General features: G+C 39.7%; 1 protein-coding gene across 4 annotated transcripts; it reads left to right on the forward strand.

Moving 5' to 3' along the window:
• The first annotated feature begins 2,077 nt into the window (after positions 1-2,077).
• SDIR1 (RING/U-box superfamily protein) lies at positions 2,078-42,666 on the forward strand. 4 transcript variants are annotated; one of them, XM_087700285.1, is made up of 9 exons: positions 2,078-2,242; positions 3,533-3,641; positions 30,587-30,644; positions 30,763-30,815; positions 30,979-31,207; positions 39,812-39,950; positions 40,581-40,638; positions 41,524-41,646; positions 41,735-42,658. In XM_087700285.1, exons 2-9 carry the CDS (start codon positions 3,564-3,566, stop codon positions 41,855-41,857), a joined length of 861 nt encoding a protein of 286 aa, XP_087556411.1. In that variant the 5' UTR covers positions 2,078-2,242; positions 3,533-3,563; the 3' UTR covers positions 41,858-42,658. The 4 variants fall into 4 exon arrangements, with proteins under 4 accessions (XP_087556411.1, XP_087556410.1, XP_087556409.1 ...); XM_087700284.1 differs by having other exon boundaries at positions 3,529-3,641; positions 41,735-42,657; XM_087700283.1 differs by lacking the exon at positions 2,078-2,242 and adding an exon at positions 3,039-3,232 and having other exon boundaries at positions 3,529-3,641; positions 39,842-39,950; positions 41,735-42,666.
• The last annotated feature ends 29,423 nt before the right edge of the window (positions 42,667-72,089 follow it).

Here is a 72,089-nt window from a genome sequence, read left to right on the forward strand (position 1 = left end):
ATATCCAAATAATCATGCAATTGTATGTAGAAATATCCAAATAAACATGCATATGCTTGCATTAGTGCTTTGCATAATTACATATATTCATGGATAGCAATATTCTATATACAAAACATAGACCATAAAAAAACTATTATACACACACATGTACCCTCACCATCCATAGACTCGAGTGCATGTGTATACACAAAATATTTAACTCATAAACTAAATCTCCATTTGCATCGCCAAACGAGGCACTCATAATGTAGCCTAATGGAACAATTATAAAAGGCCTTAATAGATGAACCACCATTTGACTTCTATAAGTAGAGCCTTAATATTGGCTAGGATATCGGAATTCGTTTGGAGATTCTAATGTAAACTTTAATGTAACATTTGATATTTAAATCACTACTTTGAATTTGATGATTTTTTATTTTGTTATGAATTGCTAGGAGTGCTTAATTCTTCCTTCATGTACCTTCTTGTTTCAAACTTATGCATGCAAACTAATGGTAACTTGTATTTTTCCAACTATTTTTGAAAATGACAATCACCTCACCATAGACAAGACATGAGGCTTTCCTAAGCTTCACATGGGTACAATGGGACCAATGGTCATGTAAGGAAGCATCTTAAAACATGTTTAGACACCTAGGTTGTGTTGAGAGAAGACTTCTTATAGTCACGACTTATAAAGCAAGGACTCTCACATATTAAGAGGGTGAAGGAAGTAGAGTTAGGGACATGCATGAATTTGTGTGAAAGTCACCAACTTGCATGAGATTTAGGGTGTGTTGAGAGAAGACTTCTTGTTGTTGTGACTTGTAAAGCAAGAACTCTCACATATTAAGAGGATGAAGGAAGTCAAGTTAGGGACATGTATGTAAAAGGCACCTACTTCCATGTCTCGTGCATGTTAAAATGCACAATAATTTGAATGCATGAATTTGTGTGTGAAGCACTTGAGCACACAAGTTGAGAACCTAAATGGGATAAGGATCAAGATTTGTTGTTGTCAAGTGTAAAAATTGATGTCCATGATTTCTTCATCTTTGTCACCTAGAAATAAATGGGCAATCTAGACCTTAATGGTTATGTATATGAGTGTCCCAAATTTATCACCAATTTATGCTACTTACGAAGCAAGTAATGACTAATAACATCATGCATTGTAGGAGGGTTACAAAAAGGTGTTTATATGAAGCTCTAAGAGGCTTGTCAAATTGTGTATACAATTTTTATCATCTAATAAGGAGGACTCATATGTCTTTGTATGATGGCTAGTTATTCTTCTCTCCTTAGATAGAGATTTACAACATACCATATGTCTTAGTGTGAATGGGTAGTTGTTCTCTACGATGTTTGTATCACCAACCTTTTGAGAACAACATTTCCTTCAAAATTAGATATGTGACTTTTTTTTTGAGAAGGATATACCAACTTAATGGGCGAAACAAGTTTTACTAAGTAGATAGGACAAAATAGCATTGCATACGCAAGAGAGAATGAAGAAATGATGGAGAGAGAATGGAAAGTCAAGAGAGAGAAATGAACTGGAGTTATATTCCCATTGGTGGAGGCACTTTACTGTTTATGGTTTAGGGTTTAGGATTGAAGGGAGTGGTAACATCACCTCTATATCAATTGCGAGGTGCAATTTCCAAACATCCAACACTCTTGCTTTAGGATTTAGGATTAAAGAGAGTGGTAACATCACTTCCATATGAGTTGTGAGATGCGGTTCTCAGATATCCAACACTTGGGAGTCATATTATCAAGTACAAGTGTACGTGTATATGTAATGATGTGACACCAGCAATTCAATACTCCAACAAGAAATTGCGAGTTGTTACGATGATTGTGTGGTGAGGCAGGTGCATGCGTATGAGCAATGATACCAACTGCGTGAAGTGTGGCTATAAGAGGCGTGGTAGGCGGGCCGCGGTTAGTGCACATGAACGGGCTCTTCTTGTGTTGACAAACTACCATTTTAAAAAGGTCAATATATGATTTGATAGGCGGGGACGAAGATTGTAAAGCTACCACTATTAATTTAAATAATCCAGAAACCTCAGAAGAGGCGATTAAAGAGCTTAAGTAAAAGGGCATAAGCAAGGAAAGGAGGAAGACACTGCTGCGCCTTCTTCCACACTTGTGTGTCCTTGCGTTGAAGTCAAGCAGAGAACGAAAATAAAAACCGGATACACCAGCCATCCTCAAGCACAGAAGAAGAAGAAGAAGAAGCAGCAGAAAGGTAATCATCGCCTCCATTGTCAGTGATTACCTTCCATTATCAGCGGTTTGCATTGTCGTCGTGAAATGCAACAGCCATTTCCAGCCATTGTACCTGCAGCGCTCCCGAAAGCCTCCACAAATTGTACTGTAGAAACTCAAAAGCCATAAGAAAATGGCGATCCTCATACATGGCCTTGAGAAGTTAGCGATTACCTTCCGTTATTAATGGTTTGCAGCTGTGCTAGTGAAATGCAACACCTATTCCCGAGACATTGTACCTGCACACAGCCGAAAGCCGCCACAAATTGGACTGCAGAAGCTCAAAAGCCAAAAACATGGCTATCCTCATACATGGCCTTGAGAAGTTAGCGTAGATTAGACATCTTTGAGGCTCAGCATGCTGCTAAACATCAAGCATTCATAGTTTACCTTTACTCCACGTCAATTGTTCTGACATTGTGATCTTACCTGGGAAAGTTTTTGCAACCGTCAAACCTAGATGCATTGCAGTCCGTGGTGTCAGGTCCATTGTGTATAGTTCTGGTGGTCTGGCATGTCTAACCAGTTAGAATTTGGTCATATCTGTTTTGTTAATATAGGGGAATTTCGATAAGGAACCTGGAGTGCAGCACTCTATGCAAAGGCCATTCAGTCCATAGACTTGAATGGGATATCTCTCAACCATCAACTACCTTTACCTGGGTGAAAGGGACATTATTTCCAACCATATGTGTGTATGGTTCTTCTTACAACATGTGCTCTCCATTCTAGTAGTTGGATACCGCTGTTACTGCAAACTCTGCATTGGTGTGGTATAATATGCCTCTCAAATAATACATTCAAATCATTACCTAACGCTATGTGAGTGTTGCAGATTGCACTTTTTGCATGATAATGTTGAGTGTCTTTCTAGATTTCCCGTGAGCTATTCCTTGGAATGGAATAATAAAACACAAAGCTAAGCATCCAACATATATGACATTTACAGCAGCCTATGCTTTGGTTCTATGTAAGAGGCTTTAAAATCCTTCATTCTTTTCAAAGAAATGAACGTGTAGTTTAACCAAGTTCTCTCATATTATGTATGAATGGACATTGTATATGATTTCTTATTGTCTGGTTAACATGGATGCACTGTTTATGGTTAGAGATTAGTTGAGACACAAAGCAGTGTTCTGATATCAGCTATATTTGCAACAATTGACTGCATTTGCAGTATTTCAATGCTATCATGCATGTTTAACTCCTCAATCAGTTACTTGCAAGCATGCTCATGTTTTATCTATGTTGTTTCTTTTGAACCAGCCAGAGCTACAGAATTTGTCTTCAAGAGAAGGACTATGAGTTTTGTTTTTCGAGGATCTCGAGGGGATTTGGAGAATGGATTTGCCAACTTCATTCAAGAGCGTCGTAATGTGGTAGAAATCTCTCCTTGATATCTGTATTTCCCTGCATAGGTACATGTTTTGAAATCATCAAGTTGTTTTTTTATTGGCTAGAGGTTTAAATAAGAAACATTTGCTATATGTCTTGGTGAATCAGCTATTTTTTCTAGAAAGGGAGAAAATTGGTAGATTCTGTCATCAATGTTAATAGGCAGTTTGATAGGTAGAAATACTGCTCAAAGATAGATTGAACAAAGTCAGAAACAACAGCTAGACAAACAATTACAAAGGTTTCTGTTCATAAGGGTTTTCAGATGTATAGCAGAGTTCCAATGTAGTGGTGGCTTTTTAGGTTTGAGTATTAAGGAAGCACATTATCTAGTGCTGATATTGCCTATTCTTGAATTAGTTTCATGTTGATTTAGAAAACTAGACCTTGGACATGTACTGGTATAATCCTACTTTTACATTTATACTTTGGTCAGATATGGATGCCCCTTGGTTTGCCCATGCTTGACAATCACTCGGAGCTTGGTCTTTGGATGTATTTGAGCATTTTGGACCTACTGGGCATTACATTTGGTTGTCAGTTACATGCTATTTGACTGCTTTAAGGCATATGGTTTACGAGTCTGAGATAGCTTGGGATTTATGCTCCGGATGTACTCTACTGGGATTTGGAATGTTTGATGCTACGATGTATTTGAGCGTTGCTTGCTCTATTTGCATCTGATTTTACTTCCAGTGGGAGCCTCTTGGCATATTCGGATGCACACAGAGTTTTACTTACACTTGAGCTTGAGCTTGTGGGACAGTTACATGCAATTGCTCTCTTGAGAGCTTTGTGTCTGCAGTTAGTCTGTAGTGGGTTGATTTGATACGTCCATTGGGATAGGCACCTATCTCTGTCACAGGTTTGTCAGTTTTGTATGCATCTTGGATGGTTATGCATTGAGCTTCTTGCTCTATCAGTTGTGCTCGTGCTTGGTCTCTTCTCTTACCCCAAGACCCATTACATGCATGACTTCTAGACCTATGAGATGTCTCTTGCCTGATAGGTTAGTAGTTTGAGAGTTCTTGGTACCTTCTTGCCCCTTGACACTCACTATTGGATGTATCTTGCTACCTGGCAGTTGCAGTGCCATATGTATCAGTGATTGCTTTACTTTGGGACAGTTTTACATACTGCTGTAATTTATTTCAGCAAGCTGAAATCTGCAGATTTCGAGCACTTGTATGAGAGTAATGCTTACTGTTTGATGTTATCTTGGTCATATTTGGTGGACAGGTGGTTCTCTTGGTGATATCTACTCGTTCGACCAGTTTTAGCAGTGGTTTTAGTGCATTTTTTGCTAATTACAGCAACCTGCAATTTTACATTTTTGCTTTGATTTGGGATAGTATGGCTGGTCATTTGAAAGACACAGCTCTCTTTAACATTGTCAAGTTGGATGGTACCAACTATGGGTATTGGAAGTCCCAGATATGGCAGGTTTTGGTGCAGAAGTTGTAGATTAAACCCTTGCGTTTCAAGGGTGTTAAACCCAAGGATATAGATGATGATGTTTGGATGGAAGTTGATGAGCTATGTAAGTCTATCATTATCTTGTTACTCTCAGAAGAGATCCATCATAATGTTGTTGAAGATGAGAATCAGAGTGCATGGGACTTATGGGAGAAGATTCAGGAGCTTTATGCGCAGTAGAGTCCTGTGTCACAGATGTATTGGCTGAAGCAGTTAATGGACCTTTGCATGAAGGAGGGGACATCCCTATCATCTCATTTTAGTTAGTTTCATGCTATCATGAAGAATCTGTTGTCATAGGGTATTGAGTTCAAAGACAACTTGCACCCGTTGTTTCTGCTTGGCACCTTGTCTGAATCATGGGATGTCTTTCGTACTGCCATATGCACGAACAAGCATGATGGGCTGAAAATCAAAGATGTTGAGAGTGCTTTATTGACTGAGGAAATCAATAGGAGAAACAATGATGCTTCCTGCTTTTCACATGCATTGACCGTTAGAGGTGGCAGACATTGCAGGCGTGATAATGATCATAAGGGCAACGATTCTCATAAGTCCAGGTCAAAGTCACGTGGCTGTAGTAAGTCCCGTGGATGGAAGTCTGATCTTACATGTCATTATTGTGGGAAAGCAAGACATATTAGACCGCAGTGCTATAAGATGCGCGATGATAAGTGCAAGGAAAAGGGAAAAGAGAAAGTGCAGGAAAAGTCTTTTGAGCGCAGTATTGTACCTGCAAAGTCCAGTGTGAAGATAGAAGAGGTTCATGTTATGTAGGCCACTAATTCAGATGAGGATTACATACTTGTAGCTTCCTTATGCTATGCCTTACAGGCTTCTAAGATATATTCTATGTATGCGCAGTGCTGGCTTTTGAATTCGGGTGCGTCATTTCATTGACACCCTGTAGAGATTGGTTTTATATCTATCGTACAATCTCTGGTTCTGTGCGTCTTGGTGATGACAGATATCTTGACATTATGGGCATTGGAGATGTTAGGCTGCAGTTTTCTTCTGGCAGTTCTTTTGTTTTGCATGATATACACCATGTTCCTGTATTGACTCACAACCTTATGTTAGCTAGACAGCTTGATAATGCAGGGTATTTTGTGTCTCTTGGAGACTCTGCATGGAAGATTACTCGTGGCAAGCTTGTGCTTGCAAGAGGTGTCAAGTCTAGTAGCCTCTATCCCTTACTTGCATTTGGAGCTACCTTGAATCATGTTTTGTCTATGGGTTCTTTTCCCCATGTATTCCTTTGGCATGCTTGTTTGGGGCATATATCTCTTAAAGGAATGAAAATGCTCCGTGCTTTGCAGTATCTTCCATCTTTTGACTCTTTGCATTTTGATTCTTGTGATCCTTGTTTGTATGGCAGACAGACTAGAAATACACAAAAAAAGTCTGGTAAGAAACCCATGGGTGAGCCCTTGGCTCTTATGCACTCAGATCTATGTGGGTCCAGGTCCTGTCAGTCACTTGGTGGGACAAAGTATTTTGTTACTTTTATAGATGATTACTCACGTAAGGTTTGGGCTTATCCCATAAAGAGAAAATCCGATGTCTTCGACACATTTCAACGTTGGCTTGCATTGGTAGAGAACCAGTTTGGGAAAAGGCTAAAATGCCTAAGGTCAGATAATAGGGGTGAGTATGTATCACGTACTTTTGAGCAGTTTTGTGATAAGCGGGGTATTAAGCGTCAGTTGATCGTCCCTTACACCCTCCCCAGAATGGTATGGTTGAACGCATGAATAAAATCATTCAGGAAAGGGTCCGTAGCATGCTTAGCCAGGCTGGCTTACCGCAACACTTTTAGGTTGAGGCAGTTACTACTGTAGTGCATCTCATTAACAGGTCACCTAGCAGTGGCATTGACTTTTAGGTTGCAGAGGAGGTATGGGTAGGCAAGCTCTCCTTTTATGATCATTTGTGTGTCTTTGGATGTGAGGCATTCTGCCATGTGCCCAAGGACAAACGCAATAAGCTAGATCCTAAAAGTATCAAATGCATTTTCATTGGCTATGGAGATGCAAGAGAGATGGGTTACCATCTATGGGATCCGTATGCATGGAAAGTGATTTGCAGCCATGATGTCATTTTTCATGAGGACAAAATGCATATGCAGCCTGAGAAAGTGGTTGAGGTATGCAAAGTTATCTTTAAGGAGGAGCCACTTGCTCCCGTACAGCCCGCGCTCCACGGCCAACTAGACAGCGTGCAGCATCACCTGATGCTCATGGCCCAAATGTTAGACAGGATGTTGGTCAGGCAGCAGAGCCGGGGTTGAGGCGTTCTACTAGAGATAGACGACCTCCTGACCGTTTTGCGTCCTCTATGGATTGTGTACTGGTTACAGATGCAGGAGAGCCTCTCACTTATGATGAGGCTATGCACAGGGGTGATTATCATTCTTGGGAGAGGGCTATGCAGTCTGAGCTTGACTCATTGTATAAGAATCAGACTTGGGATTTGGTTTTCTTGCCTCAGGGTAAGAAGGCTTTGCTATGCAAGTGGGTGTATAGGCTGAAAAGTATCCCTGAACACCCCAAGTTGGTATACAAGGCTCGATTGGTTGCTAAGAGCTTCAAGTAGGAGCATGGTGTTGACTTTGATGAAGTCTTTTCTCTTGTGGTCAAGATAACCACCCTACGCTTAGTCTTGGCTTTGGTTGCACAGCTTGACCTGGACTTGTACCAGATGGATGTCAAGACGGCTTTTTTACATGGGGACTTACATGATGAGATTTACATGGAGCAGCCTAAGGGCTTTACAGACCTTGGCAGGGAACACCTAGTGTGCAAGCTAAAGAAGAGTCTATATGGCTTGAAGCAGGCACCTAGGGAATTGTACCATAAGTTTGATGCATTCATGCAGTCACAGGGCTACAACCGCAGTGCTATGGATCCGTGCTTGTACATGAAGAAAGCCCGTGACGGTTCTTTGCTGATTTTTGTACTTTATGTGGATGACATGCTTTTAGCAGGGACAGCTCATGAGGAGCTAGAAGCTCTTAAGGCTCAGCTCAAGAAGAGCTTTGAGATGAAAGATTTGGGACAGGTCTCTGTTGAGAAACCCTTTACCCTTCATCCGCAGTTTGCGTTTCTGCGTTTTACGTTTAGGATTTGCGTTTAGGGTTTGCAGTCCCAAAAAGGGGCGCCATCCTAGACTGATTGTGCCTATTTATAGGCCACTCTCTCATTCATTCAATCCATCATCTCTTCTCTCCAGCCTCTCCACTACCCTCACACCCTTTCAGGAGGACATTGCGGTTTGTGGTTCGTGATGGTCTTCATCATCTTCCTTGTGCTATGGCACCCTTGGTCCCTTGTATCACATTCACTCCATGATTCGGAATTTCATCATTCCATTCATCAGAGTTTCTTCTCTTTTCTCTTCTCTTCTCCATGTTTGCTGAGTTCATTTCGTGTTCCTCCCCGCCAACCCTACTGTCTTGTTGGTACGTCATCTTTTGAAGTGGTATCAGAGCCGGTTTTACTCAAATAGTGGTAAAGATCCTCCACTCCAGTGACGACAAAGACCGGTGGTGGGTTCGGCATCCACTTCTCTTCTTCTTCCACTGTATCAAAATCTCGTTTTTGCAGATTTCAGGTGTTTCAGCTTGCTGCACGTACCCCGTTCGTGGAGGATATCTCAGCCAAAGCTGTCAATTGCTGTCTCTATCAATTAGCGCTTGATTTCCAGCTCTCTTCACACAATTTGGAGCTAATTCCAACCAGACGAGTGCTGTTCATGTGCAGACATACTGCCGTATAGCCTGCCTCATCATCACAGTCCTATTGCCTACGTTTTTAGTCTTTCTCTCTACTGCATGCTGTCCTGCCTGCGTTTTTAGTATTTCTCTCTCTTGTTGCCTGCGTTTTTAGTCTTTCTCTCTCCTACATGTTGTCCTGCTTGCGTTTTTAGTCTTTCTCTCTCCTCACCTATGTTTTTCTACTGGTTGCAACCTCTTATTGCTGGTTGCATCCTCCTCCCACTTGCAGCTCACTTTCAGCTTTTTTACTACCCTCCCATCCCTTAAGGCGGACATTGCGGTTCGTGCTTCACATTGTCCTCACACCCCTTGAGGTGGGCATTGCGGTTTATGCTTCAAACTACCCTCACACCCCTTGAGGCGGATATTGTGGTTCGTGGTTCATGGTTGCTGACCTCTTCCTTCTTCAGCAAGGCACACTGGTATCCATGGCTTCTTTACCAACAGATGACCATGCGGTTCATGCTTCAAACTGTCCTCACACCCCTTGAGGCGGACATTGTGGTTCGTGGTTCATGGTGGCTGACCTCTTCCTTCTTCAGCAAGGCACACCGGTATCCATGGCTTCTTTACCAACAGATGACCAGACTACTGGGTGCTCTTACTGTGGCATCACGAAACACACCACTGATGCTTGCCGACTTCGACCTTTGCTCCCTACCCCTCCGGAGTACATGCGTCTTCCACCAGGCACTCCTTGTGCCACCTCTCATTTTTGGGCCACAGAGATCGTTCTACATCGGCTATCAGAGTACTATGCTCAAGGCAATAAGACGCATCCAATATGCAATAAGTCCTTTCGAGCACATGGAGGATCAATTGGCGCTACGACCTCCTAGAGATTGTCGCAATACGAGCAATGGTCTTCTCCCACCTATTTTCGGGTACAGTGGCTATCACGGCCTGCGGTTCTGCAGTCCACTCCATTGAGAGACAGTGATTGTTTGATATCGTCTCGTCAGTTTGCTTCTTCAAGAGATTGTGGCTGCTCGACTCCTTCCTCTTCTTCGGCTACCGAGTCCGCTCCATTGAGAGACAGTGATTGTTGCCCACCTCTTGCCCATTCTGAGCCCCACCCTTCCCCACCCTTCCCCACCCCTCGACTACTTAGGTTTGAGAGGCTACCTCTGGGAGCTCTTCGGCACCCCAGATACCTTTTTCGGCACGTCCAACGGCACTTCCTTCGTCATCAGACATTTCGGAGTCCATGATCCATGAGTTTTTGGATTCCCTATCTACTTCAGAGGGGGATTTTGAGGGGGATATTATTTCTTTGCCCTCAGAGGGGGCATCTACTTCTTCTTCGACTTCAGCGGGAGCCCCTCCACCTCCCACCTTAGAGGGGGAACCTACTTCACATGAAGTTCTTCACCCATCCTCTACTTTCTTGGGATGGCTGTCTTTGACCAGTCATCTTTTCTACTGATATCTAGGATCTTCAGGTACCACCTAGATCGAGACCTCGGAGGTTCAGCCGCGACTTGGTGACGAGGCCTTTGTATTCCTTCTGGTATGGATGCATAGAGTTAGTGGCTACTCTTCCGAGGTTGTGTTTCGGGTTCTCCAGTTCACTCTGTCTATTGATCTTTACTGTAGGTTTCCTTTCCGGTGGAAATCTTGGATCTTACGGTTCCTCTTCTCTTCTTGCCTTCGTTACTTGGTTAGCATGGAGCCACCTCCCGAGATAGAGTACGGGCATATCCTTACGGTTTTTGGCACCACACAAAGTCCGACATTCCTCCTATGCATTGCATGTTTTCATCATCTTTGTACTAGGGCGCTTGGGCAAGTGAATAATTTCCCCACGAGGGACACTGTCCAAGTAGCACGTGCTGCATGAGCATTCTTCAGCATGTAGCATTGCATCTCCACCTCACTCTTCTCTTGTTTCCCTTTTTGGGCCTGAGAGGGGGTGTTGAGAAATCCTTCACCCTTCACCCACAGTTTGCGTTTTTGCATTTTTGCGTTTTGCGTTTAGGGTTTGTAGCCCCAAAAAGGGGCGCCATCCTAGACTGAGTGTGCCTATTTATAGGCCACTCTCTCATTCATTCACTACGGCTGATTCATTCAGTCCATCACCTTTTCTCTCCAGCCTCTCCACTACCCTCACACCCCTTCAGGAGAACATTGCGGTTTGTGGTTCCTGCTGTCTTCATCATCTTCCTTGTGCTACGGCACCCTTGGTCCCTTGTATCACATGCACTCCATGATTCGGAACTTCATCATTCCATTCATCAGAGTTTCTTCTCTCTTCTCTTCTCTTCTACATGTTTATTGAGTTCACTTCGTGTTCCTTCCCGCCAACCCTACTGTCTCGTTGGTACATCATCTTTTGACAGTCTCTCATATACTTGGTAGGCGCATTACGCGCGATCTTAGGGACTACTCTATTTGTCACAGAGGAAGTACATTCATAAAGTCCTTGAGCGCTTCCGTATGTACGATGTTAAGCCTATTAGTTGTCCATTACCTTCTCATGTGAAGGTTTCACAGGCCGATTGTCCGTAGACAAATGAGTAGAGAGCCGAGATGGCCAAGATTCCCTATGCATCAACCGTGGGCAGTCTTATGTATGCCATGATAGCCACCCGTCCAGATATTGCTTTTGCAGTTGGAGTTGTGGCACGTTACATGGCTACACCTGGCAAGAAACATTGGAATGCCGTGAAGGGTATCATGAGGTACCTGAAGAGCATAGTAGATATGTGTATTTGCTATGGCAGCCAGGATACAGAAGTTGTGGGGTACATTGACTCTAATTATGCAGGACATGCAGATATTAGGAAGTCCACTTCTGGCTATGTGTTCACTTATGCTGGAGGGGCTATCTCTTGGATGTCCAGGGCACAGAAGTGTACGGCCCTTTCTACTACAGAGGCCGAGTATATTGTAGCCATAGAGGCTTGCAAGGAGGCTATCTGGTTAGGCCATTTGATTGCAGACCTTGGTATGACATATGCTATGTCTACACTGCATTCGGATTCTATGAGTGCCATTCAGTTGGCCAAGAATCCGGTCTTCCATGCGAAGACGAAACATATTGAGGTGAGGTATCACTTCATTCACGAGGTCGTTGAGGACAGGTCTGTTGACCTTGTCAAGATTCCGATTGAGCAGAATCCTGCAGACTTGCTCACGAAGAGCCTCACTAGAGAGCTCTTTACCTTCCTCTGGAGATTGATGGGCGTTGAATGAGATGATGTCTTTTTTCTCATCCTATTATACATGTGTACATGTTGTACTGTCTCTTCTTTTCTTCTCTCTCTCATTGGGGCAAATTCGCCTTTAAGTGGGAGGTTGTTGGAGGTAAAGGCGCCTCTGCCTAGCCGCTCGTGTATTACTACACTTTACTACACTGACAGTACCCGCCACTGCACATTGCAGGTGGCGGGCGTCCGTCACAGTCACTTATTCTTTATTCTTTTAGTGACAGTTTGAATAAAGGAAGGCCCGGCCACACATTGTGGTTGTTGGAGTCTCCACTTTTGAGTCTTGCTCTCTCTTGCTCTTGCTCTCCATCTGCCATAGCTCTCACCGCCAAGCTTCTTCCTCCTGGGCTTAGCTTCCTTTTCAATTATCTCATGGGAGTAAGCTGAGGGAGAGTGCCAGAGGGTGTCGTCATCCAACCATGGATCCCAAGTGCAGCAAACCACAGATGTTGATGAAGAAGTGTAATGACAGCAAGGCAGTAGGCTGGATGTCGAAATGTGGCAGTGTCTAGGCTGAGAGTGACCAAGTGCAAAAATGTATTGTCTGGCGACAGTATTTGACTGATGGAGCAGCAGTTGGTAACAAAAATGCAGCCATCATGATGAACTGAATGCACAGACAACAGCTCCAGATGGGAAGCAGATCAGGGTGGTGATGAAAACGTAGCCTTCTGATGGGCACAGCAGGGATAGCAATCTCAGAAATAGGGAATGGCTGTTCTGGCTTGCTGGAATGTCCCAATGCATTTTGGACTTTCCTAGGATGTGAAATGGCTAGGGAACATTTCCTTCCCTCTCCTATTCCAGCCTGTTCCTTGCTGTTCCTTTACTTGCGGTGGCCATTTCAGGCAGTCAGTCCAAAACATAATGTATCTCATACTTTTTTTGTTTTCCTCTTGTTGTGCATTCTTTCCAACTGTTGTTTTGTTTCTGCCACCCATTTCTGCTTTTCATCTGATGTCTGCTGGCCTGTGTACTGCTGCTGCCATCCTCTTCTCTCTCTCTCTCGACTTGAAGAGTTGAGACAAGTCACAAGCTGATCATGAGTTTGTGCGGGGCTCGCATTTGATGTAGTGTCAACTCTTCTGATCAACCTGCAGCCCTTGGTTTTCAATTTTGGGCAATTTGGTGAAATATTGGGACGTTTGGGGCAATCTAGGGCAATTTTGGGGCAATTGGGACAATTTGGGGGCATTTGGAGGACATTTGGGGCTGAATTACATACAAATTAGGGACATTTGGGATTTCAAATTGCCACAAATACCCCAAGTGTATTTTCTTTCTCTTTGTAGGATGAATTACCCTCAAGTTTGGGGCATTTGGCATTTAAAGACTGAAATTGCTCCAATTCTCGAGAAAGAAAGAAATATTAATGTTTACTAAAGACCAAATTGGCCTATAAGACATGTCCATGTACAAGAGAATATCCTTATGGTATCAAGAAACTGAAAAGTGAAAAGTTCTATATAATGTGCAATGAGTGTATGCCTCATCATTGAGGCAAGCTTGTTGGGTGTAAAGGCCCTTTACGCTCTCCCGTGTATATATTACTTCACACATGTGAACTCACCTAGCGGGTGTAAGTGTACTGTACCCTAAGTATAAATACATTATTTTATTCTTTGTGTGTATCACACTGGTACACACCTATCGGTCGACTCTCTCTCACTCTCACTCTCATTGTTCAACACCTCAATTGATGTGCATGCTGTCTCTACTTCTGCTCGTGCTTATCAAATTGGTATCAGAGCTCGTCGATCCAAGCGTATAATAGTGTGTACTTGCTGTTACAATTCGACAACCTTGCTATTGGCTTAAAGCATTCAGCCTTTTATTGTAGTTGTTTATTGCTGAAGATGGTTGGCAGTGCATCTACATCTGACACATAGAATCTTTTTGAGATTTGTAAATTCGATGGCAATGGTTTTGATCTTTGGAAAGATCGTATGCAAGGTATACTTTTTCTAAAGGATTGTGATGATGCTTTAGCAGAACATAAGCCTATCGCTTTGTCAGATGAGGATTGGGATAAAATGAATAAAAAGGCCATTACTTACATTAGAATGGCTGTCACAGATGATATCTTGGTTGATATAAAGGGGCTTGATATTGCCTATGTAGTTTGAGAGAAACTCAATGCTACTTATGAGAATACAACTCCTGTTAATCAGGTAGATTTCATGTGAAAGTTGGTCAACTTGAAGCTTGATGATGAGTCTAAGCCTGCCTCAAAGCATTTGAATGCTTTCATTGGTATTTTGAGTCAATTACAGGATGTAGGAAAGCTAGACTTGTGGCTAAGGGCTAGATACAAAAGGAGGACATTGATTTTCAAGAAGTGTTTTCTCCTGTTGTCAAAATGACCATTCTTCGAGTGTTATTTGTCATTGTATCATTTATGGATCTTGAACTTGATCAGATGGATGTTAGAACTGCGTTCCTGCATGGTGATCTAGAGGAAGAGTCATACATGAAACAACCCGAAGGTTTTGTTATACAAGGAAATGAGCATTTGGTATGTAAGCTTAAAAGAAGCTTGTATGGTTTGAAACAGGCTCCTAGACAATGGTATAAAAAGTTTGATGCCTTCATGCTCTCACATGGATTTAAAAGTAGTGCAGATCATTGCTTATATATTAAGAAGGTTGATGCTGGAAGCTTTATTATACTTGTGCTTTATGTGGATGATATGCTTATTACTGGTAATTATAAAAACCATATCAATGCATTGAAAAGACAGCTGAATTCTGTGAGAGTGTGCAACGGAAGAAGGAACACGAACATAGAGAGAGAGAGAGAGAGAGAGAGAGAGAGAGAGAGAGAGAGAGAGCAGAAAATGAAGGAAGAAATACTGTACTAAGTGAAATGGATGTTGAATACAAAGCTGTGGACTGATCAGTCCCTGCACATAGCTCGGAGTGTCAGTGAGGGCACCAGATTAGGTTGATGATGACAGCAGCATCGAAGACGGAGGAAGATGACAGAGTCGGAGTGTGCGCTTGCCAAGGAAGGAGGAAAGATGATAATCTAATTGATTGCCAAGTGGGAAATGACTATAAGTAGCCAAAAACCCAAAAACTGGCCGATCTGAAATTTGAGGCAAAACATATGCCCGACCAGCATTTAATGTTGGTAAAAATGCCAGAAACGCTTAGTAAAATCCCGGAAAGGGTGGACAAAGTCTGACAGGTGAGGTAGGTTGAAGAATGCAGAAATTACCCTGGGAAATGCACATAAAATCTTGACTGGAAGAGAAAATGCACTAAAATGCAATAAACTGAGTGCTCTTGAATGAGCTACCTCCTCCGTCAAAACAAGTGATAGACAAGTCAAAGCTTCTAAAGTCCTCATCTGACTTAGATTGAGGCTCACCGCCGTAGGCAGGAGATAACAAGGCATGACAAACATGACTGCTAACACCTCCTCTCAGATCCTGGATGTGGCGGAAGGCCAAGGGAGAAACGGATCTTGGGGTGGCAAAGGGAATGCTAATGTCGATGAAGTTCATCGATGAAGATTGTCGATGAAGAAACTCCTTATGAGCTTGAAAAACCCCCTCTGAAACACTAGGGGCCAGGAAATCCACAGCCGCATCACCAAGATTGTCCCCCTCTAAAAGGGATGGGGGGTATGAGGGAACCACCAGAGGAGAGGGTGGGGGATGGGAAGGATATTTGGAGTAGATCTTAGCCATATTTGGTGGACAACAGAGGACATTCTGTTGTAAACTCTAAATTTTTGTAGAAATTAAGTTTAGCAGCGACCTCGAAATTTGTGCCAACAAGAGAAGGCATCATACATTGAAATCAGCACTTGCAATGTGTGATATTGATAGGGATTTCAAATGCTAGGCCATCCATTGTAAATTTGAGGCAGAATTTGGCTAGTTGGGTTGGATAGGGGTAATTTTTGGGTCAAATTCAAGGGGCAAGTTGCCTACTGTGGTAGCATTTAGCTAGTTGGGTTGGATAGGGATAAGTTCTGGGTCAAATTCAAGGGGAAAATTGCCCAGTTTGTTTGCTGACTACATTTGTAGCAAAGGGCTTTTGGATTAGCCACGGAGATAGTGGAATCTTAGCTTGTAATTAATCCATTGGCAATTGAAGTTAAAGAAATACCGAAAGGGGTACTAGTTTTGGGGCCAATAGGGTGTCCAATATTCAAGATTATTAAGGTAAATGTGCATTTCAATTGTGTTTATTTGCTGATTATTGTAATTAAGTGCTTGATTTGAGAATTACCACCCTATATGATAAGGGAGGCTAGTTTTATGGTTCTATTGTTGGATTTGAACCTAGGTTACCTCGGTGAAAGCTAGGTATCCTAATCGGACTAGGCGCGCCAACAGGTTGTTCACTGTTTAAGATTATTAAGGTAAATTGTGCATTTCAATTTAAGTGCTTGATCAAGGAATTACTACCCTATCGGAGAAGAAAGGTTGGTTTCATGGCTCCATTGTTGGGATACCACTCAATCCTTTGATTTGGTGGGCCCGAGACACATGATTGCAAGCTAAAGCTTTGTGCTAGTGCTGACTTTTGCTTTCAACTCAGAAATTATAGCAGTGTCTTCATACAGCGAGATGGAATCAAGCAGTGATGATGCCTCTCAGTATGGACACTCACATGGGGAAGAAGGAAATGCAATGTCTAATCTTGGATAAAGCTCAGACCATGGAAAGCAAACTGAAAATGTTGTTGTTGGGCAAGATATAGGGTGTTTGAGGCATAACGAAGTTGATGACAAAAAAAGTGAAGAGAAATTTGATGACTAGTTCAAGAATCAGATGAGAACGGCAACAAGTCTCTTTACTAAATTGGCAAAGGATTCTTAGTTCATTTGATTTTTGAATACTCCAAAAAAGGACAACAAGGGCAAGAAGAAGAGGTCATCTTTTACAACTTCAAGACAGCAAGGTACACGGTGCATCGAAGGGAATGCCAAAGCCTTCACTTGAAGCTCCCAAAGATGCTAATGAAGCAAAACAATTGGTACCTATGGGGCAGGGACTGCAAATGCAAGGCCATCATGGAAGTGCCAATCCAATGGAATTTGGATAGCCGGGCATGCATGCTATGATGGGGCAGCCATGATACTTTGGTAGTAGCACGATTTTTCATGCTATGGTTGGACAAGGACCACATAAGGGTATGGCTGGAAATGTGCAAAACCTTATGTACAACAGCATTAGCTTGATGCCTGGGGCAGAAAGTAGCATGTTTGGTAATGCATGCGCACCTCCGAATGTTTATGGGGCTCAAGGAATGAGGGGTGGTCATGGAATGGAAATGCTTCGTTTGGTGTTGGTTTTGACGTAAATTCAGCAAATGTACCCTTTTTGCAGCAACCAGTGTATGACAACTTGACACCCAAAGGGGCAGCAAAAGACTATGATGAGGGTGGAAAAATAGTGAAGTGTGAGTTCTTCAGCGGTGTATAATATAGGCTGAAAGCTTTGACTTTAATTCATCAGTTTGATATAGCTTATTCAAGGGGGAAACTTCATGGAGGCCTCGAAGATTCGAAAGGCAGCCACTTTCTTGAAAGGGAATGCATTACAGTGGTGGTCCATTCTTTTGATGTAAGGTAGAGCACTGCCAACGTGGGTATAATTCAAGCAAATGTTTGCATCGAATTGGTTGACAAGTATCTTTGAGGTGGATATCATGACAGCTTGGAATAAGCTGGATGCTAAGGAATGTAAGAATTTGGAGCAATATAATAAGAAGTTTTGGGATGTATTGCTGCCTATTACTCCTTATCACCCTGTACCCCTTCATGAGCAAGTGGAAAAATATGTTTGTGGGCTGCCCAAAGGAAACAGGGATTTTTGCATTAAATCCACCGTGTCTAGCATGTCTCAGCCTATAGAGATTGCTCCTATAGCAGATGCTTTGTTGCGTGGGAAGGATTCGGGCTCCCTAGAGAGTGGGGAGAAGCCGAATAAAAAGTTGTTCAAGGCTGAGAAAAGGGGCAGATCTGAAAATCAGCTTGAAAAGAGGCCAAAACAACAAAGAAAATTGTCTTGAAAAGAGGCCAAAACAACAAAAAAAGGGCTAAAAAACATTGGCATAATGTAGGGAATTGATGGGGCTGCTAATGAATGTTTTATTTGTGAACAAGAGGGTCATATTGCAAGGGATTGTCCCAATAGGCAGCAAGCTGGAAAATCAAAAAATGAGGGAGATCCTAAGGGAAAAAATCCCAAAACATCAGTGGGATTGGTGCTCGATGTTGTCGGTAATTAGTCCAATGATGATGCAACTAAGTTGTACAGAGCATAGAGTAAATTCAGGATTAGCATACATTGGTATTCTTTGATAATAGTGGACGAGCAAACTTCATCTTTGTTGACATGGCAGCTTGTCTAGGCATTAGAGAGGATGAGATGGGACCAATAGGGGAGGTTGGAATGGCATGTTAAGGCCATGTAGAGCGTGTCACACTGCCCATTGGAAATCGTCGGTTGCATATACAAGGATATGTGGATAGCGAAGACTTCTTCATTGCTCCACTTGAGGGTTGTCATGCATTGCTTGGTATGCCATGGTGTACCGTGTCACATATGCATGCAGTTATTGATTCACGTGCAAAAGAGATGACTATTTAGCATAAGGGAAAGACACTCACACTAGATGTAAAACTGAAAGGGGAATTTGACCCTATTGTATTTACTGCCATTTCTAAAGTAATGAAAAATTATCTTTCAGTGTACTTGGTTTTTACTAAGGATAAAGATGATAGTGAGAATGCTGGAAATATGTTTAAGTTAGAGAAGGATTGCATGTCATTTTTGAAAATGAAAGTTGATGCTTCTCTCCGTCACTTCTAGGGTAGCTACTGCTTAAAAGGCCTGAAGATCATGGTATAGATCTTATTCCCGGTGGAAGTAGCCCACCCAATAAGCCACCCTACAGAGTCAGTATAGCCTAGCAGGTGGAGATTATAAGTTAGGTGAATGAGCTGCTAGAAAAAGGGCTGATTCAGCCTAGCTCATCTCCTTTTTGTTCTCTAGTGCTTTTGGTGTAGAAAAAGGATGGTTCATGGTGTATATGCATTGATTATCGTGCTTTGAATAAGATACTGATAAATAATTGCTTTCTGATCTCTAGGATCAATGCTGTTATGGATAGATTGTGTTGGGATAAAGGCCCATTTGACCTCCGTGTATAGTACACACACACCTATTTAGTTGTACATGTGAATGCATCCTTAATATGCCCCAAGTATAAATACATTTTATTCTTTGTGTACCAATACATTGTTGGTACACTAAAATCTATCGTACTTTTATGCACACTCTCTCTGACTCTTGCCGTTACTCTTACGCTCTCCTCGAACTGGTGCAGCACATCCCCAGCTGAGCTCCAACAACCGGTATTAGAGCTTAAGGTTTTGTGTACGCTTCTTGAGTCAACAGACACTGCTAAGGTGTAGGCAATAGCCGTAGGCTATAGTCGCAGGAGAGTAGGTGGATGAGACGGACTGCACGTGACAATCAACAGACGTCAATAGGCAGCCGTTTGACCAACAGGTAATAGGACTAGCGGGCGGGCACTGTACATGACGATAGGGGATCAGGCGTGCAGGCGATGGGGCAGTGCGATGTGACCAGCCAGCCGAGCGCATGCGAATGATTGGGCAGCGGATAACAGGTGGCAGACGGGTCGCCGGCTGACAGTCACGCGATCCGCCTAACGGGTTAACGGACCCTCGTCATTCCGTTTTTATAAAAATCAAAAATCTTATTTTCTTCAAAAATCTCCTTTGAAATTCCTTTCTTTAATGGGGGTTCTTGCATTGGAGGCATAGATCTCAGATTTGTGCAAATTCGAGCCCGAAAATTTGGGGTTTTTTCCGGATTTGATATTGTCCATGCTTGGCAGTGACATTCAGGTTAGAAATTGCAAACATTGTCATGTGGCGATCTCAATTAAATTGAGGATTTTGCCAAATTTGTCAGAATTTTACTCGTTTGAGTAAAATTTCTTGACATTGGATCCCAGAAATTTGGGGCTTTTCATGTATTGGTCAAATTTTGCTCAGCTGGGTCAGATTGATTGACATTTATGCACTTTTGGACCTGAAATTTTGGGTGTTTGTGCAGAATTTGGTAAATTTCTGCATTTTTGCCTGTGTGGTGGCTGGTTCATGTACAAACAGTAGAGATTTATTACTGTTTGAGGAAGAAGAGCAATGTGTTTGCTGGTTTTGCTTGTGTTTCTGCAGTTCGAGGGCATTTACTCTTGTGTTCGTGATAAAATGGGTGCAACTTCTTCCAGTTCAGACATCAAGAGTTTGATGGAAATCAAACGGTTTGATGGTCATGGCTTTGACTTTTGGAAAGATCGTATGCAAGGCATATTGTTCCTAAAGGATTGTGAGGATGCTTTGCAGAAAGATAAACCCGTACAAATGTTTGATGCAGATTGGGCCAGAGTAAATAAAAAGGCTGTGGCTTACATTAAGATGGGTGTCACTGATGACATCTTGACAGACATTAAGGGTTTAGATACAGGTTATGCAATATGGGAGAAGCTGAAAACTACCTATAAGATCACCACACCCGTTAATCAAGTGCATTTAATGCGCAAGTCGGTGAATATGCGACTGGATGAGCCAAAGCCTACAACTGAGTACTTGAGTGCATTTACAGGCATTTTAAATCAGCTCAAGGATGCAAATTTGGACTTTGATGATAAGTTGAGTACGATCTTTTTGATCATGACACTACCTAATTCTTGGGAGACCTTGGTGGTTTCTCTTAGCAATAACTCCAATCTCTCATATGATGGGGTGAGGGGTTCAATCTTGAATGAAGAAATTAGTCGTATGTCTAGTGGAGAAGGTAGCAACTTAGCTTATAATGTAAGAGGCAGGGCTGAAAAGAAAAATGTAAATGTAGGATAGAGAAACAGGAGCAAGAGCAAAGGAAAGGAAAAAAGTGACATTACTTGCTATCACTGTGGTCGGAAGGGCCACTAGAACCTGATTGTAGGTATTACAAGAAGGAACAAGAGAGAAAGAAGAATGCAAGAGATAAAAAGGAGGATGAGGATAAGACAAATGTATTTGAGGTAGCCAAAGGCAAGGAAAAGGCCAATGTGGCCTCTAGTGTAGTCATAGAGGAGCTTTCGGATACAGAGGTTGATGCATTATGTGCAGTTGATTCTGATGCCCTTGTATGTCACATGTAGGATATGCAGATTACCAAGGCTGATGTGATTGATGCACTTTTGTCAGTTGACGATAGTGTCACTCAGACTTGGATTGTAGACTCTGGTGTCTCTTTCCATGTAACTCCTTGCTTGGAGTGTTTTGCTATGTTCAATACAGGGAGTTATGGAAAAGTGTATCTTGGAAATAACCATGCTTGCAGCATTGATGGGATTGGCACTGTACACTTGTCTTTAGACAATGGGTAAGAGCTTGTGTTGAAAGATACCAGATATGTGCGTGGCATTAAAAAGAGTTTACTATCTGTTGGGTAGCTTGACTTGCATGGTTACACTACACTGTTTGGTGGTGGATTGTGGAAAGTGAAAAAGGGTTCCATGCTGATTGCAAAAGGAACCGAGAAGGGCACATTGTATTGTTTGCACTGTAAAGCTTTGAATGGCAAGTTTCTTGCAGTTGCTGAAATTGGCAGTCACTTGGAGTTATGGCTTAAGAGATTAGGCCGTATGAGCCAAAAAGGACTTGATGGTCTTACCTCTCTGAAGAGGATTGATGGAAAAGGCTCTAAACTTGACTTTTGTAATGAGTGTCAGTTTGGAAAGCAAATAAAAAATTCCTTTTATTTAGGTGTCTCTCGTAAGTCCAATGTCTTGGACTTAAACATTCTGATGTATGTAGTATGGCTGTGAAATCGTTGGGTGGTGTTGCATATTTTGTCTCCTTTTTTGATGATTGTTCCAAAAAGATTTGGGTATACCTGTTGAAAAAGAAAAGTGAAGTGTTTGTTGTTTTTAAAACTTTTCATGCATTTGTGACCACTTAGACAGGTAGAAAGCTCAAATGTTGAGAACTGATAATGGGGGTGATATCTAGTGAATTCAAGTCCTTTTGTGGCTTGCATGTAATTAAGAGGGAGCTTATAGCTCCTTACAACCCTTCTTCAAATGGGGTGGCTAAAAGATATAATAGGACTTTATGTGAAAGAGTACGGTGCATGCTGTCCATTGCTAATCTTCCTCATGAATTTTGGGGAGAGGCACTCAAAAGCGCAGTTCACATTTGCAACCGCTCTCCAAATAGGTCCTTAAATAATGGCATCCTTAAGGAGGTTAGGTCTGGCTAATCGGCCTCATATGACCATTCACGCATATTTGGCTGTGATACTTTTGTGCATGTTAGAGATGAGTTGAGGAACAAACTCGACCCAAAATCCACCAAAGGCATTTTCATGGGCTATGGTGATGAGGGTGAATTTGGCTATAGAGGGTGGTTACCTCAGTCCAAGAAAGTTATTCGCAGTGGTAATGTTGTGTTTAATGAGGCAAAATTGCTGAAAGGTACTTTAGCCTCTAATGAAGATATGAAAAAGGTCAAATTTCAGAGTTTGCAGCCACCTATTACTTCAGAGAATGAGCCTCAAGGTGCTGTACCATAGGCTGAAACTGATGATCAGTTGGTTATTTTTGAGCTAGATGATGATGGACAGCAAATAGGAGCATAAGGAGGTCATGGACAGCAAGATAGACTTGTTGATTATGAAAATGCAGGTGCTGGTAATGAAAATGAAGGTGCTGTACAGCATGAACAGCATGCTGAAAATGGCTTACAGCAGCCAATAAATGCTGAAAATAACATACCTCCAGTAGACCTAAATCTTGAAGAAGGCAACCACATAGGCTTGACCCCTCCTTGCATTATGTGATGCTTACAGATGAGGGTGAGCCTCTTACATATGAAGAGGCCAAGTCATGCGAATTCAGCAATAAGTGGGAGCTAGCTATGTAGGAAGAGATCAAATCTCTATATGCAAATGATACTTAGGATCTTGTGTCGGTTGCTACTCGTCTAAACATTGCTCATGTAGTGGGAGTTGTTAGCAGTTTTATGTCAAATCTTGGCAAAACACATTGGGAGATTGTCAAGTGTATTCTTTGATACCTAAAGGGTACACAAAGAAAGTGTATTCGCTATGGGCAAGTTGCACTTAGTTTGTAGGGTTATTGTGATGCAGACATGGTAGGTGACTTGGATACTCGTAGATCCACCAACGGGTATGTCTTTACAGTTGTTGGTGGGGTTGTTTCTTGGTGTTTCAGGTTGTAGAACATCGTCGCATTGAGTACTACTGAAGCTGAATATATATTAACTACTGAAGCTTCTAATGAAGCTATATGGTTGAGCAGACTTGAAGAGGATCTCGGCATGTCTATGGGTATTGCGGTTTAGGGATGTGATAGTTAGAGTGCTGTGTATCTGGCTAAGAATGCCATGTATCATTCATGCACAAAGCATATAGATGTGCGATATCACTTTATTAGACAGATTCTGGAAGATAGTCAAATCACATTGACCAAGATTAAAACACAGGACGACAACCTTGCAGATGCTTTCACTAAAAGTCGAAGCAAAGCTCAACATGAGCATTGCATACGACTAGTGGGAGTTGGCTAGAGGTTCACTTCAGACCTTTAAGTGGGAGGTTGTTGAGATAAGGGCTCGTTTGACCTCCATGTATAGTACACACACACTATTCAGTTGTACATGTGAATGCACCCTTAATATGCCCCAAGTATGAATACATTTTATTCTTTGTGTATCAACACATTGTTGGTACACTAAAATCTATCATACTTTCACACATACTCTCTCTAACTCTTGCCGTCACTCTTACACTCTCCTTGAACTGCTGTTGCACATCCGTAGTTGAGCTCCAACAGATTGTAGGGGGTAGCCATATTCAGTTGTATAGATTTAAAAATTGGGTATCATCAGATACTCATTAGATTGGAGGATGTGCCTAAAACAACTTTTAGGACATCTTTTGGGTTGTGTGAGTTTCTTGTCATGTTTTTTGGAGTTACGAATGCTCTTGCCACATTTAATCGTATGATGGATCACATCTAGGACACTTTCTTTGATGACATGATTGTCTACTCAAAGAATGAGACAGAGCATAGAAAACACTTGGACATTGTGTTTAATGATTGCGTAAGTATAGGCAGGCTATCAATGACAAGAAAAATGAATTCTTTTTGCATGAAATCCACTTTTTGGGCACATTGTATCGGCTAATAATATTTGTATAGACCCTGCAAAGGCTGAGGCAATACATTCATGGACACCTTTGAGAAATGTATATGAGATCTGCAGCTTCTTGAGGTTATGTTCTTACTATAGGAAGTATGTATGTGGGTTTGTTGAAATTGTATCTCCATTGTACGCTTTGTAGAAGAAGAATGTGCTATTTAGATGGAGATCAGTGAAAACTTCAGCATTTGAAAAGTTGAAGGAAAAGATGAATTTAGATATTGTGCTTGTGTTTCCTAATCTAAGGAAGTCATTCATGGTTTAGTGTGACACATGTGGTAACAACATGTGGTTTTCTCTCTATGTTTCATTTTAAGATTATACATATTGATGGTAAAAAGAATGTTGTGGTTAATCCACTGTCATGTAAGCCACAAATTTCAGCCGTTAGCATGGTTTATCACACTGAGTTGGATGCCATGTAAGCCACAAATTTCAGCCTTTAGCATGGTTTATCACATTGGAGTTGGATGCCATGAAAGATCAATATACTATTGATTCGGACTTTGCTAATGTTTATGATTAGCTTTGCAATGGCAAGAGGCATGAGCACTTTATGCTCAGAGATGAATTTCTGATGATGCATGGATGACTATGTGTCACAAAGTAGTTGAGGCCTAGAGTGATTAGTGAAAGTCATGCTCCTTTGTATGTAGGACATAGATGTATTGATGCCATAGTCAAGGCAGTGGAGTATTTCTTTTATTGGCTAGTTTTGACGTATAATGTAGATGTGAAGATATGCTAGGGTTTGCACAGAGGAAACACAACTTGTATAGCCAAGACTGAAACACAAAGACTCAGACGAAGACAAGCAAAACTCAAAACCTAAAGGCAAAATGCAAAACACAAAAACTTAAAATCCAAATACAAAGAGAAGAAATTTTGAAGTGAGTGAATCCGGTAAATGAATGTAAGAGTGTACAGAATGCCCAAGGATAGAGCAAAGCAGTGTCGAAAAAATTAGGGTTTTGAGGGACCACTAAAACTCTCTCAAACCGTGCATCAAATTTGCATTTTTAATCAATTAAGCATGTTTTGGTGCTGTTTAAAAATGCTAATAAGTTGTAAAGCGTATTTTAGCTCAACAATAGAGTAGTTTGTCAGAACATGTATCATATGTCAAAAGGTAAAGCATGATAAGCAAAAGATACTGGGCTTATTACAGCCCTTGCCTATTTCAAATAGGCCTTGGGAGAGCATTGCAATGGATTTGATTTTTGAACTTTCTAGGACACCTACAAGGAATGATGGATATGTACTATCATTTGTAGGTTTAGCAAACATGTCTATTTCATTCCGATGAGGAAAAAAATAAAGGCTAATCATATGGCACCATTGTTTTTGAAGCACATCTTTAAGTATCATGGTATGTGAGAGTCAATCGCTAGTGATCAAGACCCTCGGATGACCAGTTTATTTTGGAAGCAGTTGTTTGAGATTATGGGTACCATGTTGAAGTTCTCATTATCCTTCCATTCGCAGATAGATGGTTGGTCTGAGGAAGCAAATTCCAGAGTTAGATCTTTTGAGGTGCTATGTTTCAGACCACAAGGTATACTAGGAGCAGTATTTGCTATTGGTTAAGTTTGCTTATAAAAACAAAGTGCATAGTTCCATTGGTAAAGCTCCATTTGAGATGGTTGAGAGTTGCAAGAAGATACCACCTATCTTGCAGACTAAGGATAAGATCTTTGAGGCTGATTGTTATGTGGAAAACTTGGATATAGTCTATGCAAAGATAAAGTATGCACTTGAGAGATCACAGGAAAAGCAAAAGAGGCTAGTTGATCACCATAGAGGTGCTTTGTAGTTTGCAAAGGGCGATTATGTATTGTTGCATTTTGAAAAGGCAAGGTTGAAAAGGATGAAAGGTAGAGAGAGATTGTATCCAAAGTTGAGTATGAGATACTATGGGCCCTTCTAGGTGTTGGAAAAGATCAATGATGTGGTATGTTAACTGAAATTACCTCCACATTGGCAGATACACAATGCTTTTCATGTCAGTTTGTTGAGGCTTTTTCATGGTGATGTGTCAGAGGATATGTTTGCTGAAATTCAGCTTGCGGTTGAGGAGCTAGATGAGATCTCGGTATATAGTGGATCTCGAATGTATTCAACATGTATGATTAGTTTGAGAACAGTTTATGGTCATTTTTGGGATCACTTTTGCATCAGTTTGCGATTAGTTTTGAGATCAGCAAGTGATTAGTTTATGCTCAGTTTTCAATGGTTTATAGCTGGTTCCATGGACAACAACATGTTAGTAAATGCCATTGACAGTTTTAGCCATGGATCATGCTGAAAATATGCTCTACTATGGTTGTAAAGTTAGAGAAACATGAGTTGTAGATGCATCCAATGGGTTTCTAGCAACAGTACCAGATTGTTTTTCAGATTTATGTTATGTATATATTGGTCGGGAATTTTCAGCAAGGTTTGGGACACTTGGCACAGTTAGACAACAATGGCTAATGTTGCGACTGTGATGTCTTATGGAAATTTCAGTGTAGTATGCTTTTCCTTTGTCACAATGCAATGTAATTGAGGATGATTGTAGGGAATTCAAGGGGGGAGGTTTGTCACGGGGATGTTAAATTTTGAGATGCTTTAATCTTGCCGACAACATTTGATTAAGTTATTAATCAAATGTGCAAGGTTGTTTAGCATGTGTTGCACATGGTAGTTATTTCATGGTAACAAGCGAAGGACCTTGAGGATGTAGTGGGTATCAAAGGCAAAAGTTGTGATAAGTTATGCTAATTGGGTTGTTTCAGTGGTTAGTTGATGCCAATTTTGACCCTAGGATAGTTGTTTGGTCAATAAGTGTTAGTAGAGATTGGGACCACTCTAGGTTGCAAACCTAACCAATTTAATTATGGATGGGTACATTTAATTCTAGGCAAGATCAAATGGGATGGAATTAATTTTCAGAATTATTTAATTTTGAAAATTATTTAAATGATCGGATAATGCTGAAAAATGGATTTAGAAGGTTGCCACTTGGCAAAAATGCCCATGTAAACTCAGAAAACGTTTTTGGGGGTTGGATCTTGGCTATTCAGTCGATTTTCAGCCTGGGAGAGAGGAAGAAGGTATTACTGGTCAGAATTTAGACCTGAGGAGGCCGTAGACAGCAGCCAGGAGGTCTAGAACAGCATGTGACAGCTATTCTGGCACCAGGAGCTGCTGGTTACAGTAGATTGGAGGACTCTAGGCAGTAGGTGGAACATTAAATGCTGATTGGTGTAGGCTGCAGGCTGAATTTGGAAATTTCTCATGTGAAATTCTGAAATTTCTCTCTCTATGGCATTGTCTCACCTTCTCCAATCAATTCTCAAGGGATCTTAGCATTTCTCAGCCATTTGGAGTAAATCTCAGCCATATTTGGTGGATAACAGATGGAATTCCGTTGTAAACCCTATATTCGGCAAAAATTATAGTTTATCAACCACCTTGGAACTTGTGCCAACAGGAGAAGGCATCGTACATTGAAGTCAACACCTGCAATTTGTAATATTGATAGAGATTTCAAATGCCAAACCATCCATTGTAAATTTGGGGCAACATTTTGGCCAGTTGGGGTTCGATTAGAGCAAGTCCTAGGTGAAATTCAAGGGGCAAATTGCCCAATTTGTTTGCTGATTGCATCTAAGCAAAAGGCTTTCGGATTAGCCAAGGAGATCGTGGAACCCCACCTATCGTACATTGAAGTTAGCATGTGTAATTCGTAATATTGACAAGGATTTCAGATGCTAGGCCATCCATTGTAAATTTGCGGCAGCATTTGGCCAGTTGGGGTTCGATTAGAGCAAGCCCTAGGTGAAATTCAAGGAGCAAATTGCCCAATTTGTTTACTGATTGCATCTAATCAAAAGGATTTTGGATTAGCCAAGGAGATTGTGGAACCTTGGCTTATAATCAATCCATTGGCAATTGAAGTTAAGGAAATACCAAACGGGGCACTAGTTTTGGGGCCAATAGGGTGTTCAATGTTCAAGATAATTAAGGTAAATTGTGTCTTTCAATTTAAGTTTATTTGCTGATTGTTGTAATTAAGTGCTTGATAAAGAAATTACCATTCTATACGAGAAGAAATGCTAGTTTCAGCGGGCCCCCATCCTGGATGCTCAACTAACGTGCTTTCTCTTGCATTGCCTACCCTTGAGCAAACAAGTCAAGGGTTCAAGAGTCTTAGCATAATCCTCAATAAACTTTTGAAAGAATCCAATGAAACTAAAAATCATTTCACTTATTTGGTATCCCGTGTTTACTAGATTTGGGCTTTGATATGCTTCTTGTGGACGGGCTTGCTCATGTAGGAAAACCTATCATGTTCACTAGTATAATGTTTACAATGGATGAGAATATTTGGGTGAGGATGGCATTGAGTTGACTGCAACTTATGAAAGCTTGGAGGCTGCTTGAAGGCTTACGAGAAAGAATGTCAGAGCCAAAAGAAGCAATAATTTATTTGATCTTTCATGAACAAGGCCATTTTGATAGATTTTGCCCCTTTTGAAACTCAATTTGGGGCATGGGGACGCATTTCGATTATTATAGTAGTAAAGTGCATTTTCCCTCGTTGGCCCAAATTGAATGTTACAGTGCAGAGTGATTCTATTTTGGGGAATTCATGATGGATCATTCTAGGTTAACATATTGTGAGAGTGCGCAACGGAAAGAGGAAAGTGAACATGGAGAGGAGACAGAGAAAATGTAGGTGAGAGAAGAAACGATGCGATTGCAACGGCTAAAGGTATAAGGTTGCAATAGTCAGCCCCAACATGTAGCTCTTCGCATCGGAGTGGGCACCAGATGGTAGTAGGGGGATGAGGGAATGAGGAGGGCTGGCTAATCATGAAGGATCAATGAGGGATAATGAGAGTGGGAGGACAAGCCGCCTATACATAGGCAAATTGGGGCCACAATTGGTAATAAAGTGGTCGGGCCCAAAATATGGGCATCTAGGACAACAAAAAGTGCCCAAAAAGAAATGCACTAATGTGTCTTCATCTAAAATGCCTGAAGCACATAAAATGACAGACATATACAATGTCAAAGACTAGAGCTCCTAATGTCCTTGTCTAACTTAGTCTATGGCTCACAGGCAGGAGATGACTACATAAGATGTAGAAATTACATGGCATAGGCTACAACGGACAGAATTTGAGCAAGGAGTAGAAAACACACAGCAAATATGAGAACGAATTGATACAAAGATGGCTCTGTCCGCCCATGCGCTTCCACTGTGAAGCTTAGATGGCAATCTAGATAGATGATAGGCGAAGAGCTTAGGGTAGTTGGAAGAACTCTAACTGGGTGAAAGATGGATTGACGACGGCTTTAGAGTTGTCTTCCTTTGTAGCTTAGGAAGGTAGTTTGGTAGGCAAGTCCAGCCATATTATGAACCTTTCCTAGTTGGCTAGAGAATATTCTAGAGGATATTCCCTTTACTGTCAGGCTGAAGGGATCCCCATTGGGGGGCTGCTAGCCCCCTTGAGACCCCCCAGCTAGGGGCCGCTTTCACAGCCCCCGAACCCCAAAATAGTGGCCCTTGATAACTCCCACACTGTGCTGCAACTCAATGTATAGTGCCTCAAGTTGCTTCCATCATAACTACTCTATCTAACCCAAAGGCTAGATCCACAAAGATCACCTTTTTGCCATTTGGTCACATAGACTTTATTTGGCATACAAGTCAAGACCTACCCAATGTCCGTGATCACACATGGCCTCTCCTCATAACAGGGGCCTTACAACTTTGAGCACCATGGATCATTGGTGGCACCTTATGAGGGAGGGGCATTGAGCATATCTAACACAAGACACGCGACTACTAACACATGGTCAAAAACATCTTCTATGACATAAGATCACAATGAGTGTGGATCCAGAAATTTTGCCAATGCCTTTGAAATGGCTTCCATGTTTGTGTATAACAAATATGTAGAATGTTTTGTAGTATGTTATGAGCTGTTTCTTGTTGCTACTATGAATGATTGATAAAAGTGAGTATAGAATTAGGTGGTAGCATCATTGTTGAGGTAAGTTTCAGTTATCCAAAAATGTATTGTTTTAGGATTACAATCTCTGTTGGGGACACAATTCTTCTGCTTTCACAAAAATTCTGATTGTACATGCAACCTTTGTATTGCTATATGCTTTCAGTTATCCAATCAGCTGATGTTGTGCAACATTTCAGAGGTTTCATGGAAATGGGAGATCCGTAAATGCAAATCCTATGGCGTTTTTTGTCACAGGCATGCTATCGAACACATTTTGGATTGCACCATTAAGCATGAAAAGGATTGATATAGTCTTTGTTATGATAGTTTCTGTCAGCTGTCTTATTCGCTTCATGTTTTCCTGTACTGGCAGTGCTGCTTCTGTTCATGATTTTAAACTCTCATCAGATGTCACCCAACTTTTTGGTATGTATCCATGATTATATTCAGACTTACCATAATGGCTGAGTTATATGCCAGCTCTCTTATGATAATTGGTTTCTTTGAGTTATATATGCACGGGAAATGATCTGTTAACACTACAGTTAACCTAATGCATCATGACTTCTCTGTGTTATTCTATTGGCAGCTCTGGCTCGGGATGGGGGTATTTCTAATGGCAACAAGTCTACGAATGTATGCAATGTGTCAACAGCTTCAGGCTCAGGCACAAGTTCATGCAGCTGCAGCCGGAGGCTTAGTGGGGCACACTGAATTCCGTCTTCGTATTCCCCCTTCAACTGCATTTGCTACCAGAGGACGACTGCAAGGGCTGAGATTGCAGCTTGCTCTACTTGATCGCGAGTTTGATGATCTTGGTCTGTATGGCTTTGAACCGATTCCTTCATGTTTTGATACTTATGTCATGAACCACCATAGTTGGCAGCATTAGTTCTTAAAAGTTTGTACATTCCTGCAAATTGTGATTTTTTAACAAACTGCTGTTTATCAACTGAAAACCACATTGTGCATGCACTATGCGGCCTACTGTGCCTAATCACCTGCTGTGCCGTTGGGCTGCCTGCCATCGCGATGCTATTTAGACAGCCCGAGCCTGCCACATTGCCAGGTCTGTGCATGCATGAACCATGACCTGAGCTGCAAAGAGAAGCCAAGTAAATTCACTGCTTATCTGGTTCGCATTTTGTTTGCTAATCAGCAGAATGAACTCAAATGAATAAGAGCAGTTACACTACCCTAGTTTCATTTGATTTCAAGTACCCTGTTCTCTCTCTCTCTCTCTCATAGAGCTAAGGACAAAGCAATGCATGAGAAGGTATGGCTCATGGTCAAAGTAGAGATGGATAGCATGAGGTGGGAAAGCAAAAAGGAAATGTACAAGGACATGGAAAACAAGAATTCTTACATGTAGGAATTCAGGCTTTACTAAGGACAGAGATTGATGTCTTTTCAATTGGCTACAAATAAGAGCAGTTGCACTACCCTAGTTTCTTTTGATTTCAAGCTCTCTCTCTCTCTCTCTGATAGAGCTAAGGACCAAGCAATGCATGAGAAGGTACAGCTCATGGTCAAAATAGAGATGGATAACATGAGGCAGGAAAGAAAAAAGGGAATGTACGAGGACATCTGACATGTAGGAATGCAGGCTTTACTAAGGACAGAGATCAATGTCTTTTCAATTGGCTAGCTCAAAATGATAATTACCAGAAACAATTACAGGAAAAAAAGGGGGCTTTAAGTTAGTGGATGAAATGAAAGAACTAAAATTTATGTGGAAAAAGAAATAAAATCTTTTGCTCAGGTAACTAAACAAACAAAAGCAGAGATAGCAAAGAATGCAAAGTGGATTGAGGTGGTTTAAAAGGGGAAGCCATATTGGCCAATAGTATAGATGCTATGAATGAAACTTTGGAGGAAGAAGCTAAGTAAGATTAAGGCCTAAATTAATCTCAAAATTGTGACCTATTTAACTCTTAAAGACTGCCCCAAAAGGATAGACAAAAGAAAAACATATTTTGAGAGTTTGTTAGGACAAATGGCTTAGAAACTCCTATCTTAGGGAGGCCGTGAGATGCTCTTAGAGCTATCCTTAGTGTCTCCAAACATCTCCTTAGGCTCATCACCAGCCAAAGACCTCGAGACATGGATGCAAGTGGCCCCTTTGTAGTCTTATCATTCTTTGCACTATTTTTCCCTGGAGCATATTGTGTTATCATCTATTGTTGTATATGTTCTTCTTCATTATTTTCTCTAGCATTTTTTTACACCTACATGTGAGGAAAACAAGGTGGGAAGAAAAGGGGAGCCCAAGGGATTATGGGAATGTGCATGGTGCAAAGATAAGCACAATACTTTATCCATGGCAAGGTGCATGGGTGAATAGGCAAGAATACCACAAAGACATATGCCTTGATCTTGGGATTCTTGGATATGTAACAGAAGAGGGCTTTCCTCTCCAAGAGAAAATGTGTTAAAAGGTGAGAATTTCACACTTGCTCAAGTGGAAAATTGTTGAAAGGAGCATATGTCATCAGTTTTAGATGCATAGGAGGGGAAGTGGGTGGTATAGTGAGATGGTATAGTGGTCATTCAAGAGCACGATTGACATGACGGTATGCAGCTGGGGAAAGCTAATAATTCTCATGTTATATATGTCTATCCCTAAAACTGATGCCCCTTTCCGTATTTATTTAACTTAATTGAAGAAGAAGTTGATGTATAATGGGATTCTCCCAATCCCTTTCGATATTCCAACTCCCCTTGCTATTCAAAATTGCTATTCAAAATGACCAGCAAGTCTTTAATCTGATTTGCTCCTTGATTCGGGCAATCAATTAGCCTTCACCCGCTTTGATGGATGCCCCAAATTTAATTATTTGTTGGTCCCTCCACTTAAATAGATTAAAAACAGCTTCAGTCCTATTGAATCCAAGTCTTGGAGCTTCCAATTTCTGGCATGCTTCTCGAGGCTACTGCTAAACCTTAATTTCTGCTCTGCAAATTAGGGTTTACAACAGAGAAATCTGAAATTTCTCAGCCTTTGGTAATCTCAATGTTGTAATCTTTGGAGCAAGGCTATAGAAAGGTTGGGAGATGAAAGAGAATGTTGAGGAGAGAGAAAATTCAGACTTTCTTCGCGAAGAATTGAAGAAAATCTATCATTTACTACTGCTGCCCTGTCTCAACAGCTTGTAGATGCAAAGAACTGAAGAAATATTGCCGCTGCCCTATCTCAACAGCCTGTAGATGCTGTCACTTGCTGTTGATTGGTCTTCTTCTGCCCTTGGCTACCTTAGAAGGTCCTCCAATGGCTGCAAATCAGACCAATAGCGTCTTCTTCCTCTCTCTTGCAAACTGAATACACTAAAAATGCATCTCTCCAGCCTCTAAAGACTTTTTTAGTCTTGCATGGGCATTTTTGACAAGTGGCAGCCTTCCCAGATGGTTTTTCCAGCATTATTCATAATTAAATAGTAAATTTTAATCTTTAAATACTAAAAAATAATCTAATAATGATTTTGGTGCCTTGAAAAATATTACGACTGGTCAATGATTAAATTGGCTAGGCATCTTCCATTCCCGAGTGTCTCTGTGCCATCTTTGGCCATCAAATTGGCGTTAGGTACAATTAAACGTCACTTCTCTAGTATCACCAACTGACACTTATGGCCAAATGAATGACTTAGGCTAACAATTGACACCAGATAACACCAAGTACTTGTGCAGCATAACTTATAGCAACTTTTGTCTTTGACATCTCGTGATTTCCTCAAGTTCCGGGCTTGCAAATTTACTCTAACCCCAATTATACCTCACATATGCAATATTTACTTAACCATGTGATTAAAAATAATCCACATGTTAAGTGAGGTTTTAAAAATACATGTCCTCATGAAAACAACCCTCATTTACTATTTGACCCTTCTCTCATCTACAAAAGGTGCTCCTCTCCTCCATACTTCCATACCAATTTAACAAGCATTTGCCATTCTCAGCTCTCTCTTGGATCTTGAATTGATTTGTGATTTATCATTCTCATCTCTGATCCTCTCTTTCTCGCACCCTATTAAAGTATTTATCATTCTCATCTCCTATCCCCTCTCTCTCACTCTCACTCTTTCAACTTTACCCCAATCCTCTCCCTCTCTTTCAACTTTCAAGTTTCAAGAGTCAAAACTCAAGCATCTCTCTCTCTCTCTCTCTCTCTCTTTCTCTCTCTCTCTCAAGCTCCTGGTCATGTGCGTGGATCGGTTGCCTTTCAACGACTTGCGGACATGGTAATTGCATGCATAGTGATTGAGTGCAATCTTGCATTCAATGTCCTAAAGCAAGAGCAATGGAAGAAGATGGTAAAAGCCATTGTCAATGTGGGTCCATGTGAAGGATGGTCCGGTGTCAGATACAACATGAGGACGAAAAAGATTGATTAAAAGAATGAGAGGATTGATAGAGCCCTTGATCCTATTCAGGCAACATGGATAAAATATGGTTGCTCCATTCTCATCGACGGATGGAGTAATTGTAAGTAACGGGGCATTATCAACATACTTGTCTCATGTCCACTTGACACTTACTTTTTGCAAGCCGTAAATATCGATAAGAGGGGGAGGAAAACGAGGGTGCATTCATCTACTACCACATTTGGCAAGCTATCATTGAGGTATACATTGCCTTTTAAATTTGTTTCACTTTCTTTCATTAAATGATTATGATAATTGATTTATATATAAATATCTACAACCCTATTCTTATTTCTCTCTAATGATTTATGCATAACTATCTATCTCGATTCTCTCTTTTCCCTTGGGTCCCAACCCTCGTCTCTCTTCATTCTTGAATCTTGAAAGTTGAAACTTGAGAGATTTAACTCTCTCTTTCTCTCTCTAACCTCTAAGTATTGTTACTTGTAATTTATAAATTGTGGTTGTAGATGGGTCCCTCGAATGTGATGCAAGTTGTTACCGACAATGCATTGAATAATGGGCCATTTGCTTGAGGTTGAGTTTCCCATGATTGTGTGGACTCCATGTGCAAGTCATTGTTTAGACTTGCCCATGGAGGATATTGGGAAGCTCAAGTGGGTGAAGAGGGTGGTTTACAAAGTTACATTAGTTGTCACTTTCTTCACGGTAAAGATAAAGGTGCTTGCAATGTGTTGTGAGTATAGCACGTTGGAGTTGAAGAAGCCTCCTTCGACTTGGTTTTCTTACATGTGGTTATTGTTGGAGCGCCTTTATGAGATGCGGTCCGCCTTGCATCAGATAGAGGTGTCCACTCTATGGAATGAGTGGGATGAGCATAAGACAGAGGAGGCCAAAGCCATGTAGCGCTTGTGCCTTAATGAGCAGCTTAGAAAGTCCGTGCTGTTGTCATTGTCGTGACTCTCTTTAATAGGGTGTTACGTATGAGTGATTGCGAGGGATTCACCATGGGTCTTCTCGTTCACTTCTTTAGAGTGGCTTTGGTGGAGGCAAGTGCTTGTACAGTGATCATAGAGACACAAGGCGCACATGTTTTAGAGATAGTAGAGAGGTGATAGGCATGGATACATAAGCCCATCCATGGTTTTGCCGCATTGGTATATCTGGCCTACAAGTCACTAGCGGTCATGGATGATAGATAGCTCCGTTTAGACCAACTTGCTTATTTGACTGGTGTGGTCCTTATGGATGATTACAATGCAGTGCTGGAGGAGCTAGGATGCTATGAAGATTAGAGAGGGCATATAGCTTTTGCTTTTTCCACTTGTTGGAGGAGAGAGTCACTTGTGAAGCCTTCATTTTGGTGGCAAAACTTTGGATATGCATTAGAGATCCTTCAGTCCTTAGCCATGAGAGTCCTTTCTTAGGATTGCTCTTTGGGTGTATATAAGAGAAACTGGAGTGTCTATTTTCTCATTCACACAAAGATTCGCAATCGGCTTATCATACGATAGTTATAGCAACTAGTCTATTGCCGCACTAACTAACGCATGATGAGGGCTATGGTGAGCATGGGTAGTCCGAAGCAAGTAAAGTTTAAACACTTAACCATAAAATGCAAAATTTATTGTTTTAAACTTTGAACATCAAAGTTTATACTTTACAATTTAGACTTTAGCATTTACAATCTTATGTGCATTGTATAGGTGAATGTTGATACATTCAAGTTGACAGGTGACACTCTTCCGAGTGTACATCAGGGGGTGGAGGAGAAGGAGATGATTTTTGTAGAGCTCTATAGAGAGCTTATAGCAATAGATATTCGTGACACTCATAGTCAGCGTGTCCGTGGGCGAGAAGTTTGAGTAGATGGTAGAAGGGACATGGTCATTCGGCACCCTCCAATATCAAGGAGGGTTGGTTCGAGTGGCTTGCATACATATGTAAGGTGGGGCTCTAGTAGCTCACATCCCATGTCTCATGATGGCATCCCCCCCTTGGCTACGCAGTTGCCACCTAGGGAGGCCATCATTTGATGATGATGGTAACCTCATCAGTGAGGATGAGTATGAGGGTGTCTCATCATTCCATGCCGAGGAGTCATCTTTAGACTCTCTTGATGAGCACTCAGATGGTTCTGATGATGATGATAGATGCCTTATCATAGACTCATAGGTCTCTTTCTTTTTGTATCTACTATCATTGTATCCACATGCATGATGCCACTATGATGCATCATCCATGGACCATCATCCATGTATGTCCTTGACTGTGGTTGTATCGCATATTTTGTGCAGCCCATGCGATTGCGATGGCCACGGTCTGCCCTCATGTATTCGTTTTATTTTGTAATGAAATGGCACTTTCTTTGAAGTGCGTGCCTGCTATAAATGGCTGGACAGACATAATACAATAAGCTATTGGCTGCACCATATGCAGCTTGAACAACAAGGTATTGATGATGGTTTGCCACATGTAGTGGAAGATGTAGTACAATATGAAAGGGCTACTGTAAATGCAGCAAAAACAATCCTGAGATGGCTGTTACAAACTCTCCAAGAGATTAAAATGGATACTCCTTTAGCTCAATGCACTAGAAGGGCTGCTAGACATGCAGCACATGATGCAAGGGGAGCCCATTTGACTGATTTTACGAAAGTAGGTGATTGTGATGAGCATGTATTTATGAGCTCACTGTTGGATAATGATGAGCCTACTTCCTTGGACAAAGCTTAGCAAGATGTACATTGGATGTACTATGTAGGCCATGTAGGATGAGTTAAACTCTATTGCCACTAACTCTACATGGGATCTTGTGGATTTACCACTTGGCAAGAAGGACATTGGTACAAAATGGGTTTTAAACTCAAATACAAGGTTGATGGTACCATTGAAAGGTACAAAGCACGATTGATAGCAAAAGGCTATGTAGAGAAGAAGGGCATAGATTATGAAGAGACTTTTGCTCCTACATCCTGTATGAGTACGGTGAGATGTGTAATTGCCATGGCTGTAAATTATGATTGGAAGGTACATCAGTTGGACATTAAGACAACATTCTTGAATGGGGATCTGCATGAGGATGTGGATGTGTCATAACCTCTAGGGTTTGTGGTTAAGGGGAAATAACACATGGTATGCAAGCTAAACAAAGCTCTTTATGGTCTCAAATAGGCTCCTCGTGCATGGTACTCTAAAATTGATGCATATTTGGCCAGCAAAGGGTTTAAAAACAATAACATGATTTAAAAAAAAACCATAAATCATTACATGATAGAATACATATTTGAAGTGGAAATATACAGCTTGTGGGAGGTATCTAGATATAGATATGCACAAATGATCCTTGAGTCCTCACAACAACTTGTTAATGAGGGTGATTCTTCATGGTGGTATGCCTAGATGTCAACCTTGTTTGAGCTACGTGGCTTTAGCGTTGAAAAGCTACAACCCTTTAACTACTCTCTTGATGCATCATCTCTCACTTTGAGCCACTCAGAGATTGGCAGGATCATCAGACATCTTATTCAGTTGGAGACTAGGAGGACATGGCGTACACTAGCACATGCATTGGGGATGAAGATGGCTTTTTACTGAGAGCATCTTGTCTACAATATTGATGATGGCTTCATTATTTGCCAAAGATACATGGACATGCAACTATCTCATGGGATTAGATGTGCTATTGGTTAGTCGTCCAAGATACACGCATGCTTACACCGATTAGAGATTGAGAATGGCGGATATACATCTATACCTCCCGAGGAGTGCATATGTGAGATTTGCTAGTGAGAGCTATAGAGAGAGGAGCAATGTATCTATCATTGCACTACGCTTGTCAGAGATGTCTTGGTCTCTTTCTTCTGGAGATATGACAACTTAGAGAGACTATCCTTAGGGGTTGAGCACCAGTACATTGGAGCCCTATCTAGAGGTGGCTCACAGATTTCTTCACGAGAAGTACCTGGACAGCCTCAACGCAGTCTCAGTCTGCATTCAGGAGGAGTACAGAGGAGTCCCTTGCATAGCCTCAGCTTGCATCTACCTGAGGGATATTTTTTATGTGGGTGGTTCAGTTTGGCCAATTTAGACACATCCTAGATCTCGACCAATGCATAGATGATACACGCATAGGAGGATGTGTGAGACTATTGCTCGAGCCAGAGCCAGGATCCCCAGGTTCTTTTGACATGAGATGAGATTGGGGCTACGTGATAGCGATTGATGAGGGCTTACTTGAGATGATATGTATCCTCATGGCCTCCTGGGTCCCACTTCACGTACCTTTGATTTTTTCTGGATAGCTAGGTACCTCTATCTCTGGTGATAGTACCTGTGAGGATTTACTATTAGCATTTAGATTCTATATACTGTTTCTTTCTCAGATAGTTATATCATTTTACAGATGGCTGTAACTTACGGTCTCGTAAGTTATTCAATTCAGGTTGTGATCTACTTAAATAGAGTTGTGAAGAGAAACTAAAGTAGAGCATGTCTATGACATTGAGTTTGACATCCTAGATGCCAAAGCATGTTGATGTAAAGTTATTCACATGTTCTCACTTTTTTAAACTGTAATTAATGGTCTAGTCTCAGCTGTACATTTTTATCCAGTGGTATAAGACAGCTACAATAACAGAAAAAGGGATTCCTTTGATAAAATGTAGAAGAAAGGACATTACATATGCAGTTATATATGACTTTGGTTAATGACAGCTCAAGTGTAGTTGTATTAGCTGCCAAATGGGATTTCTCTATGGGATCATGTGCAGGTTTAGTATGAAGAGTGGTGCTAGACTTTAGTGCATTAAGTGATTCCCTTTTATAGCATGGTCTTTTTTTGTAAAATCCATGTATCCTTGTCTATATACATTTGGTGTTTTTGAGATATTTGAACTTCAGTAATAGTTTATGTTTTAGTCAATTCTCGTAACTTCTTAGTTGGCCACACATCCACTTTTTTTTTTTCAAAGGTAATTTGATTGTTTTCCAGATTTTCTTATATGCACGGTTTTTTCTTTGTTTGTGACTCTCCATCAGATTATGATGCTTTAAGGGCACTGGATGCAGACAACCCCCCTGGTGTAGCATCTTTGACTGATGCAGAAATCAATGCGTTTCCTCTTCACAAATATAAGGCACCATCATCTCAGAGTGCAACAAATAATCAACCTAGCAGGCAAGTCTTTACATGATTTCATCTGAAAACATGTCAATACAAGGTTTAAATTACCTGTAACTGCTCTAACCCATTCAATCATCGGGCAATAGTACTGCATTGAAGGTTATTGTTCCAGTTTTAGTTGGTTTATACTTCTGATCCAAATTTAGGGAGATGAAAACAGGACTGCCAAATAACTGCTGGCTTGTGCTTGATATGTAATTGTCAAATTCTCTGGAGTGTGAACTCATAGAAAAAAAGGATGTGGCTCAAACAGGAGTACCTTTATCTCCTGGCTTTTGTTACTTTTACTTTAGAGAAGTCATCTTTGGGGCTTCTGTTTTTTTGTTTGTTTCAGAAGTTAAAAACAAGATTGCTATGTAAATTGAATAGCTCAATTCGAATGTGTAGACTACCAGGTTTTCTTATTATGTCGACGTGTTTGCTACTTTGTAGACAAAACAGCAGAATTACTCTGATTGCAATGCCCAACAGCTGTTTAAAAGTTGCAGATAAACACTTGATGCTTTAACTAGATTGTGCGGACAATGTTCAAGACTGTTCATTTTTTTAAACCATACAAAGTAACTGAGCTTTACAGTGCTTATAACAGCAAGTTGTAAAAAAAGTATGAGCTTCATCTTGCAGTGATAATAGTTCCACTTCACATACAATGGCATATGGCGATTCAAATGAGATAGGAGGGGTATGCACTCTTCCTCTTGTTTTTAGTTGAGTGATACATGCTTGTCAGGTTGTGTGTCTATCACTCATTGTGGTTATAAGAAAAGATTGATGTTGTCAACTCCACTCTCACTCAAGTCAAATACACAAATGCTACTTGCTGCTTCTTACTAGTTGCCAAGCGTTTCCCTTATGAGCACAGATGCTGGTAACCATTAAAAAATTTCAAGTGGCCTAGTATTCCTTTTTCATGCATTGCCAGGCTGATGGGTCCCCGCCACCATTTTCCTGGGCAAATTTGCTAGCCAGATGTGGTCCTGTTTGCTTTGCTCACATGCACCTACAAGTTATATTGCTTTTTGGCCGGGTAATTCGCTACCCAATACACCTTGCCAGTATGTGTTGCCTGTGCTGTTCACATTGGTTTGCTACATGCAATTGCAAGGTATACTGCTTTTTGGCTGCTTGCCACTATCCAGTACACTGTACCAACATCCCGCTTTTTGGGCTGGTTGAATCCCCACGGTCCCCAGTGGAATCCCCATGGTCCCTGATGGGTGGGTGGGGAGGAAGAAAACCACCACCACTACCACGACCATCATGTGTTCACTTACTATTGCAAATCACCACCATTATCACTACTACTGTTACTATTGTTCACTGCTTTTAATACAATCACCACCATTACTACTACAACTTACCAGATTTACTACTGTTCACTGTTACCACCACCACTATCATTCACCGTATTACTATCATCCTACAACCCCCATGACGTTGTTACTACTACTATTAGACACTTCAGATTTGCATTGTTTTTAGTACTATGTTTTTCTCCACTTTCCTCTTTTGTTTCCAGCAGCATGTATGAGGAAACCTAATAATACTTGTACTACGCCCATTGCAGAAAAAGAATGAGGCTGCCAGTTCAGATGGTGTAAAAGGACAAGACGAAGATTTGACCTGCAGTGTGTGCCTTGAACAAGTTGCCGATGGAGAGCTTGTGCGGAGCCTTCCATGCCTTCATCAAGTGGGTCCTTTCTTTGCTCATTATTACCATCATTAGTATGTGGCAAACATCTAACTCTATGTTACTCATTGTGTGTTTGTTTGACCAGTTTCACCCTAGTTGTATAGATCAGTGGCTGAGGCAGCAAGCCACCTGTCCAGTGTGTAAATTCAGGCTGGGATCTGGATGGCAGGATGGGTCGAGCTCTAGCGCACCAGCATACATGGTCTGACTGTGTCAGTTGAATGATAAAGACTCGGGGGACTTTATTTCTTGACAGTAAACGCTAGTTTTTACAACCTTAATGGCAATGTACTAATTATAGTAATATGGAGAGGTTAGCCATCCATACCATCCATGCTCGACACATGCCTGTAAAATGATACTGTATCTCATACTTCAAAGATGACTGTTGGTTACATACCAGAGGAGAGGATTTTATGGGAGAGTTCTGCTTAGTATCGACCAAGGAATTGCTCAAAGTGGGTCAAAGTTTCAATACAATATATGACCTAGTGCCTGGATTTTCAACTCAACCATTGGTGGTTCCAGACAACCAATTTAATTTGGTTTGGTTAAGCATTGTATGATGATCAAGTGACATTGTGTTGATGGTTCATGGAGGCAGATGGTGATTACTTCAATAGAGCTACTGAATGCTGCACCTAGCCATGGATGGTGAAAAGATATGTAGTCATCTCCACCAGTCAAAGCTTGCAACAGTATGCTACAATCAGTGTTTCGGAAGATACCCTGCGCCAGATTTGGTTTTCATGCTCCCTTCCCTAGACATAACAAACATGCAATCGTCTTCAGGGATGTATTCTTCAACGTCTTGGCGATTTGTTTGTGTGCTCACAAAATATAATTCAGTTGAGGCATGCTGTTTAGCTTTTGTACAAAAGGAGGAATGGATAAAGGGAACATAATGTTCCTGTCCAGATGTAATGCAGGAAAAAAGTGCTAGTGTTTTGTAAAAGTAAATGAAAAAGCATTTTTGAAGGCTTGGACCAGAGGGGAGAGGAATGGGGAGGGGTAGTAGGTGGAGGCAGCATGTGATTTTTTGGGCTTTTTCTCAAAGGTTCTCTCACAGCCATTGCTTGTTATTGTCAGTTCTTTGCTTATCACTGCTTGCCTTCTCTCACTTTAGGTGAGCTGTTTGCATTTCAGCAAAAATTAGTCAAGATTATAGACTTCTTTCGGATTGCTAGGCCTAATGTGATTGTAGGCTACTCTGTCTATGAATCCTATTGATGCTATTTTTGCAGGCCAGCAATTCTCCTGTGTACAAGTCACTAGAACTGGTCTCCAGCTAATTGCAGTGTTGTGTGTAGGCTAAAAACTCGGCAATTTGTATATCAATGTTAAGTTTTGCTAGCAAATGTTACTTGCTACTCAAAATAAGAGCAAAAACAATGTTGGGAACTTGATGATTCACAATTCCTTGTACTGTGATTGCCAAGCTTCCAAGCCATTTAGTTCCAATTTCTCCGTAACATTGCAACAGTTCAACTCTAGGAGCTACAGAGTGCTCGTAATAGGCCAACTTTTGACAATGGAAACTTTAAATATACATGGAAACAAGGTGGTGATATTATGCAAGAAAGAAGTGTTTAGGAGTTCTGCCACCCATTCAAGTGCCATTTTTTAAGAAGCTTAAGAAATTTTAACAATATTTAGGGCTTATATAACAATTTGTGATATTCATAAAACAAGTTAGTTCAAGATAGTTTTCATTGAATTTAGAATGGGTGAAGGGTATATTGTTTAATTATTTTGTTAAAACAAGAAAATTTACACATTATAGTAGGTTTGTGTGTACAACTATGCTATGTAGTTGCTTCAGTGATATTAAGGTTCAATTTGAAAGTTAAACCATGTGTCCATTCAAATGAAGACTCATATAATGCAAACAAGAGTGCTTCTCAAGTCTGTTGATATTGAGACTCTTTGTGAAGTGAATGGAACATGGATCCAAAAGTGTTCAATAAGGCTTAATTTTGAAATTAGCCTTGTGTTCAGCCACATTGAGAGTCATATCGAGTTGTCATGGTGTTGAATGAGGCTCAATTAGATTGAGCCTCATATTCTTTCGAATTTAGACTCGTGTCAAGTGCTCAAAAGTATCAAAATGAGGATTGAACCTGATCTATTTAGGGTGACAAGGTTCAAATGTATAATTGGAACCCATAGCCATCTAGTAGAGGCTCAATTTTAAAATTATGTCTCTCTTGATACAGTCCTCAATCTAAATAGAGATGATGCTTAGTATGAATCATCTAAAGCCACCTATATTCTCGTGGCATTACTTAGGCTATTTGCATTGGTAATCTAGTGGAGCGCCTTTCTAAAAAGATAGAAACATTAAGGATGGTATCGAGGGTGAAGTGGGTGATCTCATGGCTTAGCACTATCTTTTTTCTCATTGCCCATGCAGGCATGGAAATTTATTTGAATAGTAAACATAAGGTAAGCCTCTAAGTAGGCTTTTAAAAAAAAGGTGAGTCTTTCTCATGCTAACACCTTCCTCATGGTACAGTTATAGTAGTCCATGGACTTGAGGAGGGTCATTTGAATAGTAAACATAAGGTAAGCCTCTAAGTAGACTTAAAAAAAAAGGCAAGTCTTTCTCATGCTAACACCTTCCTTATGGTAGAGTTATAGTAGTCCATGGACTTGAGGAGGGTCTCTCAAGAACCCCCCCATGTAAGAAGATAGCATGCAATTTTAAGCTCAAAAGCTAAGAAAAGGAAGATTGCTTTTGTTGAAATAGTGGAGTTTGTTGTAAATGATCTTGGATGCACAAGTTTGTCTGCGCCACATGGAGGTTATAAATCAATGATAGGCAGATTTAGGAGTGGTGTTGGTTGGCTGATGAAGTGAATGAGATGGAAGTAGCCATGCATGGGGGATTGACTACAATTCGTTAGTGGTCATTGATGATTAAGAGACATTGCTCAACATTAGCTAGAAAGCAAGTATGTGCCCAATAATTAATTTGTTTGTTGCTAGCATATATACCATGGGGCACTGTTCCTTAGGTAAAAAGAGTGTTATAACTATGAGAGGAGCAATGAAGCACGACTAGTTGCAAGTCTTTAACTATGGGGTTAACTAGGTAGGGGATTGAGCCTAGACAAGTTGTAACATTTGTAGTGTGATGAAGTATAAATTCAAGTGGATGGTGCCACAATATCTACTATCACAATTCAAATTAGATGATGTCATAAGTTTGAAATTTGATTGAAAGACTTTCAGTGGTACTAACTCTCAATTCAAAAATTGAGAGCAATAGTGTTGGCTAGCGAACTTCAAGTGTTGAGGCTTGAGAATTGAGCATAGGTAAGAGATGAAAAGTTGAGTAAGGTTTAGTTAACTATTTTGGCATGTGCATCTTTGTAAATATACACCTTATAAGAGATGAGCCTTTAGTGTGAGCTTGATGATGATTTTGAAATGAGTTGCTATTAAGAATTTATCTAAAAAGCAATCATAAAAATGAACCTCAATGATGAAAAATTTAGATATTTTTAATTAAAAAATTGAGCCTCAAGTGCATATTTTGAAGAGCGTCTTGGATATGAATTAATAATGTTTTTGAACATTTTTAATTGTTTTTAGTGTAGTTTCGTTTGTTTTTGGTATATGGAGTTCCAATACGATAGTCTATTTATATGTCATTTCAAGGGTATAAAGTACTCAATGTGTGTACATACACAAGTACATGTAAGACCTACAAAGAAACCATAGTCTAACTTTCCATATTGTATAGATAGCTTTTATCCTTGCATCTCCATAATATGACTCTTCAAGTATCTAAAAGTCTTTAAATCATAAACTTTTTGGACTTGTAAGCCTCAAGGAGTGTTAACAATCGTAGTCTCTTAAGCTTAAGTTGTGAGCTTTAGAAATGACAAGCTGATTTGAAGCCTCTCGTTCTCTAAATATCCTAGAAGTCAACTTGATCACTTTAAAAGAAAAGTTGTTCTTGAAGCTTCATGCCATGTTAAATAAATAATGGTGTCAAAATTGTGTATTTGGGTCAAAATTCCTAAATTAGTCTTTTTACCTTTATTTGTAGGAGCAATTTTATTAAAATGATCAATGAAGGTGATGTAAAGTTTGCATTTTTCACTCTAATTTTTTTTGACATGGATTGTATATGTATAAATGTACTATTTTCAAAGGATATACACTAATTCTTCATCTCTTTGGAAATGAGATTCTAAACAATTTTCCAAAGTGACATGTCTCACATACATGCTCATAATTCACATATCCAAAATGTGGAAGATTATGTACTATTTGATTAGATTGCATTTCTTTAATCTTTGAAAATTTACATATTCAATATGTCTATGCCATAGTTTCACATCTTTATCTTGTCCATGTCCTACCTCTACATATATAGAGCCTTGTATAGTGGAGTGTCAATATTTAATGCAAACAATTTTTTTCTTTTGTTCTCTTGCAATCAATATGCTAGGTTTACCATTTCTAAACTCCTCAATGAAATAATTAAACTTGTTAGACTTGATTTGTAAGCCTTGTTAACCATTTGTCCTATAAAAGTAATATTTTTAGTCATTGTAGGAGTATGCAATAAATCTCCAAATTTTTTTTTAGTCCCATCTCTAATGAGCAATACAACATTGTCAATATATGTAATTTTATGCAATATATCATTCATATTGGCTACGTAGTCCTCATTATGCATTTTTTTCTTCCTCTTAAACCATTCTTTATGATGTGTCATATGGTTTGTAGCCCCTAAATCCAACAATCAATCACATTAGGAAAAATGTAGATGCAAAAAGAGCCTCATAAGTAATGGGTTAGGAAAGTATTAATTTTGGTAATCCAAATTAGAACAGTGGGCCTTCGATACTATGATGACACAAAATTTGGTTTTTCTTAGGAGAATAACGATTTTGAAATTAAAAATAAGAAAATAGAAACACTTAGCTTTGTATAACTACTTTATGAAGATGTGGCTCATCACAATTGGATTGTTACCCTAGTGGCGCGTACTTCGGCTCATCTCACTCGTATGGCACATAAAAAAGGGTTGATTTTGTGACAATTGAAAAGCATCATTATGGTGTGTGAAGTCTTGTGGCCACGTGACACTCTCTTAGGAGGGTGTACATTTTAGGCCAGCAACTTGCATAATAAAATAATAACTAATTTATTTAAAAAGAGAATCTCAATTCAAATTTTGACATGAATTGTTAGGCCATGACTCCAAATATAGCTTTTCAAAATTCAAAATGAGGATTTGTAAATTGTCGAACCACTTATCTTTTTAAGGAAAACTACACAACCTTTTTTCAAACTAGATAAAATTTGCACAATATCTCCTCTCTCATTGGTCCATCTCAAATCTCTCTCACTTATTAGCAAAGTCATTAACTCCTAATATAAAAGGCTATTTTCAAGTCCATATTTTGAGTCATATTGCCAAGTATATGCTCCATGGCCATCAAATGTTCTCTAGTTGATCCACCTTTTTAGGCATAATTTGTATCTCCATAACTACATGTGTAGTATCCATATTGAGTCATTCCATGAACTCTAGACATATCATTCTGCTTATGATAGCATTCCTTCTCATAATGATGAAACTATCCACAATAATGACATGCACCATCTCCATGCGACAGATACTATCCAATGCCTCTAGAGAAAGCTCTTCCCTTACCTCTAGGCAGGAAGTCTCCATATCGATAAGAGTGAAGACTATGAGCAAAAGTATCTTCTCTATCCCTCGAAGGACTATGATGTTCTCTTTGATGATAAAGCACATTGTCACCAGTAGTATTTTTGCCATTGCTAGATGCATTAAGACCAACCTTTATTTCTTCCATGAAGAGCAAGCAGTCAACTCCTCAAAGGCAGGTATAGAGTCACCTCTCATAAAAATAGAAGTATTGAAGGATGTGTATACAAAACCAAGTCCATTAAAAGTGACTAAAACCAAGTCATTATTATCAACATGTGTATTAATCGAAGTAAGATCCTATGCGATTTGCTTTATCTTTGCAACATAATCACTGATGCTATGATTTTTGCACCATGCATAATGTAGCTTTTTCTTTAACTATATCTTTCATGCCTTCATGCATGTGCTATAAATCTTTTCAATTATCTCCCATGCATTTGTACATGCACTTGCCTTCTTTATAAATGGAATCAAGGTATCCAAAATGCACATGCAAATCCAATGTAGTACCTTTTTGTTTTTACACATCCAATCCTTATAAGCCTTTTTCTCTTCCTCCGTGGGCTCAGTAGGAGCTCAAGTCATGCGTCCTCGCCTATTATGAGATCCCAAAGACCTCTTCCCATAAGAAAATTATCCATGTGATAGGACTAATCACTATATAGTTGTCCTTTGTCAAATGATCCCCAACAATCTCTATTATTTGTGTAGTTTTCGATATTATAATGATTGTAATTGTAGAAAACTAGCAATGTATATTATGCCAAATCATTGCCTAAAAAACATACATAAACCTAGCATTATTTGTAAAAATTCCAAGATCAAAAGCATCAAAATGGACCAAAAGAATGTATGTAAATTGAAGTTCGATGATTCAAAAGTAATACATGTGTCCAATTCTACAAAAATATCAATACAACATGCCCACATGATATGTAACTACTGTCTAGCAGGAAACATTGCATAGGGAGCTCAAACAATGCATGTAGGATCCAAAAAGCATCAAAATATGAGCCAAAAATGACAATTTTCTACGCTAATTTTTTGTAGCTTTTATGTTGAAATGGCTATTTTTCTGGTATTATTCTTTAACTTGTATACCCACTTGCATGGCAATGCATGCTTTTCATGAGGCAAGGAAACTAAGTCCCATGTATGGTACTTCTGATACCAAGTGTAACAAAGGAGCCCTCACAATCCCATGAGAGGGCCTCGCACGACCTTGAATAGGGCTCCTAGATAGTTCTAGGAATGTCAGGTCCATGGAGATGTCACTTGCACAAGGCATCATGAAAGCTCACAAGAGAATGCTTAGAAGGCACATAAGGTAGAGAAGGCACATGAGTTTGCAGAATGGCCCATCTTGAGGGCAAGAGCTCATAATCATAGAAAGGGCTAGATACATGACAAGTCATAGGCAAAGTGAGGGACTATGTCATGGTTGAGGGTGACAATATCAGCACGTGATGCATTTGGCTCAACACCATGGTATGAGGGAGAGGAGGTAGTAGAGTCTGTCACCATGACATAATCCATAAAGGGATCATAGCGATCATGAGAATGTGAAGCTGCAGAGTGTCTCAAAACTGGATGTGGGGCATGTATGGCTTGTTCTCTCTGTCCAACATCATGATCCTACACAATAGGTGGATCCTAGGCCATGTCATCATCAACAACCGTAGTAGGATCTCTCATTGGGACTAGCTATACTATAACAGGAGGCTCCTCCTAAAAGATCAACTTGCATACCTCTATCATCTACTTGGGTCTCATATGCATCTTCTCCTGATGGAAAATGACATCATGGATGTGGACAACCTTGTGAGCTTGTGGATCCCAAAGGCGATAGCCCATCTCACATGCATCCTCATATCGAAGAAAGGTGTGTTTGACAGACTTTGAATTTAACGTATTGCACTTGTCTTTGAGAATATGGTAGAAAGCCTCATATCCAAAAACTCATAAGTGTGCATACGAGGGAGGTTTGCTAGATTATATCTACTCTATAACTCTACCAGTAGTACATGGGGATCTATTAATGAGATACATAGGAGTAGTTACTACCTCAATCTAAAAGTGTTGCGGTAGGCCTGCCTAACTAAGCATACTATAGTTTCTTTCTTGAATAATCGAGTTCATACACTTTGCATTACCATCATGGGGTGGGGTGTATGGGGCAGCCAACTAAAGCTTAATAGCCCTCTCATCACATAGTTGCTCAAAAGCCTTAAATATATATTCACCCCCATTATCAAACTGTATGCATTTCAGCCTATATATCATCTATGAGGTAACAAAATACTTTGTACCACCCAAGGGTTGACATGGCATGGGGCCACAAACATTTGAATGTACAAGAGCCAAAGCCTCATCCTCATGCATAGAACCAGACTTCTTATGCGAGTTATGAGCTGTTGATCATGCAAAAATGATCACATGAATCAAAACAAGAATAATCCAAGGGCAGGATACACTGTAAATGGGTCAATAATTTCATTCCTTTCAAAGACATGTGCCCAAGGTAGCAATGCCATAAAGATAAAACTGAAAGATCAATTCATAGCCAAAGCATGGTCAACAGACCCAAAAACAAACAAAGGATAGAGGTTGCCAACTATGGCACCTTTAGCAAAAACAAGATTGCTGTGGGTGATCTTCCATGAAAAATTACCAAAAGATACATCGTACGTATCATCATCCAAACATCCAATTGAAATAAGACTTTTCGTCAAAGCCGAGACACAACGACGTATGTATGAAGCACAAAAGGAGCCACAGTTCAATTGTAGTCTAACATCATCTATGCCAATGAATCCAATATATTATCATCTCCAATCTAGCATGATCCATAACCATATGGTAGCTATGAAACCAATGGTGAGGCAAGGTAATGTGGAATGAAGCTGTTGAATCAGGAAGCCAACACTAAGAGTAAGTAGACAGAGCATCGATCAACTAAGTAGCATCAAGTGATGAAATAGCAAGAATGTAATCATCGGAATTGTACAATACATTTATCTCCTCTATATTCACACTGGATCTAGGCACAATCTCGTTGGACTCTACACTTTTGTACTTTCCCCTTGCCTTTCTCATTGCACATTTAATGGCACTGTGGCACTTAATGTGACCCTGTTGCCCACAATAATGACAAGTCAAACAGGACTTACGACTATGGGACTTACTACGTGATTGTCCATGAGATTGAGACTTGCCCCTATTGGACCGTGAGTCTCTACCACTATTATTACCATTTCTGCCTTTAACTATAAGTGCATGAGAAGTGCGGGTTGCATTGATATTCTTCCTGTTTAAGTAAATCACTAACTATTGCATTTAAAACCATCTTCAAGAGGATTAGCACTCATAGCAGTACGAAATGTATCTCATGACTCTTGTGACAAGCAAGAACAAACTCAAATTTGATGCCTTGCGAGATAAGTTGGCTAAAAATAGAGTGGATCTTATTCAAATGAGTAGACATAGGGGTGCCCTTCTTCATGCAAAGGTCCACAAGCTTCTTCTATCAAAGCATACAGAATGTCAGATACATAGATGCATACAACCAATGTGCATCAAGTATTCACCATTTGCAACCCATTAACAATGATAGGTACTAGGTATCCAAATGCTTAGAAGCAAATCAACCTACAAAATTCAATATTTGCAAGAACAATATATGCATATATTAAGTGAGCATGTACATAAGCAAGTGACTCCCATTGTCTTTGAAGAATCAAGCTCTACCAAGTAAATACAAGTGTCTCCCACTGGAAGCAAATCCAAAGTGTAAAGTGAGCAAAAAATCTCAAGACGTAAGTGTCATAGCATCTAGGAAGCTCAAGTACATCATAACTATATTTGGGAGTATATACATCCAATATGTCTTCAATCCCCAAGTAAAGAATCATCGAGAAAACGTCCAAAGCCTAAATACATCCAACAAAGCTCAAATGTGAAGCTCAAAGTGCATCATAATCATATTGAAGCACATACATCAATGTCAAGCATCAAAATAAGCATATGGAATACCTAAATAACATGTAGGCATTTCATGCATAAAATTATATAACTTGTAAGCTTGCTATCCTAACCAAAACTATTTTGTTTTGTATAAAGAAGATAATTGAAAATTGCATGTAATCAACATTATAAGTGCTCAGATTTGTAGGTATCCTTATGCTCTTTGTTTCTAGCTATAGAACACCTCAATCCCATATCGTATGCAAAAGTTATGGCGTAGTAAAAGTGTTGTCAAGTTGCCATAGCTATCCATGACTTCTGTAGCATGCCTTGTATCCACTAAAAATGGATAGAATAGCTATTTCTTAGCTCAATACACACTCAACAAGGCTCACCTTAAACCATGGGAAGTTCTCAATCAATCTAGAATAAGTATTGAAGGCAAGGAAGCCAATGCATACCTCAAATGGACTAAAATGGGATTACCATGAAAGCTATAAGTCAAGCTCTCTTCTTGGGCTGAATGCAATGTTGTTGAAGCTCCTCAAATTCTCATTTTGATATAAGTTGAAAGGTGGAAGCATGGACAGAAGAGAGAAGGGAGCAAGAGATATGAAGGTTCAAGCAAGAAGAGAGAGATTGGTGTGTGGGAACTCTAATAGTCACAATGTGTGACTTTCTTTTCCTTATTCTATTTCCACTAAAAGAATAAAGAATAAAGCGATAGCGATGGATGGCCGCCACTTGTAGAGTACATGTGTGCATGCACTGTATACAAATAAATGTAGGTGACTAGTCACATGCGATCTTTAACCCCCAAGTCTTCTTTGTTACTCTATAGCATAAACCCCTTGCTTCCTTTGCCTAAGGAGGCCTTGTGCTTCAACAAGCTGCCCCTGTGCTTTTGGCCTCAAGTAGGCCCCTTGGTTAAGTAGACCCTAAGCTTTGAGTAGCCCCGTTTCTTCTATGCATCAATACATGTATCGATTTTCATTCAAAAACAAATTGAATCTTACAATAATACCATTGTTTCTAGCCTTCAATGGCTTCTTGAAAAGCATTCAAAGTGGGAAATAGAACCCCAAAATTGAGCTTAGCCAATTTCTCCATCTTGTGATATCCTGTCATCTCAATATCTCAACCCTAATCCAATTCAAACACTCCTCTCTTCTAATTAAAGTCGCTCTAGTGCCCATTACCATGCACCATGCTTATTGCAGATTTCTTTCTCTATTAGAGAAATAGCCATGAATATTACCTAAACAACTAGAGTTCCACTGGTTCTCATGTTGCCATAAGAGCAAACCTTCCTCAAATGTTTGATCTATCATCTAGATGGTGGTCTACACACTAGATGGTAGCTTACTAGCTAGGTGAAAGTCATGATGATAAGACTTGGGGAGAGTGTAAGTCAACAATAATCACAACACAACACCATAGCGAATACATGTCTCTTCACTCACATATGAAACTAGTTATATCCAATAACCAACATCTCAACCAACAATAATACACAACCCTAATGAGAAAAAATATCTTCACCAACAACTGTTTCATCTCAATATCTAATATTCAATCATTGAATTATAAAAATACTTTGATGCTCATACACATAATACCATGATAAGTCCCAATCTTTACTGTGATGCATGCATCCATGCAATCACAAGGTTGATATCTATAATCCAATACCATTGCATAATCCCTAACATTAATTGTAATGCTTATAGGGAATATCACATATTATAACTATCTCAATGTGATTGCTATGGCATGATTTCTATTTTTAAGTAATCACCACATCCATGTACTCACAATAATCATGGTATCCCCACTATCTTAGGTAACATCATCTTGTAATGTCTCCATTACTTAATTTATTTTAATAAAAAATGGCATATAAATTCCAAAAATTGATTTATTTTGAAAACAAAATTGTACATTTTTAATTGTTATTATTAATGAGGTATTATATGCTAGTTCATGGAAGGTATTATATGCTAGTCCATCAAGCTTCTTTCATGGCTCACGGGAGACGTCGAGATGCTAGGCAAGGTCATGGTTGGAGAGCTCCCTAATGCGAGGAAGTAGTCGCTGTTGAAGCGCAAGCAGAAGTGACCCTTGAATCCATTCAACCCGAAGGAGACTGGTTATTCCACAACAAACCGAGGTTGCGGTCATGTCCCGTAATCACAATGGATTGCTGAATGGAGATAACCACAAAAGGATTACTATTTTGGGATAAGTTAATAATGTTAGAAAAGCCCATAGGACAAGTCTTTTACATAGATTACAATTAGTTAGAACGTACTTAAACTTACAAAAACATGTTAGTATTATCAATTGCTTTTTAGGAAGGAATACGAAAATTGATGAAGGGGATAGATTCTAAGCGCATCGCATACATTGACAAAAGCGTTAAAAATGTTTTATGGTTATGGTTGCTTTTGGATTTATGAGTGATGAATTATGTCTCTTATGATTTCGTGCTTACACAGACGGACGAGTTGTGGATTGTGGTGGTTTAGGACATTGGGGTCCCCAACCCAATGCTCCCTAACACTCTGCAGAGTGTGGAAAAACTCACATGTAGGTGGGGGTCCTATGTTCTTGAGGGAGATAGGTTTTTTGTGGAAAAAATCACCTGCGATAGGTGGGGGTCCTATGCTCTCGAGGGAGGTAGGTGTTTTTGGTTTTTGATCACTCGAGCACCTGAGAGGGCAAAGGGCGGAGTGATAAGTGCCCTTGTTATGTAGAACGGATCTTGAGCTCGAGGAAGCTTAGAGGGGCTCTGAGCTAGTAAATTCCCTGTTGACCACGGATGGAGTGCGATCACATACAACCCAATTTCGAGGAATTAGAAGGTTCTATCCTGGATGGTGTCTTTCTGCGGAAAGGCGGTTTTGTACCACTCTGTGGAGTGATGGTTCTATTTGTTATTGTGAAATAACAAATCTGATTTCTGAATTGTTTGTTATGTGCTAAAGATTGAGTTTGATGGACCCAATTTAATAAAGTAATAAAAGGCACATGTTTTTATATGTCCAAACATCGTGGTAGTATGCTTTGCTAATTAGAAAACTAAAGCAAACCCAATTGAGGAAAGTGGGAGGCTTCGATCTCCTATGGCTGGGTAGACCCGATAGGTCGGGTAACTTTCCAACACTAGATAGAGCTGATTAAATTGTGACCCTCCCAATATTGGTAGGATTAGTTACCAGATTTAACACCGTTTTAGGGGGTTGGAGCTAATATTTTGCCTTATGGGTAGGGGGATTGAGTTACACTCTCCCCCCTCTCTCACTCTCTTTGAACCAAGTGCAGTGTTAATCTCACTCTTGCCTTTGATTAATTACAAAGTGGTCATTATTAGGTGGGTGTTAGATTGCTATTAGGGGTGACTTGTCCATGCTTCCCCTATGAAGTAGAAGTGAGATTTCCATGTTCAAATAAGTCCTAGGTTTCCCGTGGGGAGACTGGATGGTGATGTGCATGGATGTGAATTTTGGTCGACTACTAAGAGGACTCCTCCGGGTCTGTTGGAGGAGACACCTCACACATCCCCATGCACATACAACATTGTGTGATCCCTATCTTCATTTACATGCCTCTATTTAGGCACAATCATAAGATATACTTTTAGAAAATCACTATATCATTATAGTCATTTAATATCATGTGCATATAGAATACCATTGCATAAACTGTCACATCATTTGCAAGGTCCCTATCATAATCGTCGCAAGTGCAAGGTTGAACATAATCATCCTTGGTAACAATAACACATGACCTTTATGAAATTATAGTCATTACATCACCTTGTCTACCTTAATAGTAGTATCACATAAACTTTAGGCAATGAGAACTACCATCTACCTTTTTCAAGAAACCTAGTTTGCATGTACACTCCCATATCCACTTAACGTTCCCCATTCGAGGGAGTTAAAATGCATATAATAAACCATCTCTTGCTACATTCCTAGAAACAATTTCCTCCTCTCAACAAGAAGGTAGCCCTCCATGAAAGGTGAGAAGGATCGAAGCTTGCATGGGAGAGCTATGGCAGGAGAGCAAGAGCAAGAAAGAGAGAGAGACTCACAATGTGGGAACTCCATTAGTCACAATGTGTGACCGGCCTTCCCTTTATTCATCAGTCCACTAAAAGAATAAATAATAAAGTGACAGTGATGGTTGCCCACTGCCTACAGTGTGGAGGCACAGGTATTGTCAATGTAGTAATACATGGGTAGCTAGGCAGAGGTGCCTTTACCCCTAACAACCTCCCACTTAAAGGTAAATTCGCCCCAATAAGGAGTGAAAAGGAAAAAGAAAAGATAGTACAACACGATGAGGAAAGATGTCATCTCATTCCACGCCCATCAATCTCCTGAGAAAGGCAAAGTGCTCTGTAGAGAGGCTTTTGGTGAGCAGATCTGCAGGATTCAGGTTAGTCGAGATCTTGACAAGGTCAATAGACTTGTCCTCAATGACCTCATGTATGAAGTGATACCTCACCTCAATGTGTTTTGTCTTCGCATGGAAGACCAGATTCTTAGCTAACTGAATAGCACTCATAGAATCTGAATGTAGGGTAGAGATAGCATCAATACCAAGGTCATGAACCAAACGATCCAACCAAATGGCCTCCTTATGATACCATTCCCTAGGTACTTGCTTCAAGCCATAAAGACTTTTCTTCAATTTGCACACTAGGAGCTCCTTTCCAGGCTCTGCAAAGCCCTTAGGATGCTCCATGTAAATCTCATCATGCAAGTTTCCATGTAAGAAAGTCGTCTTGACATCCATCTGGTATAAGTCCAAGTCAAGCTGTGCAACCAAAGCCAAGACTAAGCGCATGGTTGTCATCTTAACCATAGGAGAGAAGACCTCATCAAAGTCAATACCATGCTCCTACTTAAAACTCTTTGCTACCAATCTAGCCTTGTATGCCAGTTTGGGGTGTCCAGGGGTACTTTTCAGCTTGTACACCCACTTGCATGGTAGAGCCTTCTCGCCAGGCAAGGAAACAAAATCCCAAGTTATATCCTTATGCAAGGAGTCTATCTCAGACTGCATAGCCCTCTCCCCAGGAGTGATTGTCACCCCTGCGCATAGCCTCATCATAGATGAGAGGCTCTCCTATATATGTAACCAAGACATAGTGCATGGAGGGCTCAAATTTTTCAGGTGGGCATCTATCTCTAGTAGAACGCCACAATGTAGGCTCTGTTGCATATTCAACATTCTGTCCAACACCCTGGCCGTGAGCATCTGTTGCTGCTCTGCTGTAGGCTATCTAGCTGGCTATATGGGAGCTCATGGCTTCTCCTGAAATATAACCCTACGTATCTCCATGACTCTCTCAAACTACATATGCATCTTGTCTTCATGGAAGACTACATCATGACTGCGGATGACTTTTTGTGCATGTGGATCCCATAGATGATAACCCATCTCTCCTGTATCTCCATAGCTAAGGAATATGCATTTAACAAACTTAGGATCCAACTTGTTACGCTTGTCCTTGGGCACATGGAAAAATGACACACATTCAAAGACACATAAATGCGCATATAAGAGGGAGGCTTTCGTGTCCATACCTCCTCTGCACCCTGGACATCAATGACACTACAGGGTGATCTATTAATGATATGCACATCAGTTGTAACTGCCTTAGCCCAAAAGTGCTGGGGTAGGCCTGCATGGCTAAGCATACTACGAACCCTTTCCTGGATGGTCCTATTCATCTACTCAACCATACCATTCTGGGGAGGGGTGTAAGGGGTGATTAGTTGATGCTACCCCTCTCATCACATAATTTCTCACAAGCAGGTGATACATATTGACCCCCATTATTTTTCCTAAGGTTTTTCAACCTATGTCTAGACTGGTTTTCTACCAAAGCAAGCCATCTTTGAAAAATTGCCAAGACATTAGACTTCTGCATTATGGGATAATCCATATCTTATGTGAAAAATCATCTATAAAGGTAAAAAAATACTTTGCACCACCCAAAGACTGACATGCATGGGTCCACAGACATCAAAATGTACCAAAGCCAAGGCCTCACTCATGCATGACATACCAGGTCACTTCTTATGTGTAGACCTAGTCTGCCAGCCATAAAGACAATGATAATAAGAATCAAAATGAGAATAGTCAAGGGGCGGTAAGTATTGCAAAAAGCAGAAAGTATTTTCATTCCTTTAATAAGCATATGCCCCAAATGAGCATGACAAAGAGTACATGAGGTAAAGACCCCACAGACAAAACATGATAAACTGTAGATTCAGAAATAACTAAGGGGTAGAGGCTGCCAGCCTTGGCACCTCTTGCAAGCACAAGCCTGCCACGAGTAATCTTCCATGCAGAGTCTCCAAAAGATACATGATATACTACATCATCAAACTATCCTCGGGCTGCATAACATTGATCTCTTCAATTTTAACACTTGACTTAGCAGGTACTATGCTCTGCGATCAGAAGACTTTTCCTGCACTTTCTCTTTCTCCTTGTCTTTGCGTCTTTCATTGCGCAATTCATGACACTGTGGCCTTATGTGGTCTTTCTTCCCACAATGATGACAAGTCAGATTTGCATTTCTCCCACGAGACTTACTGTGCGACTTGCCACGTGACTTGGATCGAGATTTCTGTGAATCCCATCCATGTGCATTACCACGGTCGTTCTTTGCATTTCCATGATATCGGTCGTTAACTGTCAAAGCATGAGACACATGAGAGGCATCCGAATTCTTACAGTTTATCTCTTCCTACAGAAGAGAGCTCTCAACATCAGATAGCTTCAGAGTAGTGGTAGAAGCACATAAGGCAGTGCGGAATACATCCCAAGACTCATTAAGAGTTTCAAGTAAGAACAACAGAGTGACATCCTTTTTGAAATCAATGCCCTACGAAACCAAGTTCTTAAGAATAGCATGAAACTGGCTTAGACGAGTTGACATGGTCACATTCTCTTTCATGCAGAGATCCATAAGCTATTTCAGCCAATAAATTTGACTTGTAGGACTTTGCTTGTCATAGAGGTTCTTGATCTTATCCCAAAGCTGCCAAGCACTCTTTGCTTCCTCAACCACATTGTAATGCACATGCTCAATGAGAGACAAGATGAGGGTGGACTTGCATAACTCATCGAGCTCCATACATTCGTCATTAGTCATAGTTTCAGGCTGCTCCCCACTCAACCTTAGTGGCTTTATTTGTGATTTTGTACCAATACATGCCAAACTTGGCTATTCCAATAGGCATAAGTCATACCATCAGGCTTAGTGATGTTGAAGATAGCAATGTCAGTGGAAGAAGATGCCATACTGCAAGCTAAAACAATGTAGACATTTCAAAACTGCTTGTTATAAACATCATAAAATGACAAAAAAACCACCAAAACCAAGGCAAAATGGTGAGAAACGAGTATATAATGATGCTGCTCACCACCAAGTACCATCAAAAGTACATCAAACTAGGACGAATCAACATGAAAAATACATGACAGTCCAAAGATATATGCTTGTTGTAATTTATGACAGCAGTGTACAATGAGAGTTGACAATAGACAAAACCCAATATTCAAAGTCAATCACTGATTGTCAATGCAAAACCAGCATCAAGCGGGCATCAACAAGCATGTAATAGTTAAAATGATATGAGCCAACACCCAAGCATGTCAAACAAAGTTCGTTAGTAAAGTTGGTACACTCCCGGATATGGCTACCAAGAGTGGGAACCAATGGTGTAGGGATTCAAATGAATGCTGAAGGAGTCACGGACCAAGCTCGAATGCTCAAGCAACCATGCTCTGATACCAGTTGAAAGGTGAGAAGGATCGAAGCTTGCACAGGAGAGCTATGGCGAGAGAGCAAGAGCAAGAGAGAGAGAGACTCACAATCTAGGAACTCCAACAGTCACAATGTGTGACCAGCCTTCCCTTTATTCATTTGTCACTAAAAGAATAAAGAATAAAGTGACGGTGACTGCCGCCCACCACCTGCATTATGCAGGCACGCGTACTGTGAGTGTAGTAATAAACGTGCGACTAGGCGGAGGCGTCTTTACCCCCAACACTCCATTCAAAATCACATTTAGTTAATGAGTTAATACACAATTACAATATAGTAGAACTTCTCTTATTTAATCAAGGATATAACAAACTAAAAAATGCCTAGGACCCTAGTGATGTCAATTAGGAAATCCCGTATACTCTTTTCCAATTCCTACAGCTGGTCTTTATTAATAGTGATGTTTCCAAGGGATCACTTAGGGTGTACATCACCCTAATGGTGAGTGTTGCAAAATCTTTTCACTTGCACACACCTATTGTAAGTACCCCAGTTTCAAGATTCATAAGCTTTATTATTATTCAAATCCTGTTTGGAAGAGATGCTATATTAGGCAAAATTCTAGTGTCTTTTAACTGCACTGCAATTCCTATACCTTTTCTTTAATTTATCATAGTTTACTTTTTATAATGGATGCATTATGATTTAAGTGAATTTATTATCAATTCCATCCCTACTCTTTTGAACTATTTATTATAGAAGGGAAAGAACCATTTTAGGAGTACATGGTTCGTTTGACTTAAGGCAATTGGGTGATTGCCAGGAGAGTGCTTGACATGCATTACTTGGATGCCACAAAATTGGACTAAAAGATATCAAGAAGTCAAGGATTTATTGAAACCCATCTTTTACCTTCCCTTTTTTTAGTAACCATTATGAGAATCTCTACTTTACATAAAAGTTTAGATCTCTCTCTTTTTTTGGGATAATCGTTTGTATAGTTTTTGTCAAAGATGGCACATGACTAATAGGGTTGTGTCTTTAGATTGAGTCTATGCCAAATTTGTCAATAGAACATTGAAAGACCTATAATGAACTACTTTCTTTAACTCTTACATCTCCATATATTGTGTGTTCAAATTATTTTGTTCTTTCTTGGTGCTATATAGTTTAAAAATGAAGAATGTTAATTAAAAGTTTTATATGAGTTATCCAATGAAGAAAAATAACAATGCAAACATCTTACCATATAATGAGAAAAGTGTTGATTAACCCAAGCTTTTATCATTGCCTTTTTGAAAAGGTTCAAATGTTCTTTGAAATCTTTGATATAATCATCTTTCTAATAATTTTGATCACAATTAAAAAATATTTTGTCTAATGTTTTCCAAACTTTGGATTTTCTATCTTGAACATGTCTTATATCACCATGATCCTCTATTACATTATGTAGGGTTTCCCATTGATGGTATTTAATGGTGGAGTTCCAATTTCTAGAGTTTATCTTGTCAAGTTTCCCATGAAAGCCTAGGAACCTTCTAGCCCTCACTCCACCAATAGATGGCTTTTAAGGGACATAATTTTCATCCTTGGACTTTTTAGATTTGGTTCAATAACAACATTACCTCAATGTAAACCAATTGTAGATAAAGCTTTCTCAAGCTTTGTCATAGCATCTTCTCTAGCTTATAAGAGCTTTAATTTCCAAGTAAACCCTATGTAAAGATGGATAAGCTTTATGATTATTTTACAAAGTGCATGAAGTATATAGATTTGAGTACTGGCCAATGGAATATCTAAAACTGCCTTGAAGTGTGGGTCTTTGATGTGCATAGAGGGGGCTGTATTCCAACTTCTTGAGCTCAACTGCACAATTAGAGATATGCAACATAGGCAGGAAAATCTAGGCTTGGCTCCTTTTGACACATTTAACATGCACTTCAGTGTCTTTAAGTCACTAGCTATATGTCGTTCAATATTGTTGCTCCTAAATCCCTCAACAAATAACTCTTCTCTTGCTTGTTGGCTCTTAATCACATCAAGTATTGAATTTGTATTTAAAGAAACCTAAAAAGTATAAATCAAAGTCCTCTGTATCTACTTCAAAATCTCCTAACCACCAAATATTGTGTTCACAACATTGAATACTAAAATGGTGTTGAATCATTGCAATGACTTAATGAAAGTGCTCTATTCATCAAGATAATAGAGACATTTTCTAAGTTTGTACACTTCAAAATCTCACTTTCATCAAGTATAATCTAATAAACTTGGCTACCACTTGTACCTCTTTTAGAGATAAATCATAGAATCTGATCATCAAATGTTGTAGGATGGATAAGTTAAGAAAAATATTATTAAATTTATTAAAAATGGACATTGTAACAGCTATGTTTGTGACTTTAATAATTTTTAATTAATCAATAATATATAATTTTTCTCTATTAAAGAAGGTATTTCAATTGGACAAACTTAATATCCCACTTTAGTTTTTTAAAATCACTTTACATGATTTATAAATACCTAGAAAAATATTTCACTATATTTGAATGACCCATGAATACCAAGAAAAAACATTTCTCATTGTTTGGATGATCTATATTTGTTAAACTATAAAATTTTCACCAATTATTGAAACAAATTTTAGCTAAATTACTAATTTTTATATTGAATGAATTTGATTTTGAAAGAACCTGGGATGGAATTGTGTGCGATGGTGTATTATTTACCTTTGTGATGATGTTTGTAACTCACGTGCTCCATGTTCCAAAATATCGTCTCCTTGGGGCCATTGGGAGTAGGGAGTCCACATATGCTAGCTTCGATCTTGATTAGAAGCTTCTCTTATTACGAGTCTTGACTAACTTTCTATACTCTTATGTGTTGGAAGTTTGCTAACAATTTTATCTTAGTTCATGGGAACCACATTGGAACCTTGGAATCTTGATTGTTTTCTTTGGAAGCTACGTAAGTCACAAGCAAGTATTTGTCCCTAGGATATTTTTAGGCTCCTATTTTCTCGAAGGAAGATTATATTGTTTATTCATTTTCTTCATGATCCTAGGGTTCATATTTTCACTTTGTCATATTGGCAAAGTGAATTGAAGTTGAATTTGATATGGAAAGGCTCACCCAAAACTTCTATCACTTCACCATTAACTCTTTGTTTGATAATCTTCACCACAAATGGCCTTAGAAGTAAACAATTGTGTACTTGACCTTGTTTCATATTTGATTATATTAGTTAGAAAATTTGTGTATATGCATCTTGACTAATACTAATACTATTCAAAGCCTTTTGCATTAGCTCAAAATCCAAAGAATGATGCTTAATGAAAGAATCAAAGCATTGCTTTTTTACTTTTTTAAAATTCTTCTTTTCAACAATATCCTTTAAGCTGTAGAGGAAAAAAGGTAATAATAAAATTAATATGTCTTCAAAGCATCTCTCTCACTTGCATTTGGCTAAAGAAGAGACCTAACCAAGATCAATATCACAAAACAAATACAATTATGAACAAAGTCATTTTCAACATTTCTAAAGTAAAAAGGTATACCTTGCTACTTGGATTCCTTGCCTGTAGCCACCTCTTTCTCGTTTGAGATTCTCAATATTCTTGAGAGTTCTTTGTCGATTTCAAAGGCCTAAAATAGTTTATTTTCATTAGTATACTTTGATATATTTCTCTAACGAGTAGTTCTTCTATTGAAAATCCTATAGTTTTTGCAACAACTCGTCTCTATCTTTTATTAATAAGTGATTCTCCAATCTATGAACATCCTTCTATGTAATAAGATTAAGTTTATAGCCTAAAAATCCATTATAACCATCACCCATAAGCCTCATCAATGAATAGTTGCTATAAAAAGGAGGAGTACTATTTTTGATAGGTTCTTTGGAATGCAACCTTCTATCTAACCAAAGATCAAGATTGTTATTTCCTTCAAATTTAACCACATGTTTCATGAACTCTAAAATAGTGTTTGGTTTATTTATTTCCCCGATTTGTTTATACTCACATTTTAGCTTAATTTGAAAGTGATAGAGAGATTGTTTACTCGTGCTTCAAAGATCATTGGATGATTGACCATAGCTAAGGATGTGATCTATAGCATTGAGTGAAAAAACTATGTGAACTCAAAAAATAAGAAGAATAAGCTACTGGTGAGAAGGAGAAGAAAGGAAGAAGAGAAAGAGGATGGAGGGAGGCAATCAGATGTTGAAAAAATTCAAATTGGACATTCACATTCACTTTTATCAAGAGAGGGTAGGATCTTCATTAAGTCAATCATTGTCACCTTTATGTAGCTTAGATTTCTTAACAATTTTATGTATGTTTATTTATCGAAATATAATGCATAGTCTAAGAGAGCCATCCTTCTTCTTCTAGAATAATACTCATGCACCCCAAAGAGTTTCTTGGGTAGATAAATCCTTGATCCCTACTGATTACATGAGCTACTCTTTCAATTGTACAGATTTAGAGACAAACATTTTGTAAGGCCTTTAGTGACATGTTCTGTCTTGGGAACTAACTTGATCTCATGATCAACTTTTCTTTTTACTTGGGGGAGTCACTAAAAAATGTGTAAGTATATCATGCGAATTATAAAAAGGGATTTTTAAAATGACCAATTTTAAATACTTTTTACATACAAAAGGGTGCCATTACAAGAGGTTATTCATAGGTTGAATAAAAAAGGTATGTCTTTTATCTAGGAAAAAATCAAAGATAAGGGAATTTCTAAATAGTCCTTGAATGCATGTGATATATAAGGTTTACATGTAGTAAACTCTCCAAACCTTTTTGGTAGTAATTTTATCAATTCCTTAGAAAATACATTTGCAAGCTCTACTATCTAATATTTCTTTATCCTTAAAATGTTTGTCTAACTTGCTGAGGTTATTAGGTATATTGGGAGTCCCTTCCTTATCCCCTAGGCTATTTAGAAAGCTTTGGTAAGGTTGAATCTTGGATTTCTTAGCTTTGCCTTGAGCAATAACTAGATCTTTGTGTAAGTTTGCCCCTATTTGTAGTGAATTCCTAATAGACAATCATAAGCTCCTGATTTCATGACTTTGAATCTAACCTTGGTCGACTTGGTTTCTAGCTCGATCTTGGTTGATTTAGTTTGTTGGGTCAAGAGAACCTCTTTTCATTTTTCCATTCTGCTAGCATCTCTTTGGCAGGTTCAATTTCTAAATGTACATTTCATAGTTTAGAGAAATAAAGGAATGAATACCATCACAATCAACAAGAATCTCAAAGGGAGTATCTTAGTCTCTTGCAAGCACCTCCATTATACCTAGAAATACCAATTATATCCTTTGTTGTCTAAGGCACCATGAATGGTTCTTGTCTATTTCTCCAACAATGGATGGATCCACTTCTTCTTCATGTTCCTCAAGATAGGCTTGTATTGCTCTTGCACATCATCTACCTTGACCAATTGTAGACTTATTTATGGCAGTTTTCCTAAGAGTGAATTATTTATGTCCACTGTCTTTTTCCTAGTTAGGGCATTGAGCTGTGAAGTGACCTAGCAACTTTAGCGATTATTTATCAATTTGACATAGGAGAAAAAAAATGATTCAAATATTTCAATCATGATACAAGAGAAAAATTACTAAAGAATAGCAAAGAGTCATTTTCACTGTTCAATTGGGAATGAATACTCAAAAGAGTCATTTTTATTTGTCATCAGGGCATGGTGGGAGAGATGCGGATGGTCGCATGACTGGCTTGGCTTGCAGCTGCCTTATGGCTTCTTCCACCAATTTTCTCCGTCGTTCCTTGAGCGTGGCTTGTTTGTCCAGGGGCGGCTTGAGTTGTTGTTGTTCCTGATCGTGTGGTGAGGGGGGTTGTGGGATTATTTCTTCGCTGGTTCTTCTTATGACGAATTCAATGTCAGTGTCCTCCCCCTGCCGGTCGTCTAGCTGTGCCCCTTCCTCAAAGCCGAGTGCATCCACCTCCTGGGGGGTTAGGCCGGACAATAGCAGGTACTTTTGCTGTTCTTCTAAGCCCAGCCTAACCTCCACAGATTGGGGTGGCATCTATAGCCCTGCATGCAGGGCTCTATATGCAATGCTCAGTTTCTTCTGCACCACCTCCAACGACTCTTTTCCTTCCAGTTGGGTTGTGTCCAGTAGTGTGTTGAGAAAGGCCTGTTGCTGGGCGGGATAGAATCAATTCAACCGATGAGAATCTCCAATATTTATCATGCTGTAGGAGGCGATTCAGTGAATACATTCGGAACTCGATCCTAGATTGACAAATTTGAAATTACCTACTTGATATAGTCATTTTTTTGGGGTCTTCCCAATACCACAAGTCATTGAGGAGACACCACCTAAATCACCCATTCATAAATGTAGCAGTTTTAGCAAAATTGCTAACCACTTACATTGTATAGGATAGCATTTACTCTAGCTTCTTTGAAAATAAAGATAATCACCCACTTAAGCTCCTCTATCCAATGGATTTTCTTGAGTTTGGCCTTGAGATAAGTCAAAGAACTCACATCAAGAAAGTAGTAGATTCATGTCCACAACCATTGACACCCTATATATAGGGGTGATGGGTTGTAGATCATATCTTGAATCATCATGAGTTATTTTGTCATGTTCTAATTTATAGAGAGAATCATCAATGTGTACATAGATATAATTCCAAGAAACGAGACCATGGATCTATCTCATTTTGCCACACAATTAATGAAAGTTTACTTTGCTTAGGATATTCTTGAGGTTTTAAAGAAAACTTTTTACAAGATACACTACATGACTTAAACCTAAATTCCAAAATAGACTCATGAAAATAGAAGATATGAAATCAAGTCCCATCATTTCAATGTTAAAAGTTTCACAAAGTTGAGGTGGGTTTAAAGTAATATTCTAAGTGCATAAGAGGATCATCAAGCTTAATCATTTTTACCCTAGGGGGTCTTTATTTACATCAACAAAAATGATGGGATAAGAAAATCTAGTAGAGACCTCAAGGTTGGGGATAAAATATTTATAGGGATAGATTCCACATTAGTTAGGGTTTAACGCTCTAGTGAGTTGGGAGTAGACATATTGATTTTTATTAATCTATTTCCCATTTACAAGAACAAATAAACTAGTTTACAAGATGAAGCTAACCATAGATCCTACTCTTTTTGTGTCCCTTTCTATGTGACTAATATTTTTGGTGTCCATGAGGAATTCCTCATCTCTCAAATGCCATCTATATGTGTAGACCTTCACTTGGTTGGGATTGCACATTCTAGTGGTATGGCCTAGAAAATTTGAGTAATTTGTCCATTCTGAGCAATTCTTATTGCTATAGTCATGTGTTTTTCTTTGTTTTTGTGTAGCTTTGTCTTGTAGGTATATCTTGACAGGATCCAAGTGGTCTTTAATCCCTATTGTATTCATCGTAAATGTCATTCACAATGATAGCCTTATTTAGAATATCATTGATGTTGGAGCCATTAAATTCAAAGTTCCCAGCCAAGGTTTCATGGATCCTTTCATTGCAGATGCCCTTGATGAAGGCTTTTGTGTGACTTCCTTAGTGGTGGGTCTCTTGTTTGTGGTAGGGATATGATTGTATAGACTTTGAACCTTAGAGATCTAATCTCTCATGCTTTCATACTCTAACTACTCGATTTTCATGAGCCAAACAATGAGCTTATTCCCATAGCCAACTTGGACAAACCACTTGACGAATAGGTCCTTAAGCAATATGAAAGAGGCTTGAGTAGCATCTAGATTGGTAAACCAAGTTCTTCCCTTTTCTCCTAAGCAAAGTCTAAAAGATTACGCTTGCTTGGCATCACCAAGAAGGTTATTAGCCTTGTAGATTTGCTCATATTTTTTGATGAATCTATAGGGGTCATTATCGGCACAATATTTGTCTAGTTCTTTTGAGACTAAGGTAATTTTTGCATGGTCTCTAGTGCCTAGAGTATTTTCCATGTTGGTTAGGATGGTTTATGCAACAATGTGGATTCCTACTTGCATCATATTTGAATGGTTGAACATGTGTCATTGTGCAAGATCCTAGAGGGAATGTTGTGATAAGGCTATTGCTCCTACATCCAACAACATTCTATAGAGACTTTCCATTTTTGCTTGCATGGTTGCAAGCTGATGTCTAGTGTTACAATTAAAGGGTATTTGCCCCCTAGCTTCTAGGAAAAATCTCATCTCCATTCCCCTAAAATGGTGCCTAACTGAAATTTAAGACCGAACCTTGAGAGTGGGATCTTAAGCTGGATCAAGAGCCAAAAGTAGGCTAAAATTTTCATTTAAAAATGGAAATGCAAGGCCACTAGAAGTGAGAGAGGTAGATCTAGTCATTTTTAAGTGTTAGTGAAAGACGATTTTCAAAGTCGTATTTGAAGATGAAGCCCACATCAATTCTAAATTTTTATAATTTTTTTGGAGTGTCAAGACAACCAAAAATGCCAAGCGCTAGGCAATGTGGAAGTTCCAGATGGGTGGGAAAATTTTTTCAGATCTCGATTCAGAGGCCGGTCCATGGAAGTTGCGGGTGCTCGAGCAGAAGGCTACAAAGAAAACCAAATGTGAAAGGGGTTTAGAGTACAAGGGGAAGGGGTCCGACACTTAAGGCCTCCCCTCCCCAACTTTTCACATGAATTTGGGGGGGGGGGGGGGGGAGGGATTTTTTTTGGCACAAAAAACATGGACAGAGTAAGAGGGCACCATGATGCCAAGATGGGAGATGGAGGGGAGAGATGGTGGTGAGACCCTCAAAAGTACCCATGCTAACTAACAAAAACATGATTCTTCTTGATTTTTTTGCTTTCTATCACTTGGACCTCTGGCTCCACAAATGGTGGCCTAATCAGAAAGCTCATTGAATCTTCAGAAGTTAGAATTGAATTGCTTTGTACTAAAGTTACCGTTAACTGAAGATTGTTGTGGCCACTTTTCTCGTCCACGAATTTTATCCTTTGCATCATGCGCTAAAGAAATCACATCCTCCAAAGTCTTTGGCTTGAATATATTCACTTTCGCATAGAAGTGACCAAGCAAACCGGACATATACTTGCGTTTGTGGATCACCTCAGGAACATTTTCAAGTATTCGAAGTTGAAGTAAGGCACTCCAAAAATGCTTAATGTACTGCGGAGTGGATTCACGATCTCTCTTTGGTGTAGGAGATCCCACTATTTGATACCTTTTTCATGGAATTGAGGTGGAATGAAATTTTGCAAATTTTTTTTTGAAAGGCTTCCTAAGTAGAGGGACAATCAACAATCTTACGGACAACAATCCACCATAATGATGCTATGTCTACTAAATGGTTAGTGACACACTTAAGTTTATCTTTTTCAGCATATTGCTCTTCATGAAAATAGTCATCAAACTGACTGATGAAAGCAAGAATAATTTTACCATCACGTTGCCCATTAAAAGTAGGGAATTTGAAAAATTTTTAACTTATCTTGGCCACTTTCCTAAGAGCTTGTGCATCAAGTGCCACATCAATTGTGTAAGAAGCTGGGAATAAGAATTTAGTGTAAATAACATTGATATTATGCCATGTCACACTGACATTGGTATAAAAGGAGAGGACATGTAAATTTTCACATCTTTTTGACACATTAATACAATTAGAGTCTTTCTCTCCCACCTTGCTCACAGCTTTTATGGCTTCTCCCTCTTTCCTGTCTTTCTCTCTCTAAATCTAGTCTTTCTCTCTCCTCGTCACTCTTCTTCTCTCTATTCCTGCATTCTTTCTCTCTCTTCTGCAATCTTCTCTCTCCTCTTTCTCTCTCCCTAGTTCTCTCTTTGATAAGTGGTATCAGAGCATTGGTCTTTGATCCATTCTTTTCTTCTATTTTCAGTCCTATTTTCCTCTATCAAAATCAACTTTAGACAAAAATTATACAAGATAGTGACTAGTGGAGTGCTGTAGATCATCTACAGTTAGTAAGAGACTACATCTGGAGATATCCAAGGTCAGATATGGCGGAGGATGGCTTAAATGGCAGGTCGTCATCAAACTTCATGCAAATTTGGAGGTAATTAGGGTAAAGAAGAGTTAACCGGGCTTAGTTTGGGAACTAATTGTGGTTACTTTGAAAAGAGGGAGTTCTCTTTTCCCTTTCTTGGAGTTTCCTGGAAGTTTCGTGGAAGTTCAGCATCAAGATCTGCTCATTTCTCTCAAACGTCTGATCTTCTTGGCCAAGAATCTCCTGGAATAGATTCCTCACTTCATGACCTTCAGAATGAGCACAAGATTGCTTTAGCTTGGTTCAGCTATGGAGCCAGGAACAGCCCCGAAAATTGCGGCGCAATTTTGGGGCTGATTCTAGCCTGCTCTCTGCATTGGATTCTTCCTCCTCAGGCCTTGGCACTCTCCCTAATCCTTTGCAAGCATAAATCATCAGTTAAATGAAACATTCAGCTCCATTCAAGGTTCTTCAGCTTCTTCCTAAACCCTAGGTGAACAATCCATGGCAGCCATGAAAGCTTCAACTCGAGCTTCCATTTTTCAACAATTTCTTGAAGATTCTTCATCCTTTTAGCCCGTGGGATCATCTCAGCAAAAATTCTTCAACAAATTGCAAGGATTAAGCACGAAATGGTCAAAGATTGAAGCTCAAGAGTTTCCATGGAGCAAAAATTTGGGGGAAACGGGTTTAATGCCTCAATTTCAAGCATTTGAAGCTTCAAGATTGTTCTTAAGTACTGAATACACAAGCCTTGGGGATTATTTTACCAACATTAGACAACCAGAGGCTCTATCAAGCATATGAAGATTGATCAAGTCATCATCAACCATGTCAAAGGTACTCTTCTTCAATTCTTAATCTCTCTCATTAATCCAATTGATGAGCTTAATCCATTTTATTGAGAGATTAAAGAATTGAATAATATCCATCAAATTTCAGCCAACCTTTGCTTGAATCAATCCATTCATGAATGCAATGCTTGCTTTATGCATACTAGTTCCAATCAGTGAATTAGAGGCTTCAATCTGAAATTTCCAACATAATAATTGAATCCCATTGATTGAATCTATTGATTGATGAACTTGTTTACTCTAATCCATTGATTGGCTGAATTTGTTTTACCCAATCTGAAATATTGTAAAAGAATAAGTACTAGCAATCAGTGAGTCACTGAATTGCATTGGTAAGACCCTTCTCCTATCCAAGCTTTCAAGATTCCATTCAATTGCATCTCATGAAAGGTTGAATGAATATTTCAGAAATGCATCTCATGCTGATTGATTAGATTACTAGTCACTGCCATGTTGATATACCCGCCGAGGAAAAAGGTGGATGCCGGGGGAGATAGTGGGACAAAAGAGAGGTGACCCTCCCTCACTATCAAAGATCCTGAAGGGGCGCAACCAACCAACCCGGGGGGAACTTTGCCCACCTCCCGATGATTCGAAGCCTGTGTAGGGAGCCTGCCATGCCGTTTTATCCCTCACACAGGTACAACGAGTGGAGAATTGAAGATTGAAGACTTCCAAAGGCTCAAGTACCTACAGGTCCAAAACAGGGTAAAACAGGGAATTTACAGGGTACTTACAGGTTACTTACAGGTGGTTACAGGTACACCCTTCATTACTGAAGTACAGGTGCAGGTACTACAGGGTACTCACAAGTCCTATACAGCCTTAGGGTTTGGTAACCATTTGGGGTTACTATCTTGCATTACAGGGTCAAAACAGGGCACTTACAGGTTTAGACAGGGTGTAGGCTTGGACAGTTCAGACTCAAAAATCCAGCTATAGAATTTTCTGTCCTGAATTTGTTATAGCATGCTATATCGAAGAGGGCATTCTTAGCTTTGATTTGAACTAAAAAGTTCTGAAATCGGAGTTCCCTAGCAAAAGTACCTCTGCAGAAAAGCACATATTGCAACTGAACATGGCCAAGCATAATCATCGATTACCTCCTCCTTCTTGGCCAAACTCTATGTTCGAGTAGGAGCCACGCTCTCAACAAGGGTGAACGTCTCTTCATCATCTAAGATTCAATTTGCAAGATGCTCTGCCCTTGTCCATGCACAGCTCACTCTAAGTGCTACCTCAATTGTTCGATGTCTCACATGTTACAAAGAGGTTTGCAAAATCTCTAGTGTATCTCTTCATCTCAACAACAGTTCCTCTAGCATCAAGGCTGGTGACACAATCATCTTTGTAATATCGATCCTTCATAGCCTTTGGATCCCAACATTTCTCAATCCAAATGAAAGGCTAACAGCCTCAATGTATGGCGTTGATTGTATTCATTTTTCCCACCAAAAAAAAAAGAGAGGAAAAAAAAAAGAGAAAAAAAGAAGAAGAAGAAGAAAGAAAGAAAAAGAAAAAGAAAAAGAAAAAAGCACACACAATCACAGCACCGCACCTAGGGGTCCTCAAATTAGATATGTCCAGTGACCTTGGTCGGCTGGCTCCGTCCCTAATCCCCTAGCCCTTTGTACATCCCCCACAATTGTTCAGGGCACATCAAGGGCAGGACATACCTCGGGAGCTCGCCTCGCCTATGGTTAGACTTGTCACCCTGAACCACTTGCACAATTCTCTCGCACTCATCTCAATGCCATTACAATCAATAGTGGTAAGCAAGGTATGAAAGACACTGGACAAGTACAACATACTTTTCTACAAGTAGCCACTAGCTACCAAAAGCTAAGACATCAAGGAGCTCAATTATGCTACATGGCCTTGACAAGACCATAATGATGTCTCAAGCAATATTCAAGTGTACTTTTCCCATCTTCATCGACAAATTTTTCCATCAACTTAGCCCCTTGCTACACTAACCCATTGCTATACAAGGAACCAGGTCGACAGTCTTCTAACTAAGTATAACCTAAATACTCACGAGCACTCACATACTAATTGTACCAAAGCATATACACGGTTTGGGTCCTCAAGTGCAGGACAATACTCCAAGATTACTTAGAGTTCGACCTGTCTCCCAAACTAATCAAAATATGTCTTGTGC

The sequence above is a fragment of the Lygodium microphyllum genome, chromosome 19 (genome assembly GCF_053477565.2).
Source record: "Lygodium microphyllum isolate KBCC chromosome 19, Lygodium_microphyllum_v1.1.10, whole genome shotgun sequence".
Lineage (NCBI taxonomy): Eukaryota > Viridiplantae > Streptophyta > Polypodiopsida > Schizaeales > Lygodiaceae > Lygodium > Lygodium microphyllum.

Excerpts from the sequence above, each read along its gene's own strand:
- SDIR1 (XM_087700282.1), top strand. The coding sequence starts at position 3,199 with ATGACATTTACAGCAGCCTATGCTTTGGTTCTAT. Across the intron at positions 3,642-30,586 it reads TTCAAGAGCGTCGTAATGTG|AGGTTTCATGGAAATGGGAG; the intron begins GTAGAAATCTCT and ends GCAACATTTCAG. Across the intron at positions 31,208-39,811 it reads TCGCGAGTTTGATGATCTTG|ATTATGATGCTTTAAGGGCA; the intron begins GTCTGTATGGCT and ends ACTCTCCATCAG.